General features: G+C 39.7%; 1 protein-coding gene across 4 annotated transcripts; it reads left to right on the top strand.

The window, feature by feature from the left end:
* Positions 1 to 30854: 30854 nt before the first annotated feature.
* LOC105917602 (MAGUK p55 subfamily member 4) lies at positions 30855 to 60689 on the top strand. Of its 4 annotated transcripts, none has more exons than XM_036138922.1 (21): positions 31056 to 31426; positions 35073 to 35138; positions 35522 to 35643; positions 36264 to 36341; positions 39670 to 39753; positions 39840 to 39971; positions 43913 to 43994; positions 44084 to 44169; positions 47214 to 47285; positions 50035 to 50231; positions 51596 to 51654; positions 52196 to 52213; positions 53559 to 53600; positions 53688 to 53717; positions 55980 to 56018; positions 56591 to 56758; positions 58121 to 58201; positions 59378 to 59471; positions 59577 to 59685; positions 60015 to 60149; positions 60305 to 60689. In XM_036138922.1, exons 2-21 carry the CDS (start codon positions 35108 to 35110, stop codon positions 60488 to 60490), a joined length of 1845 nt encoding a protein of 614 aa, XP_035994815.1. In that variant the 5' UTR covers positions 31056 to 31426; positions 35073 to 35107; the 3' UTR covers positions 60491 to 60689. The 4 variants fall into 4 exon arrangements, 3 of the variants coding, with proteins under 3 accessions (XP_035994815.1, XP_035994816.1, XP_035994817.1); XM_036138923.1 differs by having other exon boundaries at positions 35076 to 35138; XM_036138924.1 differs by lacking the exons at positions 31056 to 31426; positions 35073 to 35138; positions 35522 to 35643 and adding an exon at positions 35652 to 35843.
* Positions 60690 to 60948: the final 259 nt, after the last annotated feature.

Genomic DNA, 60948 nt, shown 5'->3' on the forward strand with positions numbered 1-60948 from the left:
CAGGCTCTCAGAGAAGCGGTCGAATTTAGCCAAGCCCAGCTAGCTTCTGTTGCCGCGGAGAACGACGCGCTGAGGGGGGAAGTCACGGAGCTCACCGAGGGGTTGACGCGGCTGACCGGCAAAAATAAGAAGATGAAAGAATCCATTCTGGACATACAGTCGCGAAGTATGAGAGACAACCTCGTCTTTGCAGGCATCCCGGAGCGCCAAGAAGAGGACCCTGAGTTTGCTATACGTGAGTTTCTCCAGCAGAAGCTGAAAATACCGGCGGATCAGGTAAAAAACATCACCTTCCATCGCGTTCACCGGCTCGGAGGTAAGAAACCCGATAAAATCCGCCCTCGTCCGATTGTAGCCAAATTTGAGCATTATAAACAAAAAGTGTTTGTTAAAAGCTATGGCCGCGAATTGAGAGGAACGGATTTCAGTGTTAATGACCAGTTTCCTAAGGAAATCCTAGACCGTAGGCGAGTGTTATTTCCAATCAGGAAAAAATACATTAATGATGGCGTCAGAGCTAACGTGGCAGTTGACAAACTTTATATCAATGGTCAGTTGTTCAGGGATCAGAAGATCACTCCTTGGCTTTATTAGATGCACAAAGGGTGGATTTATAGCTTGTCACGCTTGAAAAGAAAAAAAAAAAGTGTTTGGAACACGGTGATAAAAAATAAATAAATAAACGCACAGCTCAAGAGGACGCTTGCACGGTATGGTTGCTAGTCACGGTTGGGTACACGAGGCATGGGTGATGGTTATTTCTCTTTCATCTTTTCTCACTCTTTGCACTTTCTTAATTCTCTGTCTTTCTTTATATTATTCATCTGCTCCTCTCCTGCTGACCAGGAAATCACAAGCACGTCAGTTGATGCTACCTGGGTCTTTGTATAACTATTCTTCTGAAGACAGGCACTTTTCAACTTCTCACTTTCACCTATGATGAATGTAAAGTTTGTGTCATGGAATGTGCATGGAGCAGGCACCAGGGAAAAACAGCTAAAGATCTCTAACCAGCTTACAAGATTAAAGGCAGATGTTGTCTTATTGCAAGAAACCCATAAATCAGATACAACTGTAAGTGATCTTAACTCACCTGAGTTCCCTGATGTGTTTGCTGCCTGCTATAACTCTAGACAGAGAGGAGTAGCAATTTTAATCCACAAAAACGTTAGTTTTAAAATATTAGATAAAATTATTGATCCCGAAGGTAGATTCATATTAATTAAAATATCTATTCATAACCAGAAGTTATGTATTGTTAGTGTATATGGTCCAAATGTTGATGAACCCTCATTCTTCCACAAACTCTTCCATGCACTTTCAAAACACGGGGATTGTTCTCTAATTATTGGGGGTGACCTCAACTTTGGTCTAAATGAGGAAATAGACAGGCTGAATACAACAGGGTCTCAGCGTAGTTGGCAGTCATTAAATATAGTCAAACAATACATGAGTGATTTTGGTCTTTGCGATGCATGGCGTTCTCTTCATCCTAATAGTAAGCAATATACTTTTTTTTCAAATGTTCACCACTCTTATTCTCGTTTGGACTATTTCTTAATCAGCAGTTCGCTGCTGTCGGACGTTTCAGATGCTGTAATTCATCCTATCGCTATTAGTGATCATGCTCCTGTTACTTTAACCCTAACAAATAAAAAAATAACCCCACAAAACAAGAGCTGGAGATTTAATACATCGTTGCTTAAAGATGAAGATTTTAATAAATTTTTCAAAGAAGAGTGGGCTTCATACTTAGAACACAATGATCTGCCAGGCACTTCAGCATCTATACTTTGGGAAGCAGGGAAAGCAGTGATGAGAGGTAAAATAATTTCATTCTCATCTCACAAAAAGAAGTTGGAAAACAAGAAGATTCAGGAATTAGAAGAAAAACTTAAGTTACTAGAAACTTCCCTGGAAGAGGGAAAGTTGGGCAAAATCCGTAAAATAAAACTAGAATTAAACCAGTATATTGAAAAGCAAAACAAATTTCTAATAGAAAAACTTCGATTAGAAAATTTTGAACATGGCAATAAGTCAGGAAGCTTCTTAGCTAATCAGTTAAAAATAAATAAAGAGAAAACGACTATATTTGCAGTTACAGATTCCAATGGGAATACATTACATGATCCAGAATGTATAAATAACACCTTCCGTGATTTCTACAAAACTTTATACACATCACAGATAAATCCATCAGACAATGTCATCAAGCAGTTTCTGGATAAAATTACACTTCCTAAACTATCAGATAACCAAAGAACGACACTGGACTCACCGCTGACAACAGTTGAAGTTCAGGAAGCTTTAACAAGCATGCCCAATAAAAAGGCTCCAGGTCCAGACGGATTCCCTACTGAGTTTTATAAGGAGTTCTGGAGTATTCTGGCACCAACGTTTCACAGAATGTTGCAAGAAATTCAGGAAAATGGCAGATTTCCAGCTAATATGAACTCTGCCACCATCAGTCTTCTGCTTAAGCCAGGCAAAGATCCTATGTTGCCCACCAGCTATCGTCCCATATCCTTAATCAACGTGGATATTAAAATAATATGTAAAGCTTTTGCAAAACGATTAGATAAAGTCACTCCTTTCATAATCCATCCAGACCAAACTGGCTTTATCAGAGGAAGGCAGTCTGTCAGGTACTGATTACTGAGCCTGAATTCAGCCACACACAGAGCTTCGTTTTAAGAGTTTTATTGAAGGAGATGAGTGGTGGAAAGGTAACCAGTAGACTATACCAGATGGCAGCAGAGTGATGTTGACCGTGGCTGGAGCAGGAGAACGTAGTGGAGCCGAAGCCGGGGGACTTGAGGGAACGCAGGCAGGAAGGCAGAGAAGAGGCTGGCTGGAGATGGGAGCACACGATGTGGGACGAAGGACGCTGGGAGACGTGAGGCATGAGCAGACGTGGGAAGGATGTTGACGAACCAGCAGTGAAAGCAGAAATGAGAGGAGTTTATGTAGGAGGTTGAACAGGTGGAATGAGTCCAGACTTGATTATTGCAGCAGGTGAAACTGATCCAGCATGGAGTGAAGCAGGGGAGAGAAGGTAGTGGAAGGCTCCGGAACTGTCCATGGTGCAGCAGGAGAACTGCATCCTGACACAGTCATCCACAAATACACGCAGATTACTTAATTTAATAGATTATTCCTACAGTACAAATAATAAAACTATTATAATGTCTTTAGATACAGAAAAAGCATTTGATAGAGTAAATTGGAATTTTTTATTCGCTACTCTGCATAAATTTGGTTTTGGCAATTTTTTTATAAATTGGTTAAAAATTTTATACAGCTCTCCTACAGCCTGTGTCAGGACAATTAATCAAACATCTTCCAGCTTTTGTCTCCAGAGGGGCACTAGGCAAGGATGCCCACTTTCCCCCTCACTTTTTGCCATTTTTATTGAACCTCTAGCAGCAACAATTAGACAAACAAAGGTTATTAAAGGTATAAAATGCATGAATATAGAGCATAAGATTAGTCTTTATGCTGATGATGTATTACTCTATCTTCAGCACTCAAACTCTTCCCTTTCTCAAGTAATTAGATTACTAGAATCCTTCTCAAAGGTTTCTGATTACTCTATTAACTGGTCTAAATCTACGGTACTGCCAATTAATTGCTCTTTCCAAAACCCCCTAGATTCACATTTGCGTTCAGGAAACATCACATATTTGGGTATCACTGTGTCGTCTAAACTTGCAGATTTAGTAAAATCTAATCACATCCCACTTTTAAAAAAGATAGAAGATGACCTGGATAGATGGAAATCGCTTCCAATTTCACTCATGGGTAGAGTAGCTTCGATTAAAATGATGGTCTTACCTAGAATTAATTACTTATTTTCAATGATCCCCAATAAACCATCATCTGACTGGTTTAAATCTCTAGACTCTTCAATCTCTAAATTTCTTTGGAAAGATAAACCGCCCCGTATCAGCTTAAAGACGCTACAGAAAACTAAAGACAGAGGGGGACTAAATTTGCCTAACTTCCATAAGTACTACTTGGCAAATAGACTACAATATATCACTAAATGGATAAAGCAAAATCCGTTAGACGAGCCCTGGATAGATATAGAACAGAAAATATGCAATAATATCATGATTTCAGATTTGCCGTTTATTAGCTCAAATATAAAACGGCATACATGCTTTAAAAATATCAATATCAGCTCTACTCTGACAGCATGGTGGGAGTTTCTAAAAATGACAAAGTCGTCACTTATCCCATGCAGTCGTACACCCATCTGGAACAACCCTGACATCCTACAAAATAATAATATGATAAACTTTACATACTGGAAGAATAAAGGTATTGAATATCAGGAACATTTACTTGATGGAACCGAGTTCATCAATTTTTCCAAACTAAATATACAATATAGCATTAGTAAAAATAAATTTTTGGAATATGAACAACTTAAATCTATAATTAGAAAAAAATTTAAGCATATTAAAGGTGGTTTACAAATTCCAAGTAATATATTAGAGTTCCTAGATTTAAACCCCCCCCCCCCCCCCCCCCAAACTACTGTCTAAGTCATACAGGACACTGACTAAAATAGATGATTCAATATCTCTTCCTATTACGAAATGGGAAGAGGATCTATCAGTCAACTTTGAACAAGACTTCTGGGCTCAGATATGTCTAAGAACTTTCAACTTGACTAGTAACACCAACTTACAACTAATACAATACAAAATCCTTCACAGAGTACACTACACAGGACAAAGATTATTCAAGATGGGTCTGGCACAATCTAATATCTGTCCACACTGCAAAGGCATTCATCCTGATAATTATATTCATGCGTTATGGTTATGCACACCAGTCCAGAGGTTCTGGACACAGATATGTAAGGACTTATCAAAGTGCTTGAGCTGTAAAATTACACCTTCCCCATCAGTTTGCTTGCTTGGTAATTTTGAGGAAAGCCCTCTGGGGAATAAAATAGTTTACATGGTTTTCACTGCACTATGTATCGCAAAGAAAACTATCCTCATGAATTGGAAAAGTAAGGAGAATCTCAGTATCAATCAGTATAGAGATCTTTTGTTGGATCATATTAATCTTGAGACAGCATCTGCATCCACATCTGTTCGATCTCTTTGGGCTCCTTTGATTAGCACTATCACTTAGTTGAATGGGGGGCGGTGGGTTGCTTCCTGCAGGGCGCAGTGGCTGGGTGGAGGGGTTCCTGGGACTCTGGGGGCACTTGGAGTGGGGTGCTTGGTGGGTCTGACTCCAGGGTCTGTTGCCCCCATATGGGAGGAGCTTGGGAGGCCTACGGGTGGCCCACAGCACCGCTTGCGGCGCTCTTGGGGAGCTACGCGGGGACGGACGTGGGTTACTGACCTGGTAGCTGTGCTGTCGCTGGGTGGGTCCTGGGTGGGTCTGGGGGCCTGGGGTCCCTGGGGCGCGCCGCCCTCGGGCGGGGGCCCCGGCGGGGCCTCGGGGGTTCCGGTTCCGGGGGGTGTGCCGCTTGGGGTCTGGGCCGGCGTGCGCCCGGGTGTCCACCCCTGCACGGGGCCTCTGGTGCGCTGGGGGTCCTCAGGGCCTGTTGAGCTGGTAGGGGGGCATGGTCATTAACATCTCAGGGCAGATGCTCTTCCCCTTCTTTGGGTTGGCATTCTGCTAGTGGGGGGAGGGGAAGGAGGGGGAGTAGTGACTTACCCAGCCTGGATGTCTAGTGTCGAATGTATGGTGAGATGTTTGAATGTTAGTGTTGGGGAGGGTTTAAATCTACGGGTGGTGTGGGGGGGGGGGGTTTGGTGGACGTTCTGGTGGGCTTGTGTCCGGCCCCCTGTCCCGGTCCTGGTCCGTGTAGTCTCCCGGTGCGGGTCTCACCTGGGGGGTGGGGTTTGGGATGGCTCGTGCGGGCTGGCTGGCCAGCGTCCCCCATCTTATTAATTTATTTATTTAATTATATATTATTATTATTATTATTAATAATTTTATTTTTTTTTGGGGGGGGGGTTAAATACAGTAGGCCTGGGGGGCGGGCTGGGGGAGGTAGAGGTGTTGGTCCTGGTGGGTGGTTGGCTGGCGGGCCCTGCGGCCTCTCCCCAGCCCCCGGGCTATGGTGGTGCCGCTGGAGGGGCCCCTTTCTCCGGGTGGGGCTTTCGGGGAGCGGGGGTGCCTATTGGAGTCAGTAGGGGAGCTGGCTCCCTGGGTTGGCTCCCCAGTCCTTTGCTCCCCATCCCCGGACTCCTCCCTCTGCCTGCTCCATCACGCCGCCACACATGTAGGTCCTTGGGGAGAGGGCGCTACTGGAAGTTGCCAACTTTTTGGTGACGTCCCTCTCCCCAATTTTATCATGCATTTTAGACACTTTCACTCCAAACATTTTCACAACGCACATCCATGTAGGCCACGATATGGGGGTGGGGGGGGGGGGTGGGGGGAAGACATCTGGGGGGGGGGGGCTTATGTTGTGTGAGCCTCACCCCAGGCGGCTCCCTTCACCCCCTCTCGCATTTAGACATTGAGGGTTCTGGGTAGTTGCTTGGAGGGGGGGCGCTGGCACCAGCTCCCTTCCGGAGGGGGGGTGGGCTGTGCCGTGCACCCCCTTCGGTGCTCCCAGTTTTAAACACACCTGAGAACAACATGCAACAACACAACATCTGAGCGGGCGTAGGGAGGATCGGGGGTCTTTTGCACACCCCCGATCCCTGATCGCGGCACGGAGTCTGGGGCCTGGAGGAGGTGCGGGCCACTGGGTACGGGGTCTTGGCGGGGGGCTGTTGCGGCTGGCCAGCGGCTTACCGGATCTGGGGCTGACGCCTCTGCTCTCCCCAGGAAGGGATGCGGGGCAGGGGTGGCTAGGGTAAGGTCGGGGCGGGAGGGGGTTTATTAGGTATATAGTGGGTGATGGGGGGCTATGGTCGGATGGCCCGTACGGGTCGTGTCGGCCCCCCCTCTTTGGGGGGCCTGGTCCGGGGGGTGCCTGGTCCGGGGGCGGGGCCGGGGGTCGGGCACAGGCAGTCGTGAATTGTGGTGACCCCCCCCCCCCCACTTGGGATTTTTGGATGTGAATGCTATGTGGGAATGTGTGTACAGCGTCCTTTTTTTTAATTTATTTTTTATTTTATTTATTTATTTTATTTATTTATTTATTTATTTATTTATTCTTTTTTGGTGTCTGTGTGTGGCGAGTGGGGCACAAGGGAGGGATGGTGTGAATGAGTTTTTTTTTTTTTTTTTTTTTTTTTTTTTTTTTTCCCAGGTTTGGGTTCGGTCCGCTCCCTCTCCCAAGATCATCTCAAGTCTCCGCTAGGTGCGGAGCCCATCCCCCCACGTCCTGCCCTCCTCCGCTGCGTTGGCGCTGCGTTGGCGCTGCGTTGGCGCTGCGTTGGCGCCTTGACCCTCTGGCGCGTTGACGGTCCTCGGGTTTGGGGCGGGTTCCCAGGTGGGCGCCGGCCCATTCCCGGTGGTGGCTTCGCGGGGCCTGGCCCCCCGGGGGGCGGCCGGGGCCCCTGCCGCGGGGGCGGGGCGCCCCCGGGGCCCATGGCCGGGACCACTTCAGCGCGGCCGGCTGCCGGCGGAGCCCACGGGCTCGTCCCCGCGGCTCTTGGGGGCGTCAGCATTGCGGTGGCTGGGGGATTTCCTCGGGGTCGTCTCTCCTCTTTCCTCAGGGGGGGGTTGTAGATTTCCTGTGAAGGCCCCTCTCGGGCGCACTGCTTTGGGGGCCCCTTTGGTAGTCCGGGGTTATGGGTCCCCTGACCCCTGCCTCTGTGCTCGGGGAAGGTGGGTCTTCGGTTCTCCACAATCACTATCAAGCCATTTCCTTCTGGATAATTTTCACCTAAACTAGTGCACTCTCACAATCTCCCACAGGTGCTGGGTCCCAGGTATTAAATGTTCACTTATATACAGAAAGGCTATAATTTATTTACTTTCTTTTACTTTTTTTTTTAGGTATCACATTACACATGTCAGCTTAAATAATAATACATATGATTTAGCAATGGTATCAAGGTGTTACACGATTGTATCTGTTGCTTTATGTCTGTTGGTTGTGCTGTTCTTTTTGTGTCTCTTTCCAGGTGATGGAGCAGACAGAGGACGTTTTATCATTCTCTTCCTTTTATCTCTTCTTTCTTTCACCTCTTCTTTCTCTTTTTTTTTCTCTTCTTGTTTTTCTTTTACTCTCCTACTTTCCCATTGTAGTGTCCATATAATTTGAAATTCTCCCTGCAGGAATCACAATAAAGCTATTTACACGCACAAATCAAGCGGAGCATTATGGCGAAAGCTGTTTGCTCCACTTGTGAAAGTAAAATCTGTCGAGCTCTATTTGGCATTAAGATATCAATTTTTATTGCCACATTGCTAGACAGGACACTGGGGAAAAAAACAAAACAAAAAAAAAAAAAAACAATAGGGACCAGTTTCACAGTCAGATCTTAAATAAAACCAAGACTAAACTGATCTGGTTTAACTTAATCCACACTAATCCAGCTGCTTTCTGAAATGCTGTTTAACTTCAGATTAACTGGTTCCAGACCAGTCTGACTAAGGTAATCAAGGACCAGTGAGATCATGTGTTGGAAGCCGAATCAGATTAACAAGGTGCACATGGTGCAAAGGTTAGTTTCTCTGAAAATCTGGGATGGTATTTTCCTGTGTGTGTGTGTGTGTGTGTGTGTGCGTGTGTGTGTGTGTGTGTGTGTGTGTGTGTGTGTGTGTGTGTGTGTGTGTGTGTGAGTGTGTGTGTGTGTGTGTGTGTGTGTGTGTGTATGGAATAGGAGTTTGTTCCATTGACCAAGCATGGACAACAGAAAAAGAAAAGGTTCAAAAAAGTTAGAATATAATTTTGAAGGAAATTATTTCAAATTATCCCAGAATTGAGGGCGAACATCATGATTCAATAAAAAAAAAACATGCATGGACTGCAATTGGGTATAACTCAAATGAAAAAGTTACCAACAGGATCCTCCAACAGATTCAGGTAATATTTAATTACATTATTAATAGTATTCTGATTGTTCTAATTATTATTTATTTATTCAGTAATAATACATATTTTCTCTTTATCTTAACCATTTTCAAAATGATACAAAATGTGATAAAAGAAAATCAAACAGATTTCTTGTGGATCATTCAACAGTTTCCAGCTTCTTTTATTTTCTTTATGAAAGTGCTGTACATCAAAGCTGTTTCTATAAGCATGTTCAGTTTTGTTTGGCTATCTCCATGGAAACATGTGGGTCATTGTAATATTCAGTTGGTGGGTCTACATAGCCATACTGTCTAAGGTAATTGTAAAGCACTGCAGTTGCCAAAATAATAATACAGCATCTTCTTGGTTCACTCCAACATGCAACAATGTTTGTTACATAGTGGGAGTACAAACACCCTGTGTTATTAAAAAAACAAACAGTTTTATGATTCCTTTACAGCCAAGCATCTTCTGTTGAAGGGCACTTACTGGGAATATGACATCCATCAATACAGCCAATTACTCCAGGAACTGTAGCTTGTAGGCTGTCATATCAACAGTAACTGGGAATGTGGTGTAATCCTTCCTCAGTTCACATATAGCATTGTGGATATTGTGGACTATTTTGCAGACAGTTGATTCACTCACACCACTCAAATCTGCTGTTTCGGGGTGGAAAGTTTCACATGCCAAAAATCTCAAAGCAATTAGTACTTGTAGGGAAGGAGGTATAGGAGTTCCACTGAGTCAGATGAATCTATGTATGAAGCAAACAAATTATTTCATCCGCAGTGTTTTTGTACATACGAAAACAGTCACGGAAGTCTGTATCATCAAATCATTCAGTGGGCTACTTCTATCTTTTTTTTCCTCGTCTTCGAGCATCATTGATGTAGTCAAGATAATCCATTTTGGCCATCCACAGTGAAACATACAGCCTTTAGTCTGAAGTTAAACCTGCCTCTGGCCAAGTTTAATTTAAGTCTTCATTTACACCTAGATTAGCTCTAGTCTTTCTTCAAGACAGAAGATTATTTAACTCAAGACTTGGAAAAGTCTGAGACTACTATAATCCATAAGAAAGCTGTTTCTATAAATCCTGGTTTAAAATGTGATTTAACCTAGAACTAGGGTTTATTCCCTTTACGGTGAACTGGCCCATGTATCTAATCAATGTTAAACTGAACAGATTCACTAACCTTCAGCATCCCTGGTAGTTTATTTCCAACTGACATTACCTCCACACACAAAGCATTTCCTGTTTTGACCTCAGTATCAAGACTAAAAGTGTAAATGGAATGTTATAAACATTACATTTGGTTCAGAGGCCTTTTATTTGTCTGTTTTCACAAGCCCAGCTGCTTGAAAACGTACTTTGAGGTCAGCCACTGTACACAGGCACATTGTTGTTCAGCATCTTTTTATTTTTATTTTGAAGGACTATGACTGGCTGGCGTAGGTTTTAGCTTTGTGGTACACTGACCCCTATGAGTGTGGCATGATAAAAACAATAGTCAGTGGTGGTTTTGTGTGGATGAAAACCTTGCTAACCATGATCCTGTGTGTGCATTATTTTTAAAAATGATCTAGGGGAGATATTCTGTTTTTTTCTGTTATGCGTGTACGAGGCCTTAGGCTATACCAGGGGTCTTCAACTCCAGTCCTCAAGGTCCAGTGTCCTGAAACGTTTAGATGTGTTCCTGGTCCAATACACAAGAATTAAATGGCTAAATTACCTCCTCAATGGCAGTCAAGTTCCCCAGAGTCCCTAATGACCTAATGATTTAAGTCAGGTGTGCTGCAGGAGAGACACAGAAAAGTTATAGGACACCAGACTTTGAGGACTGGAGTTGTAGACCCCCATTCTAGACAAACATATTGTGCTCACTGCTCTGTGTTAAAATGAAAATTAAAATAAGGCTCATGTAAGGGTTTGAAAAGTTGCTATATAGCAAGAAATTCGCTAAACTGGCAAAAGTGACCAGGGTACTTCCTCAGATTTGAAGCATTACCATCGCTGGCCTTACACTTCCTGCCAGCAATATTTCAGTGAGCATAATGTGCAGCACATTTTGAAAAGTGGAGCCATACTTTCAACTGCTTTCTATGAGCCACGCTTGCAGATACTGACGTCACTACCCTCTTGTGCGTGCAATGCTGTGTTCATGCCCGGCATGGGAAATCACCCACTCTTCCACTCCCTCAGTATCACAATGATGCATTAACAGTAGGTACTGAAACATGGTACCATTTGATTTTACGTGAAATGGTCCTCTGTAGTACAGATGGGATTCGACTGGTACCTATAAAAGTACTGAATTTGGTACCCATCCCTAACTAGAATGGCCTCTATTTGGAAGGAAGAGCAAAATGCACGGATAAAGGAGTCTGTGTTAATGATGGGTAAGGATGAAGGTATTTAACCAGGGAAGTGGAATACCCCAGAAGTAGACAAACTTGGTATAGTGTGCGCAGACAAGAATTAGTTTTTCCCCAAAAACGAAATAACTGCAAGGCATATAATGGATAAAGAATCTGGAATATAATTTATTTAATGAAATTAATCACAGAGAGGCTGTCCTTTGATCATTTTATTTGTAATAAGTGGTGTTATAAATTATAATTTCTTTATTATTTTTATTACCTTTTATTACTCTTTTTATTAGGATCACTTAGGGCCTCAAAAGCTTGCCACTGACCTACATATGTAGGGAGTTGAAACTAAATTATAGTATAGGGGAAAAGTTTAAAAGCTGTAATTCTGCCTTTTTCTGACAGTGGTAATATATCCTGAATAATTGTCAGCCTTTATGCAGTTAGGCATTCAATATTTGAGGAAACAAAGGACTGTAAAGTAATCTCCTTTGTCCAACACATTCTGACAGTTAATATGTACAGAGTGCATATTGTGACCTTTCCACTAATCATTTCCGCAAATGATCTTTTAAAAAATTGTTACAAAATATCCAATGTCAGGTACAAATAGTTACATTGTAATAATTATGTGAAACATTGTTTCCCATATCTACCTGCTGTAAAAAGGAACTTGTACTTTGTCAAGAAATCATTTCAGAAAAAGATCTCCCACAGATCTACCACATATTTAGAAAGTTGTCAGAAAGTTGCTCATAAACTGATGAAAGTTGGTGCTTTGAATTGTGAGTGTGTGTCTAAGAAGAAAGAAAAGGCAGTTCCACTTAGTATGATGCAATGTGTTTAGAGAACTTTAGCATGGTCCTGTGAGATAGATGTGATTTGGTATGAGTAACTTTGAGTTAAACGGTCTCTCTTGGCCTGTCATGGAGGTTCATTAATGACTGTCATTTGTGTCCTTTTCTGTGGCCTCCCATGTGTTTTAACTGCACTGAGGTAAACAGAACAGGCCTCAGAGGACTGGCCTGACTACAGCCAGGCTGAAAGAAGTTAATTGTCACCCAGTAGCCACAAGAAGATAGACAACTGGGATACTATTATGCTTGTGCCTGCATTAAGAAAGCGATGTTTAACTAGTCCAGAATGTTCGAGTATGGAAAACTTTTTGCCTCTGGCATTAAAATCCTTTGTTTTTTATCCTTATCCCTTCTTTAACACTAAGAGTTAGACTTTAATACAATAGAGAGGAATAGCAGGTCCATAAATCCATATACAATTGGTAAAAAAAAAACAGAAAAAAAAAACACTGGGTTTATTTTCACCATTTTACTCATATAATGAATATTTAAGCTGATCGGAGTCCAAACTGAATATGTAACAGAAAACACGTTTTACTAGTATTTTGGAAAAGACAAAGGCCTCTACAAATGTTTTTTCGTGCGTGACACACATACACGTAAATACAGATCTTGCTTTAGGGAATATATATTATCTATAACTGATAAAACAAAAAGGCCTATAATGCCCGGGTAAAAAGTTGCCCCCGAATGTAGGCCATGCTTTAGGGTCAAGTACTTTGATACGTTTTTTTTTGTACAATACCAAGGATGCTACTTATCCGTACGTCCAAAAATTATAAAGTACTAAGAGAAAACAGAATAAAGACAAAACATTTGGGAATCAGTGAATATTTTTATTGACAGAAATAAATACATCCAAAGCAGGTATGGCAATCAGAAAAAAACTACACCTACGTGTATAGACACATCATAAAACATAACCGATAAACTTGATATCATAATTTGCAAAAGACCAGAGAATTAGGTATAGATTAGGAATACAGATTTCCAGATATCAGCCAAAAAACACATAGAATCAGTTTTTACACGTATCTCTCTTGTTTTCACATTGAATTTTTCATTTTGTTGTGGCTACTCGTGAACCCCAGACAAAAACAACAAAATAAATTATTTAAAATCCTGTTTACAGAGATTTTTAATGTGTATTTCTAATTTCTAAATTTAAATTTCTAATTTCATATTAATAATATCTCTAAGCATTACCATTACTAGTTTGTACCATAACTTCTCTACTACTCACGGATGCAAACAGCAGCTCCATTTGTCATGTCCAGTCATGTATGTTGAAATCTTTCTCAAGTAAGCTAGCCCATATCTATTTAAATTGGTATTTGTGAGATCTGGCAAAAAAAACACGGACTTGAAGCTGCTGTAAAGTTATCCTTCAATTATGATTGAGGAAAATCACAGGGCACCTTAACTGGCCAAAGTGGTTCAACACAATTCAGGCATTGCATAGACTCACATTCTCTGTGTGGAAAAGTTTTGTATTTCGAAAGACACAGCCCAGACGGTGTTTCATGGGTAAGAAATGCGGCTGTAGAACATCACTAATGTAGCTCTGTGTTAATAACTTATTGAGAACCTTATTGCGCTCTCACCAATGACAGTATGCAAGTGGTTTGACCACTGGTATTTTTGTTTTGGGATTTATGATAGTCTAAACATGGGATGTTAAACCCATAATCTAAATGATGCCGTTTGTCAAGACACCAATGATGGAGTACAGGATGACACTGAATGTTGTATACAGAGCTCAATACTAGGTTGCTCGTGACACCAGCATTGGGTGTTTGCAACACCTTCATGCCTCCCATTCTAGGCAGTTGCATTATGACATCATTCATCTGCTGTCATTAGGTTTAAAACATAACTAATCAACATGCAAAGCCTCACGTGTGACTGGTGACCCTCCCTAACTAGTTTGACTGACTCTTGGGTGTTCTGGTAGCTGCTTGTAATGTCATTCATCCATCGCTAGTCTCTATATGTACCAAACTGCAAACAAATCAGGCTGCTCCATCAGAGTATTTATCCATATTGCCCACTATTTTCCCCAAAATGAAATAAAATAGGCCCCTTCAGAGAACTATGTTAAGCCAGTATGTGAAAGTGTTCTGCATATCCTGGTTAGGCCTGTGTGAAGACCAAAAAAGGGAGGTTAAACATGGCCTTCAAATGTTGTTCCTCTGAACAGAGGATGTAACATGGCAGAGTTGGTCAGTAGGTGTAAAATTGATGGTACAAGCAATCCTCCATTACAAACAATAGTTCTGCTGTTACTCGTAATCTAATTTACATGTTTATGTAGGCACATATAATGGGACAGCTGAAGTGACTCTCTGATGAAAAGGTCAAGAGGTTTAAAGATGCGATTGTTTTAGGGTAAAAGTTCCTTGTAAAAAGCCTAATATAGACCTAACAAAACTTATTTGCTGTTATAAGTTGTAAAGCATAACTAATCAGAAAAAAAGTCAGATCTCTGTCTTGAGGGAGAGTAAATGCAACAAAAAGGCAACAAGCTGGAAATAGAAAAGAACAAACAGATGGGGTTAAAAATAATAATAATAATAATACATTTAATTTATTCTGCACTTTCCATCAAAAGATCTCCAAGTGCTACAGATAAAAAAGAAAAAAGCATAAAAAATTAAAAAAGCTTTTTTAGAAGATAGAGAAAAAAACATCTAAAGGGTTTATCCTAAGTTGGAAAACTGACAGCTTTCTCGAAGAAAGCTGTCAGTTTTCCAACTTAATTTGACTGATACTTAGGTTAAAAAAAAGTGTTGTAGTTTTAAAGGGTCCAGTTAGGTTTTATTGACTGTACTGGCAATGGTATTAATAATATTATTTTTACCCAAACCCAACTTATGTTGGACAGTTTTTTGCTAAGAACCAACAACCCTTGAAGCAAGTTTGTGAAACTAAGTAATAGTTACATATTGCCCTCCCAGATACTTTCATGACTGTCATTAATGTCCTCTGTAGGCACTTTGGTAAACACAAAGCCATCCCTCAGGAGCGGGATTTCTACAGCCAATCTTTAACCAGCTAATGAGGACCCAGTTGGCCACAGTCAGATGGACTCTTGGGATGGTCTTACATGCATCTATGTGATCAGAAAGATGTAATGAACTGACCTAATTGGATAGGTCATTACAAATTCTCTAGATGCCAACCAAGCAGTTTTTCCTTAATTACTTCTTTAATCACCTACAGTGGTAATTGTCGTTGTAAGAGGTGGTCAAAAAGTCAACATCTGATGAGATTTGTAGAGAGCCAATAACTTTACCAAAACTGGAGCCAAGCAACAAAAGTTTAACTGTAGCAAAAGTTGGTGTTTTAGTCATTTCAGTCTAACCACTAACAAAATTAAATTATGAGACAAGTCTACATAAGCATTTACTTCCATTTTTCTATTAATAAACTGGTTATTTTTATGAATGAATGGAAAATTAATAAACCAAAAAAATAAAGTCCCAGGGGCAGCGCTTCAGCATGTGTAGTGAGTAGACATGCTTTCCTTAGCTCCCACAAAAAGTTGTTAAATTTATTGATTTTGGACCTTGTAACTATTCAAACTTTGATGAAACGCATATTAAGTCACTTTACTACCTTTTGAGTGGATAATGCCTCCCAAGCCAACCAAAGAACAGAGTGGAAGAGCCACAACTCGGGGCAATTTTGACTCCTTGTCAAGCGTTGGCCCCAAAGCAGTTACCAATGCTAACAATATGGAGGCGCTAGTGAATGCAGTTACAGCCATTCAAGCCTCTATTAACTCATTCCAAGAAGAGTACCGGACGTCTATTGCCTCTCTACACTCTATTCTTAGTGTGTATGGCCAACGAATTACTGCTATGGAGGACAAACTTAATGACTTTGACAGGAGGCTGAACAACATTGAAACCTCACAAACTTCACTGACTAAGGAGAACGAAGCTTTGAGGGAGAACGTGGTGTACCTGGAAAACTATACCAGGCGGAAGAATATCCGTCTTGAAGGGGATAGCAGAGAAAAGCAGAGGGCTCACGACCAACAAAATTCATCACCAAACTACTCACAGATATGCTTGGGGAAGACAGCTTTGAGAAGCCACTGTCAATGGATAGAGCCCACAGAAATCTGGCCCCTTTACCCTTTTACGGTGACAGGCCACAAGCATTTATAGTCAAACTCCATCACTTCCAAATCCTATGCCTCGCCAGACGGAAGCGCCTGCTCTCCTACCATGGATTCATATCTGTTCATCAATAACAGAGATGCATTGCAAATCAGAAACTTTCTGCTCCACCAAAAGTCTTATTGACATGCCAAAAGAGTTTTTGGTGACTAAAACATTTGTAAAGGCCAAATGTTGTCCAAAGTGAGAATTTTGTTTTACTCATTTTGTGGCGCAGGTTTATATGTACATTTGAACAATAAAAGTTTCCTGTCACATCACAGAGGGAGGTCATTTCAGTCGCTTATATCCTGGATCCCCTTCTTTTGGTATTTTATGACAATAGGCGGGGTGGGAATGTAGACTGCTAACTTTAAATATTTACTCGTTGACTCTCTTCTATTCACTTTAACTGTGGAAACTAATATCTTTGTGAGCATCACTTATCTGTCTCTTGTCAAGAGTACTCGAAGCCCCAAAGGTTACTATTACATCAGTGCTTTGATGCTGGATTAATTTGTGAGTTTAAAAAGTCAAGGAATTAAGATTCTGTATTGAGAGATCCTTTTTGTAGAGCAAATCTTCCCATGCCACATGTAGGCATACAGCTTCTCTGTATGGTTTGCCTGAAATGCAACAGGACCTGTTAATTTTTTTTTCTCCTGTTGTCAATTGTTGGATAAAACATACCTTCATGTGGAGAAATTTCAAATAAAATATATTGTCTTAATTTGCTTTTATGTTTTTTAATGTAAATGACCCAATCCCATCCCATGTCATGTTCACAGCCACAGAAATATATACAGTACGTAGAAGTGGTAATATTATGAGAATTAAGGGGGAACATTTCCAGAATAGTGGGAGTTTGCAGAACTATTTTAGTTCTGCAAACTCCCTGATACTGTTTACACAAGCAATTTTGAGGTGCATACTACCACCTACTGTACACAAGTGTGTAGCAACATTACTTACATCTATCAAATTCTATTTTATTTTGTATTCTGAAGATAAATAATGCTTTCCTTAATCTGTAAATATCCATTATATTTCCTTAATTTCCCAATATTCCTTTAAGACTCCATTCTTGGCCTGTCCTTTCAACTATTCTCCTCAATTTTTCCCTTTCAGGTTCATATGTTTTACAGTTCATCAATGCATGTTCTACATTTTCTTTCTCTCCACATCCTTCACATTTATCTTTATTTTTCCTCCCTATTAAATATAATTTGTCGTTTAAATAGGTATGACCTACTCTTAATCATTATTACTTCTTTCCTTCTGTTTCTGTCATTAATATTTCTAATTAATACTGACTTTTGTATTTTATATAATCTTCTTCCTTTTTTATCTTCATTCCACCATTTTTGCCACTTTTCCATTTCTTTACTCTTAATAAGTGATTTCCCTTCCCCTTTCCTGAAAGGAATTATAATCGTTATTGCACCCTCTAAAGCCCTTTTTGCTCATTTATCTGCCTTTTCATTACCTTTTACACTTTCATGTGCTGGTACCCAACATAACCAAATATTAATGCCACCCCTGTAAAATCTAAATAGACTGTGCTGATTTTCAAATACTAAATCTTTCCTATTATTTCCTTCTCCCTCAATACTTTCTAAAACTGCTTTGGAATCTCTGCATACCCCCACCCTGTCTGATCTAACCTCCTCTACCCACTATAAACTCAGTATAACTGCCACAATATTTGCTGTGAAAACAGATAGTTGATCTGATATTCTTTTAGAAATGTATATTTTAAACTCTGGTATATATATTCATATTGCCACACATCCTTTTAGAACCATCTGAATATAGTTTAAGGTAATTATAGTATGAATTTCTTAAATATACATCGGTTTTTATCCCTATTTCATTTAAATTCCACTAATTTTTCATTTTAAGAAGTCTCCTATCTACATTTACCTCAGGAAATAGCCATGGAGGAATAACACTAATCAGATTAAATTGAGCTATTTTCTTATCTTCTAATCCATACTCTTTATCAATTTGCTTATAATCCATCCAAATGTAACGTACGAGAACTGGACTCAAGATTCAGTCGGAAACAGGACTGTGGCGGCAAGTTTGTTTATTGAAAGCAGGAAGTGGTTTCTGCGTTTTCGGGACACGGAGCCTGCGGCGCGGCCGTGAGTTCCTGGACAGAGGCAACAGGTTAGTGATCGGCGGGTAATGAGAGGTTAAGGAGAGGACGGCCAGATCACTAACCTGATGGCGGGGTTTGGCGGCAACAGATTCGAAGGAGGAGGTCCGGCTGCTGAGGGAGTCTGCGGGCTCTGGGCCGTTGAGCGGCCGGGTTTCCAGACGGGCGGTCCTCCTTGATCCTTCCAGAGACGAGGTCCACAGACGGTCGGAGCGGCGGTACAGAGGGGCCAAGGCAGAGAATCTAATCGAAGACAGGTCCAGGGTCCAAAACCAAAGGTCAGTCAAAAATCGGCAGACAGAAACAGACGAGGGTCACGCTAGCTCGGAGTCAGAGGGAAAAAACGGATCAGGACTGGTAACAGTTTAACAGGCAGATATTTCACAGGCTGGAGGAATCGGGCTTTGACGCGAGACACTCTGGCACTGGTGTCAGGTCGGTAAGCAAGTTATATAGGAACAGATGCAGGTGGGATCCATGAAGGATAATTGCAGGAAACCCAGAGTGGACAGGTGTGCTGAGTAGTGACTTGGACTGACACCAGTGCTGAGATCATCACACCAAATCCATTATTCTGGAACTTTGAATATCCCCAACAGTTTTGTAAAATTGTTGAAGTTATATTTCCTTCCTTACTACCTTTAATTTTCATCTAATATACTAGAGCTAATTTTGTTCTTCTCATTTCCAGTGGAATCTCTCCAGTATCTATTAAAAGAGGATTATTAGGTGTTGTTTTCACTGCTCCTGTACATATATGTAAAGCCCTACTCTAATCTATCTATCTTTTGTAATGTTGTTTTAGCTGCTACTCCATATATAACACTGCCATAATCTATTATTGATCTCTTGAGAGCCCTATATATGTGTAATAATGACTGTCTATCTGCACCCCAGTTATTTCTAGCCACAGCCTTTAGCAGATTTATAACTTTCTTACATTTAGTTTCCAGGTTATCTATATATGTTTTCCATGTATAAGAGCTATCCAACCATAGTATTTGAATTCTGCTATTTGAATTCTGCTACCCGTTCCAATGGTTTTTCATATAATCTTATTGTTCCTATATCAGTATTTCTGTTATTTAATAACCATAAAACAAGACTTGCTTGCTGTTAATTTAAAACCCCCCAAAATAAATACGGCACTTTCAGCCAGAAAGATGCAACTATTGTCGGTTTCAAAGAGGAGCAAGTGCAAGTCACCATATTCCCTCCAGCACTGAAAAGACGCTATGAAGGAGCACTTCTGGCAGGTACACAGAGATACTTGTGAGCTATATTGCACAGTCGTAGAAAGTTGATCCTGTGCACCTTCCACCAGGCCAAGGGGGCTTCCTCTCCATCAATGGTAGGAGTCATGAGGTAGCTGTTTAACTCTGCCTCAGCATCATATTCAGGTTGCATGGGAGAAGCAGAAGAGGCCACAGCAGGCTTGTAGAAACTTGGAAGAAACTTCTTCACCTTTTCGCGAGAGGGCTGAGCACTTTTAGGCATTGGAGTGGTTTCAATACGAGACCTCTTCTCTTAGTACCAGATACTAAGCAAAAAAAATACAGCAATTAGTATTGAAGTTAGACTACAAATAAATATAAACACACCACACACACATATATATATATATTAGGGCTGGGCAAGTTAACGCGTTAATTTCGCGTTAACTCATTAGACTATTAACGGCGATATTTTCTTTAGCGCGCGTTAACGCATGTTGCTCACATGCTTTTATTTTGTGAAGGTCTGTTGCTGCGGTGTAGGGGTTTGAATCAGAACAGTAGGTGGCGTTAATGCGCCAATAACCTCGCTGTCAGCCAAACCTCGGATTCAGAGTAAAAAAGGTGCTGGCCGGAAAAAAACAAAGCCGACATGCGGAAGGCGGTGTTTCCTGCAGGAATTTGCTTAGGCGAGGCGGTGAGTTGGCGGCCGGAACAAGTTTTGTGTGGAGCGGAGCGGGGGGTCTGCTTAGACGCCGTCGGTGAAGTCGCTTCTCGTTTCAAAGTATCCATGTGTTTTTGCCTGTTTTTCCCTGCCATTCACTATATGCACGCGAGAAAGCAACAACAAAAAAACGCGTGTTAACGTCAAATAAACGCAAGCAGCGCAAGCATATCGAGTTAGCAAGCATTTCAGTTTAAAGTTCTTCCAGCATCGAATATGACAGAAACAAGTTAGTTGTAACCACTGCCAAGTTAAACTTTGGTATTGAACATAAAATGGTAATGCTGCTCCCTGCTGTTACCTCAGAAATTGCCTGTTTTTGGGAGATTTTTTCCCCATAAAGAGAATTCCCTGTCAGTGGCAATAAGCTTTAATTTATTATTATTGCTATTTTTTGTTTTACATGTTTAAGTTGAGCTTTACACTAAATATGTGTTACTGATAAGTGCTACAAATGTTACAACACTTTTGTTCATATGGCAGCAGAACATTAAAATAAAAGTGCTCTTTACACTACTTTTGAATTAATTCTTGGAGTTTCTAAATACAATGCGATTAATCGCGATTAATCGCGGCGATTAATCGCGATTAAATATTTTAATCGTTGCCCAGCCCTAATATATATATATATATATATATATATATATATATATATATATATATATATATATATATATATATATATATATATATACACAGGGACAAAACACCTGGTTTTAGACCACAAAAATGCATTAGTATGGTGTAGGGGCTCCTTTTGTGGCCAATACAGCGTCAATTCGTCTTGGAAATGACATATACAAGTCCTGCAGAGTGGTCAGAGGGATTTTAAGCCATTCTTCTTGCAGGATAGTGGCCAGGTCACGACGTGATGCTGGTGGAGGAAAATGTTTCCTGACTCGCTCCTCCAAAACACCCCAATGTGGCTCATTAATATTTAGATCTGGTGACTGTGCAGGCCATGGGAGATGTTCAACTTCACTTTCATGTTCATCAAACCAATCTTTCTTGCTGTGTGTATTGGTGCATTGTCACCCTGAGATATATATATATATATATATATATATATATATATATATATATAGAGAGAGAGAGAGAGAGAGAGAGAGAGAAGAGCGAGATTAGATATTTATATATATATATCTATATATATATATATCATATATTATATCTATATTATATAGAGAGAGAGAGAGCCGAGAGCGCCGAGCTAGATATTTATTTTTTATATATTATCTATAGAGAGAGCGAGGGAGATATTTATCTCTCTCTAGCGAGGAGCTCGTAGTTTTCTCTCCTATGCGCGCGAGTAGCTCTTATATTTTCTCTCTGAGAGCGCGTTCGCTCTTTATCTCTATCTCGCGCGCGCGCTCTAGCTCTTTCTCTCTCTCCTCGAGCGCCTAGCTTCTTTCTCTTCTCTCAGCGAGGGCGCCTAGCTTTTCTCTCTCTTAGCGCGCGCTCTCGCTTTTCTCTCTCAGAGAGGCTTAGATATTTATATATATATAGAGAGAGATATAGATATTTATATATATAGAGAGAGAGATATAGATATTTATATATATATATAGAGAGATATAGATATTTATATATATAGAGAGAGAGATAGATATTTATATATATAGAGAGAGAGATATAGATATATATAAACTTCATAAGGTTCAGACTTTAAATATTACAACATAAAAAGGGTCACGCTGCTGGAGAAGTGCTGTTCATAAGAATGAAACCATGTTAAAAGATTAATTAGGTTTTAGAGTATATATGTATGTGTGTGTGTGTGTGTGTGTATATATATGTGTGTGTATATCTATATATATCTATATGTCTTTTATATCTATATATAGTTGTTAAACAGTGGCTCCTCAAAGATCCACATTCCTGGCCCAGGGTCAGGGGTTCTTCTGACCTTCAGTGTCTGCCAGGCATTAATCACCGAGTTGTAAAAAGGTGAGTCCTGTCAGGTCAATTTCAGATGATCTTAGCAGAAATAACTGCTTATCCAGCCCAGGAAGACTGTTCCCCATGCACCAATTCCCCACTAAACATGCCTTACGTTTTCCCCAGTTCACCTTGGCAGAGGAAGCTTTTCCATACAAGGCCAAACTTTCTTCTAACTCTTGAATGTCTCCATCGCAAATAAATACATTTACATCAATCACATATGCTGATACGACAACAGGGGGCATCTGAGCAAGCTCTGGTAGGGAGAGACCTCTTAGTCTGCTCCTCAACCGGCAGATGAGAATGGCAATGTTGTAAAGCTGGCCTGAGATGGGGCAGCCTTGTCTGATCCCTCTCCTAAATGGCTCTGGAACACTCAACCCACCTCCCACCTTCACCACACAACAATTATCACGGTACAGCAGCTTTGCCTAAGACAGAAAAACCTCCAAAAGCATGTAAGGTAGAAAAAAGAAACTCAGAGAGTTTAATAAATAACTATCTGTCTGTTAAGTATTGCCTGGTGATGAACAGCTCTTAAGCTGATATTAGGACAATGGTTGAAAGGGATGAATTCGGGCACTAGCGATCTTTTAACAGCAAACTCTGCACACACATAGAATAAATAAGTGACAACTTCTCTTCAAGTTCAAGAATTTAATAACAGAAATTCCAAAAAAAAAGTAAAAAACAAAGCAACTGAACTTGTTTTCCGTAGTTGAAGACGTTTTGCTTCCTCTCCAGGAAGCTTTCTCAATTCAAAAAGTCAGGAGTAATGTGCAGTACCAAGCTTTATACTGCTGCCCAACAAAGGCCTTGTAATTGCTTAGATAACATGCAAATTCAACTGAAACAGGTCCACCCCTTAGTAATGGGCGATCGTTGAAGCCATTAAGCCAGCAGATTGAACCAAAACTGGTCCACTCCTCTGTAATGAGGAGTCATTAGGGTTGTTATTGGCTTGGCTTAAAGGAACGATGTTTTGATCACCCGTATGAGGGTGAGAACTGAGGTGATGATTGGCCGGAATTAATCCTATAGCTGTGTTGTAAGATTTTGAGAGTTGGAACCTAAGGCCTCCTCCTCTGTTTAAGGTTAGTTTTTCTCTCTTAACGTAGATGGCTTCCTTCACACCCCTTTCAAACCATCTGTCTTCTTTGTCCAAAATGTGAACATTTTGGTCCTCAAAACAGTGTCCTTTGTCCTTTAAGTGTAGGTGGACAGCAGAGTCTTGTCCTGAGGAGGTGGCTCTCATGTGTTGAGCCATGCGTCTGTGGAGAGGTTGTTTGGTTTCTTCAATATAAAAGGACAGAACATTCCTCAATGCACTGAACTGCATACACCACTCCGCTCATCTTAGGTTTGGGTGTTTTGTCCTTGGGATGCACCAGCCTCTGTCTGAGGGTCCTGTTTGGTTTGAAATGTACTGGGATTTTGTGTTTGGAGAAAATCCTCTTGAGTTTTTCAGAGACACCAGCAACATATGGGATGACAATGTTGAAAAAACATTGACCAGTTAAATTGAGTCCTTTGTGGGCTCCTTCTGCCTCGCAATGACTCTGTTTTCCATTATGTGTGGTTATTTTACCACCCTGTCCGTTAAGTCTACAGGCGTCTTTCTGGGAGCAACCACTACTGGTGTGACTATGTGGTCGATTTTCACGTGGTGCTGCCCTGGCAAACAACCAAGACTATCAAATAGATCATTATAATAATAATAATGATCTTATTTTCACCTTTTCGCCCTCTGGCGAAAAGGTGAAAATAAGAACGTCTTGTTCACTTTCAACTTCATATAATCTTTGCCCTAAACCTATTTTCAAGCATGTAGTTCCTCCAACTATAGTGCTCACATCCTCTTGTGTGTTTTCAAACTCAATCTTGCCACCTTGTGACCAAAAAAGGAACACGTTTTGAACTACTTGTCTTCAGTGAGCCGGTCACTCCAAATGCAGTGTTTTAATGTGTTTTAATTGACATTACATTACAGTCTGCACCGGTATCCAGCTTACACATCACAAGTTCATTGTTTATCTTAAAGTTTTCTGTCCACATCTCTACATCTGTCTCTGCAGACTCCATCAGTGCGGTGACCTTATGCTCCACTTTTACTGTCTATGACCCTGCTCTACAGTGTTCACTTTCCTCACAAATTATTATTTTTTTGGTCCTGAGATCTGCACATTTTAGGAATGTGATTTCTTTTATGGCATAGGTTGCATTTTTGACCAAATGCAGGACAGTTTTTTGTTCCATGCTTAAGATCACATCAGTTGCGGTTTGTTTCTTTCTGTTCTTCTTTCACTGGTTTACAGTCCCTTTGCTGTCCTTTTTTCTGACTGCTCTTAATCTGTTCACATCTGCTTCCTCGGTAAGAGCCTTTACTTGGCTTGTTGTTATTTCACTTGAACAGTATATATTAATGGCCTTTTCTAATGTCAGACCTGCTTCTTTGAGTAGTCTGCCTCTCACTTGGTCATTTGTGATGCTGCACAGAATTCTGGTACATCCAAGGGAATTGTGTAGATCTTTAAACTCACAGTTCTTGGCATTGTTTTGTTTTTTCAAAATCTGTAACATATGCATAAATGGTTTCTACCTGTTCTCATGAAGAACATAGTAAGTAAACTTTACTTATATGGCACCTTTCTCAGGATAAAAACCACAAAGGGTTTTACAATAAAAACAACCATAAAACACAAAATCAAAAGATAAAAAAAACAGTATAAATGCAACATCATAGCATAAAACTAGTTAAAAGCTTGTCGGAACAAGTGGGTCTTCAACTGCTTTTTAAAAGAATGAACAGAGTCAAGACAGGGTAAAGATAAAGGCAACGCAATGCACAGTCTGGGGAACACGGCTGAAATTAGTTTGTGGAACCATTAACAGCTTTTGGCTGGATGATCTCAAACTACGAGAAGGGGATATGATTGAAAAAGGTTGGTAATATAAGTTGGAGCTTGGCCACTCAGGGCTCTAAAAGTAAAGACTAAAATTTTAAAATGAACCCTTGCAGCAGCATTCTGCACTAACTGCAAATGGCCAAAATCTTATTCAAACATGTAAAAAGGCTGTTACAATAGTCAAGACGAGATGAAATAAAAGCATGAATAATCATCTTTAATTCAGCCTTTGACACCAAAGTTCAAAGCTTAGAAATATTTATTTGTTAATCTGTGAGAATGACATGGCAGAATCATAAATTATGCAAAGGTTTCTGAGGCTTGGTTTGACAGAGGAGGCCAATACACTCATACATTTCTTAATTTCTGTTATTTGGTTCTCAGGGGCAATGATTAGTGTTTCTGTCTTATCAGCGTTTACCTGCAAGTAGTTGTCACAGAGCCACTGTTTGATATCATTAACACAGCTTTTCAAGTAGAACAACATAAAATATTCAGTAGGCTTAAAAAAAACAATAGAGCTGAGTGTCATCAGTATAGAAATGATAAGATACATCAGGGAACTGCCTGATAATCTGGCCAAGAGGGAAAATATATAAAAGAATAATAGGTCCCAAAACAGAGCCCTGTGTTACCCCACATAGCAGGTATTTTCAGTCAGACATGAACTGGTTTACAACACTAAAAGATCTTCCAGAGAGAAAGGATTTAAACCACTCTAGAGCCTTATCCAATAAACCGACTGAAGCCTGAACATGAAGCCCATTAACCAAACTACTAGGATCGATGGTATCGAAGGCGGATGTAAGATCCAGGAAAACAATTACTGTTGATGCTCTAGTCTGCAGACATTAAAATGTCACAAGAAACTTCAAGTAAGGCAGTTTCTGTGGAATTGAGCTTATGAAATCCATTTGCCGTATGTTCCTTGTTTTCCTAGGTTCACAATAGTCCTTAAACTTCTTTTTCAGCACTTCAATTATATCTGTTTCATATTTCAAAATTCAAAAGTATTGTACACTTTTACCACATTCTCTCCCGCAACATGAAGAAATGTTGTGCACTGCACCTTCTGAATATTTTCTTCCTTTCCTTTTTGAAATCTTGTTGTTTAAAACTTCTCCTTCTTTCATATGGTCTGCATAGTTACCCTGAATGTAGTTACTTTCTGTTACTGGAGAAAAATCGGACCGAAGCGTAGACATGCCAGCTCGGGTGTGGCATGTTGAATGATTGATGATTTATTTAAATGATGAAGAATACGACCAAGGTGGCAGGGATACAGGAAACAGGAACATGGCCTAGGTGAGACAAGAACTAGGGTATAGCTAAGCAGACACAATAAATAGAGGAGGAGACGGAAGGAAGAGCAGGTGGAGTAAATTACACAGGTGAGACGATAAAGGCAATTAAACAGGAGAGGAAGGGCAAAGAACTGGCAGGGGCAGAGGAAGAACTGAATCGAACAGGAAACATGAAGAATGGCTAGACATGAGAGAATAACCAGAAAAGCATGATTGTAAAACAAACAAAAATAAACCATGGTTGCTTAATCAACTTAGTTTATATTTTTAAAACTGCTCTCTCACCCACCCCTCATAACCCTAAGCAGGCTGGGTGGCTCTCCATTTCCCAAGCTCAGGTCCTCTGCCAGAGGCCTGGGAGCTTGAGGGTCCTTCTTAGGATCTTAGCTGTTCCTAATATTGCTCTCTTCTGGACTGAGATGTCTGATGTTTCTCCAAGTACCTGTTGGAGCCACTTCTCCAGAGTAGGGGGTTACTGCTCCGAGTGCTCCGATGACCTCAGGCACTAATGCTGTCTTCACCTTCCAGGCTCTTTCTGGTTCTTCCCTGAGCCCTTGGTATTTCTCTAGTTTATCGTGCTCTATTTTCCTGATGTTTCCATCACTGGACGGCCACATCGATCACAACAGCTGTCTTCTGCTGCTTATCAATAATCACAATGTCTGGTTGGTTGGCCATCACTATTTTTCTGTTTGTGTCTGGAAGTCCCACAGGACCTTGTCTCTGTCATTCTCCACCATCTTGGAAGGTGACTCTCATTTTGACCTGGGGGTCTCCAGTTAGTATTCTGAACAGATGTTTTATGTATACTATACCAGCCACTTGGTTATGGCGTTCCATGAATTCCTTCCCTGTTCGTATCTTACAACCAAACCAGCCGTGTGTTGTTGTTGTTACCATAGGATCTCTGTGGAGACTAGGGTTGGGAATTGATAAGATTTTCACGATTCAGATAACCTTATCTATTCTGTGAAACGATTCGATTCCTAATCCATTCTCATCGATTCCAATTTGGGGAATTTTTTTTTAACCTCTTAAACAAAGAGACATGGTATTAAGCATTTACATTTAAAGTAATACTAATTTAACATTTTAGAGACATAAAAAGACAACAAATTAACATTAAAGTACAGTTTATAGGTTCGGTTCTGCAATATTATAAGATGAGTATAAAACTCATCTTTAGAACCAATCTCTGCTCGAAATGGTGATCTGCACCGCCTAATCTACTTTCAGCAGTTATCATCAGTTATTGCAACCGTAAACTGTAGAAAATACGGGCAGATCGGCTCCTTCTGAGTTTACTCTCTGCTCCTGTCAGGATGAGCTGCAGCACGTTATGAGGCGGAGGGATATTTCAGCGTCACTTAGTTTAGAGCCCAGACAAGCGACTTCACTTTCAGAAACAGGCCGAAAAAACTGCAACCCGCAACTCATGAAATTTACAAGCGACTTTAGAAAAAAGGAAGACCAACGTTGCATAAAATAAGTGGGCTTTGCAACAGTGAGCATTCTTTCCAAGTGTGTCATATCACTCTGCCCCTCTGGTCGGGTAAATAAATGTCCCCGCAAAATCTACATTATAAAAAAGAAAAACCCACCGAAAAGTCTCGCTCTCATGTCATCTTAAAGACATTCTTCTTCGAAATGTTGGCTACAGATGACGTTTTTTTCTCTCTGGCCAGAAACATTGTAAATCCTGCCAGTGGTGGATCATAAATTGGAAAGGTGAAAAAACTAATGTTTTTTTCACTTTTACCCGATGTATTGGAACATCCAGCTGCCATGCACGTGGACATTGTTGCTTCAACAATCTCGCGAATTTCAATGGTGAAGTCCTTTGGAAATCCGAAATAATTGTTGTTGTGAAGCGCAGTGCCTTACCACGACATTACGTCACAGGATGTGATGTTGGGCGGCCATTATTGCCCATATTTGGGCAATAATGGCCCAAATATGGGCAATATAATGGGCCCAAATAATGGGCTAAATTCATTAAATCACCACGGATGTATTAGTTTTAGGTATAGCTAATGATCCACTGATTTTTCCTTGTTGACCGGATTTCTCCTTTAAAATGAAGCCAAACTTTCGATCGCTTTACCCGATGGGGCGTCATTTTTTCTGTTTTGCTTTTCTAGACTTACCCCTGGTCACGTCGTACTTGCTTACTGAATGCCATGTGCGTAACTTGCGGGAAAAAAAACATGACGTAAGTCTCGCTGCCCGGCTCTGGTGCTGCCTGGAATCGAAAAGAGAATCGTTAAGCGAGCTGCCAAACGGTACCATGGAATTGGAACACACGGAACCGGTTTTTGATTCCCATCCCTAGTGGAGACAATATTTAGGACAGATCTGTCCATTATCTGACTTGTACAAGTAAATTATTCAAGCTTTGCCGCTCAATGTTTGTCTGGATTACTGTGCTGGTATAAATGTAGCAATTTGACACCATTTGCGAAAAGCCCTATGGAAAAGGAGCTTAAGTCTCATTGTTGACATGTCCAGGGTGTACCCCACTAACCTGACTCTGCCAGATGGATTTGCTCCGCATATTCATCTGGAAACCTTCCGTTGAAGTAATTTTGGGAAGGGGCGAAAATACTGGTTAGCTGATTGGCCTATGTTGGTGATAGACGGGCCAAATAAACCAATCAGATCAACGAAACATATGACGTACTCGTCAACATGCTTTGTCGTTGCTCGTAACAGAGCGACGACGAAAACACAACCACAAGCCAAGCTACTCTTGCTGCTGCAGGTAAAGGCTCGTTAGCTCATCAAAGAAACACTCTTTAATTCTGATAAAACTTGCTCGATAGCCACGCTAACGCTAGTTTCATCGGCTGAAGCCGCCATGTTCTTTAGACTGAACTGTCGCGCTTCACGTTGCGTCACACCTCAACCAGCCTCAAAGCCAACGCTGATTGGACGTTCATTTGGTGAACGGCTCCAAATTTTCCTTAAAGGCATACTATGCAACGTTTTTCAGTTAATTAATGTGTTCCATACCGATTTGGATGATTAAATGAGTCATTTCAGGTCGAACAAAGGTTTTCTCGGCCCACCTGGGGGTCTGTGGGGGAAATACCGCACTTGCAATTGCAAGAGCTCACGTCCCGCACACACAGAAGTCTTGCTTTACTGCGAGAACTCCATGTGTTTTTGCCCTGCCATTCACTATATGCACGCGCGAAAGCAACAACAAAGAACCGCGTGTTAACGTCAAATAAACATGCAAGCTTATCGAGTTTTATTATTATTATTATTATTATCTTTTTTTTTTTTTATGTTGGCGAGACACTACCGCTGCGGCGGCGGCTGCGGCTTGGCGAGGCGGTGGCGGTAGCGTCTCGCCAACATAAAAAAATAAAAATAATAATAATAAAACTGGCGAGGCGGCGGCGGCGGCCGCCGCGGTCGCGGCTTGTGTTAATGTTCATACCTTCACTGTGTTAGTCATTGTTTTTTCTGCCGTTTTTTTCACTTTTCGTTGCGTTCGCCTGTCTGCTAAGCTCAAAACAACCACGCCTGGCTTGACGGAGGAACCAGAACAGCTGAGCATCTTTACGACAGTGCACTTTTACTTTCGCCCTCTGGGGGGAGCTTCGCTGGAAAATCAACCCCGGTTGCATAGTATACCTTTAACGGAAAGTAGCCAGACTGATCTGCGAGTGAAACCTTGAAAGCTCGCAAGATCAGGAGGGTCTCACGAGGCTAGTACCCCACCTCTCTGTCAATGACCACTGTAGATAGGCAGAGATGGCCTGTTGATGTTGCTATAAAAAGAATAAAAAAATCAGGTTTATTCTTTCCATATTTCCAGTGCGTTTAGTATGGGTGGGACTTAGTCTATAATCTGGATGTATGACTGGTGCATTGACACACATATCACATAGTGTCTAAATGGTTTGGAAGTATTGCTCCCCCTGTGGAAGCCATCTATTCTTACATACATGTGTCTGTGCTTTGGCTGCACTGCCTCTGTTTCTGTGATTGTGAGATCAGTGGTAATCTCCGAGGAGGTGACCCGCTGACATTTGCATGAGGATAACCCCAAACACACACATATACACTTAAGCAGAAAGCTCCGAGCAGCTGGCCTCTTGTGCACCCAGATGTTCCAGTGGGATTTAATGTAACGTAAATATACAGTTACTGCATTGAGGTAACACTGTGTGGCTTGCTGATGCTGTTTGTGTACTTGTTGACTTTACATTGTCTGTACAAGACAGTGGACATTTTTAGTTCTCACTTTCAGAAAGCTCAGGGGAAATTTGTTTAGGATTTAGGACTTGGTTATTGGGATTAAGACCTAATTTGGTTTCGGGTTAGGGTAATGGATTATGTAAACAAAGTCTCTCACAAAGAATAGGTTTTTGAGCTGTGTGGGTTTGTGTGTCTGTGGCTAAAAGCGGTGACCGACTAAGAAGCTTTGTGATTCACGGAGCTACTAGCAGCACAGATGTCTTGCCTCCCTACAAGTGAGACAGGCAAGTAAGGACAGAATATGAAAAAAGGGGTCCTTAACAGCAAGAACAGTTAAAAGAAAGAGCTTGGAAAATTGACTGAGTTGTTTGTAATAGAAAACAAGGAAAACATTTATAAATTTCAGAGAGAAAGGGGATGCGGTTGAGGCAGCGAGGAAGAGGTTAGTAGATTAAGCAGGGTTAGAGGGGATTAGTGTCAGGTTTGGTTTGGTTGTAAACTCACATCCCTGTCAGTCACTTTTAGCTATGGCTGACATGCTCACAATACTGATTCACTCCATCTCAGAGATCAAACTCTGAATAAAGTCCCAGGGAAACTGGACAACAGCAAAAGAAGGTACGTTAGCTTTGATCTTGCTGTCTGTGAGTTTAATGGATGTAAACACATATGAGTGTTTGTATGCAGTTAAATGTGTGGATGGGAAAATACAGGCTCAACTGATCCACCTCAGACCTATTTTTTCTGTTGCTGTGAATATTTTGTAAGGTGTATAGAAGTGTTTTTAAATATAACCATGCATTTAATATCTTTGTTAATTTATAAAAGGCCAAACAAATGGATCTGACAAATTTATCATTAGAATCAAATGGACAGATTCGAATTCAATTGCATACACTCAAGTTAGATGTTCATTAGAATGTGATGCAAAGAAAATTGCATCACATCAACTTCAGATATATTGATTCAAAAAATCACTACCTATTTTAGTTTAACGCTGTCAAATCTATTTTGTTACATGTGTCTTTGTGTATATATATATATATATATATATATATATATATATATATATATATATATATATATATATATATATATATATATATATATACACACACACACTAGGTTCATTAAGCAACTGTGGTTTCTTTTGGTTTGTTTTACACTCATACTAGTCAGAAGTTTACACACTCTCACCATAGGTAATTATATTCAACATGAGTTTATTTGGAATTCAACGACCATACAATAAACAACCTCAATGATTTCAAACGGCAAGATTTTGAATGCATTGTAGATTTACTCCAGTCCTTCTGTGGTCACAATGATACATACAGGTTCAACTACACACTTCTGGTCTAATTCTGTATGGATATTTGACAACTTTTCTTGGCAGAATTGGTAACGTTGATCTGCATTTGTTGGTTTTCTGATATAAACCCCACTTCTAATCAGGGCCATTGTACAGATGTAGCCAGGTCTTTATAAAACTGAATATCTACCCCACATCGTTTAAATAAAAAATATCATACACACTCAGCGTAGTTTTAAGCATGCCAGATGCAAAGGGTCAGTGTACTGCAAGACAAGAAGCTATATCAACCAATCACAATCCTTCAAAATGATGGTTGTATAGAACAGTATTGAGCCTCCATAGTGAGAGGGAGAGTTGGTGTAAAACAGCAGACCAGCAGATGCTATTTTTGCATTGTATTTTAACATATTGGAGGTTTGCAAAAACAAGCAAGCAAAACGTGTCTGAGCCATCGCTACAGATGTACAGGTGCTGGTCATACAATTACAATATCATGAAAAAGTATATTTTTTCTCACAAATTTTATTCAAAACCTTGTATATTATATTCATTCATTTCACAGAGACTGATATATTTTAAGTCCTTATTTATTTTACATTTGATAATTATAACTGACAAGTAATGAAAACCCCAAATCCAGTATCTCAGACAATTAGAATATTACTTAGGAGTAGACTGATGCAAAAAAAAGGGATTTCCACAAATGTTGTCCAACTGAAAAGTATGAGCATGAAAAGTATGAGCATGTCCAGCACTGAATACTTATGGGGCTCCTTTTCCCTGGATTACTGCAGCAATGCGGCGTGGCATGGATTCTGTGGCCCTGCTCAGGTGTTAAGAGAGCCCAGGTTGCTCTGATAGCGGCCTTCAGCTCTTCTGCATCGTTAGGTCTGGAGTATCGCAGCTTCCTCTTCACAATACTCCATAGATTTTCTATGGGGTTAAGATCAGGTGAGTTTGTTGGCCATTTAAGAACAGGGATACCGTGGTCCTTAAACCAGGTACTGGTAGCTTTGGCACTGTGTGCAGGTGCCGAGTCCTGTTGGAAAATGAAATCTGCATCTGGACTGTTTAAGTGACAGGTATGAGGATAGATAAGGCGGTAACATGCCAAGGACAACTTTATAGATGAAAATGTACCAATGCATGACTCTATGGATGTAATGCTTACTGCTGGTGAATCCTGATATTCAGCCGGACACAGAGTAACGTGTGAGGCAGACAAACAGAACCAGACTAGGCAGATGAATCTTGGCAGAAGGTGCAGGCAGGCAGGGATGAGATAATGACTGAGCAGAATAGGCGAACCGGGGAACCACCAGAACAGGCAGAGCAAGCGGCTGGATCTCACGTAGACACAGGCGACCTTAACAGAAGAGTCCAGCTGGCTGAGCACACAGGAACTGGTAGAGGAAGGGGACATCAAATTGGGCAAGACAACACGAGAAGAGATGTTCTGGCAGGGAAGAGTTCTTCTTCTTCTTTACTAAAATTTTTTGGCGGTTGGCAAACAACAAACTGATGCATTTCTGCCATCTACTGGTATGGAGTGTGGACCAGAATGACTCTCAGGAATTAAATTGTGTTATTTTTAGATAGTGTAGATATAATCTAGAGTAGGGTGGTGGCTGGGGGGAGACTGAGCTGACTGGGTGATGACTGATGACTGAGAGATGATAGGAAAAGTCCAAAACAAAACAAAGTCCAAAACAAAACAGACAAAAACCTAAATCATGACAATGGATTGATAATGGTGGCCTTTTCAACCGAAAATATAAATGACAGTGGTGTGTAAGCGATTCATACCCTGTTGTAATAGATATAACAGGGCATATAATACATAGCATCCAACATATGTGAAGTAGCAGGTGCACTTATATCCACAATAATCTAAGAAAGGCAGGAATGTCATTAAAACAAGATCTATTTCTTAAGAAAAATCCTAGTTTTATCTTCAACTTCTTTGACATTTTCAACATGTGATTTAAGGGAGAGCTTTTCGTCAGTTTTTATGCCAAGGTACTTATGTGTTCGTCCACCTTAATTTGATCAGACAAACACAGCTGCCTTAGACTATTACAAAAAGCTTAGATGAGCCATCTGTCAGTATCTTCAGCCAAAAACTGAAATCTAAAACTAAATGAAAAACTGGGGACCAGGTTGTTTTGAATAGAGTACTGAGAAAATCTCATTTTTCTGTAGGACTGTCAGACTATCTTATAATGATTCCCATCAATCTACTGACCTTTCAATTCAATTTTATTTATATAGCGCCAATTCATGATACAGGTCATCTCAAGGCACTTTCCAAAATCAAATTCAATCAGATTATACATATTGGTCCAAAAAATTCCTATCTAAGGAAAACCAGCAGATTGCATCAAGTCCCGACAAGCAGCATTCACTCCTCCTGAAAGAGCATAGAGCCTCAGGGAGAGTCGTCTGCATTGTCGATGGCTTTGCAGCAATGCCTCATACTGATCAAGCATGAAGCGACAGTGGAAATGAAAACTCCCCTTTAACTGGAAGGAAGAACCTCCAGCAGAACCAGGCTCAGTGTTCTGCCTTCACCGACTGTGGGTTAGAGAACACAGAGCCGAGACACAACAAGAGAGACAAAAATAGCACAGGAGCAGACATTGATCCAGGAATCTTTTCTACGTTATATGGACCTCATAAAGAAGCTTTGAAAACATGTCTGAAACGATATTTAGGATGCAGAACTACAAAGCACACATGCTGTGTTTGACAATACTGGTGTTTATTGCAATTTAATTCAAGCAATACCATGGCTCTCTTTTGCACCAGTTGACCTGCATTAGAAAACATGCATACATATGACACATGGTGATGTATAAAAAAATAGTTATTTATTTGTATTATATACAAGTATGTATACAATTTCTCTGTAATCATCTTTTTGGTAAATTGTGTGTGATTTATTTTCAGGAGAAATAGCAATTTTTTCCTCTTGGGGGCTCTTGATGACAAACATGATACCAGCGATGGAAGATGGTGAGAAAACAGACAAACTGAAAAAGACATCTGTGTTGATCTTCAATAGCCTACACCCTGAAATAGGACCGTGTTTTTGTATGCTGTTATGTCTTAGCTTGAGTTTCGAGCTTTGATTATAAACTCAGGTCGGAGTTTAATACTCTCCACACTGTGTTGGTAAACCTGGCAAAGATGTGTTTAAATGATAATTGAAGGAAAAATGAATTAATCTTAAAGTAACTTGTACCCCTGCTGTTAGCGCTTTGTATTAGCACTTTGTACAGAATTACAGCACAGAATTACAGATGCTGTTGAGAAATGTCATAATTTTTGTTCAGAATAGTCAAATACTAATCAGTTGAGTTATAATGCTTTCAAGGTCTCTATTATGCTGTTTGCAGGGGTCAACGAGGTATTATCAAGCGTTGTGGAGGATGTTGGTGAAGCCGTCAGCAGAAACATTAGTGGTGCGCAGCTCCTGCATGAACTACTGAGCGCTCCGTGGCTGCGTGCCTTACTAAAGGTATATATTTTAATGGTTTTGCAATGCACCAACCCACTATCTGGCTGAATATTGCTTATATAATTGTCACATTTGTATCCAGAAGTGAAATGAAGTATGGTTTAAGGAGGCAAACCCAAACTTCCAATAGGAGCTCAAACCGGCATGAAGAGCAGGCAGAGTAACGGAAGGATCCAGTGGGGAGCTTAGAAAACTGACCAGTATGTACAGACTGAGGCAGGGGGTTAGAAATGGCAGGCAAACCAGAAGAACTAATCAGAGGAAATGAGAAACACCTGAGGTGGAGCAGTCAGAGGGGAAGAGACTAATTAACTAGAGCTGAGTAGAAACACTGACACAGGAAAGCCTGGGGTACATCGTTTAAAGAAGTATGAGAGAAATAACTCAAAGGAAGAATAAACTTGAATGCTAAATGCAAAGAAATACACAGACAGGTTTGGTCCTACAGTGTTTGGTGTACAGCCACATGGCAAGCACAACACACATCACACAAACAGATAATATGAGTAAATGGCAAGACCTTAAGGGACATAACAAGAAGTAAATTCTGAAAAAATAAATGAAAACCGAGACCTAACTCCTTAGCATCATCACAATAATTGCTTGTATTATCTCTTCAGATTTACGAGTGCCTGATGCAGTTCCAGAGATTTACACCGAGCCCACTTCTACCGTGTGCCTCTGGACTCTTATTTGAGGTTAGTAAATGTACCTAAATACATGAAGCAAGTATTGTTCTTACACTGAACTCACTTTTTTCCTGCCAATATTACATTACATCCTACTTCATCAAAGCTTTAGTTTATTGTTGCGGCATTATGCATGTTTTTAAGAGATTTAATGTTTATTAAATAATTGTCCGGTGAATAACAGCCCAAACAGTTGATATTAAGACAATGGTTAAAGGTTGATTCAAGCACTAGTATTTTTCTAACAGCAAACTCTGCACACATATAGAATAAATGAAAGCCAACCTCTCTTCAAGTATAGGAATTTATTAACAGGAACAAATGCACATCCAGAAAACAAATAGAATGTTGTTTACCTGAATTAACACTATATTTCAGTCAACAAATCCTCTTTACTAGGGTAGTGATACTTAACTAAACCACTAAGCAAAACTGAGTTTAAAGAAACTAAGGAACTATGTACACACAAAACAACAATAGGAAAAATTTAAATAGTTGAAAACCATCATCAGAATGATTCAGTGAATCCTGGTTCACTGCAGATCCAAGTTAGAGAACCAAAGTTTATCTTAAGGAATACTGACTGAGGTTAAATTAGCTAACTAATTTAGAAAAACATTTGGTATGTGTTTAACCCATTCACAATGTGATTTCTGCAATAGATTTTTTGAGGAAATAACATTTTAAAAATTATTTGCCAAATAAAACTCAATAACATTTGATACACTGGACTTTTATTAATGTAATTATTTCTCCTGGAAATAATTAAGACTCAAATCAGTAACTTAGGATGCTAGAGGGCAACCTGGCTCTTGCCAGATAGATGTAGTTCTGCTGAGCTCCACATGGCTCCGTGCATCCATCTGGACTCACTGCCATTGGGAGGGATTTCAATACCACATAAAATGGACGAACCAATCAGGATCATTGGGCAAGATTTTCGTAGAAGTGGAGTATCATAAAAGCAACTGTTTGCAGCGAGGAAGCAAGGGGGACCATATGTCCCCGCATCCCCATTTTGGATTACCTGTCCTTGGCAAAAGCTGTCCCTGGAAATGTCCCCGATTTCAGTGTATCATCATGGAGTTTTAAAGTTTAACGCAGCAAGAGGTATTTACCCAGTCCTGCCACTGTCCCGGCATAGTAGAAGAGTTGAGCCAAACAGGCCTTCCCCACCCCGTCAGCATTGCAGATCAGGCAAAACAAACCAACCCCCCGACAGAGACTGTGCATACACATAAAAGACAAACAGGCAGTGAACAATGGTTACAGTTTTTTCTTATCCTAACATTAAAAATTATGTGGGTTTTTCTATCGTTTTCTGCAAATATCAACATACCATTGAGGAGAATGTATCCATCCTGTTTTCGTAAAAAAAAAAATTTTCAGTGTTCTAAAACCTTGAAATAGAAATAAAAAGGTTGGCTCTTTAAAATTTACAACAAATTTCCTATAGCAGATATTTATCAAAAATTAGAAGTTGTCTTTTTTCAGAAGGTCATGTTTAATTTGCAGCTTGAGTTTATATCAGCTGGATTTAGAGCAAAATGTGGCTCTTTGGAGTGTAAAGGATACAGACCCCCAGCTAGGCTAAAGACATTTTATGGTGTTATTTTTTTCCTCACGATTATTAGTTTCTTTCAGTTACATTTGAAATATAATGAAAAAAGTGTCTGGACAAACCAAGAGCAATGTGGAACAATTGGTCCTCTGTTAAACTCCAGAGAGTAATAGTGGGTGCACCCAAATAAATTCTAGATATCATGCCCATGTGTACACATCACAAAGGCTATTTTTAAAAACCTGTTTTTCTCACCAGAAACTTGTGTAGACAGAGACTGGTTAGCCTTTCTGGTATTGTTCTTTTTATTCTGCGATGTTTTAGCTACTTATTCATTACTTGTTCTTACACCTTATCGAAAGGAACATCAAACTTATCAAGTCTTGTTGGCTTGACACTTGTCTAGAAGTGGTATAACAAGTACTCAAGCTCTTTGAACAATATGCCTATTTTTAAGATTTTTAGAATATGAACTTGTGTGTTTTAAACTATGTCTTACAATTTTTAAAACTAGGTAGCACTTTTAGTATTGACTATGCAGGGGAAAATATCTACAATTACACTTTGAGAGTATTATATACCTTGAATATTTTCATAAATCACATTACAACCTAAAAATGCAATCTGTGTTCTTTGCATTTTTATATTAAGTAGGTTTGCGGTTCTCCAAAGACATGTTGGGGTGTTACCTGCTTGTCAAACTGTGGGACCCAAATGACAGCTGAAGAACAAAGCAAGAAGTGACATCTGTGGAAGCTTCTTGGTTTTGTTATTTTGTAGCCAGCAATGTGACCAAACAGAACTACCAACACCGAACCACGAACAATAAATGACAAACAGCTTAAACACAAATGAACCTAAATTGGGAAAACTATTATTAGGGTTGCATCCAATGGAAATGGAAAAATACAACACTATTTACTTTAGACAAAGAGCTAACAAAACAATACATTTACAAAGTAATACATTCTAAAAAATATCATAAACACGTTCCAATAATTACTCGAAAAATCCCCTCTGCCCAGTATCACCCCTTTTTAATCTGCCTCTTAGTTTGAGCCATACAGACCAATACATAGCAAAAATCTAAAAGAAGGTAGAACTGATTAGATGAGGCCGGAATTGGACTATTTGTCCTAAATGCAACATGCTATGGTTGGAGGAAATCTAACATTACACATAACTCCACCAACACCAAGCACACAGTGAAAATTGGTGGTGGCAGCATCACTGGTAAGCTTTCCCTGGTGCTTAAGCAGGGGAAAGAAAGCACATAAAAGTTGACTAGATTGATAAGCTAGATAGGGGGCAATACTAGAAGAAATCTGTTAAAAGCTGCAAAAAACAAGTTCACCCTTTAGCGGGACAAACATACAGGCAAAGCCATAGTGAAATATTTTGAATCAAGACATATTCCTGTGTTAGAATAGCCCAATCAAGTTTCAGACCTAAATCTATCTGAGAATCTTGAGAAGACCTGAAAATTATGTTTACAGACATTCTCAAAAAGGAAGACTGTGCACAAATCTGAACAACAATGCAAACCACACTTTCAGATTCCTGTTTGGAAAACTGATAGCCTTGTCTTTCACTTCAGGATTATGTGTTGGTCTATCCAATGCATAATCGTGAAGTTTGTGGTTGTAATATGAGTAAATTCAAAAATGTTCAATGGGTGGGAAAACTTTTCCACCACAATCTTATCCATGTTGTGTTCATTTAGTCACTGAATACTGTCAGAATCCCTATTCATCCGTTGTCTCGCTTGTTCATCAGATCATGGCCATCATACAAAGAGCGCATCGTCCGTCAGCCGAAGCTCGTGAACTCTACAACCTCCTCAGCTCACCACATATCCAGGTTTGATCATAGATTCAGTGAAAACCTCCATCTGACTAAAATTTGATGTCGACTGAGCATCTTTGAATTGTATTTGTGTTCACTAGGCCCTCCTGTCATCTCACGACAGTGTGGCACAGTATGACTATTTACCCGTCCTTCCCCCGCTGCCTGATGAGTTACCTGAGGATGAGGAGGCCATGAGGATTGTATGTCTTGTGAAGAACAACCAGCCTCTGGTGAGATATAGGTTTTGTTTTTCTCAGACTCTGCAACCTAACCTAACTCAGTTTTTGTTACCTGACATTCTGCTTTTTTGTCTTTTGCACTATTTAATATTTCTATTAATATATATAGTTTAAGTTTTGAAATGCTCACATTCTGCCCTTTTATAATCCAAATAAATTTGAATGTTTCTATTGTGGCGCTAATCCTTCAACCAAAACAATCTTGTGTTTTTGTTACATTAACTTTGTTCTGTTGAAATTGGGATAATGTAGTCTGGGGGTTTGTCATGTGACCAGATTCAGACACAAAACTTTTGAGTTTAATATTATTCGTTTCAAACTATAAAAAAATGAGTTTCTTGTTCATGCTCCAAGAGTGCAAAGGGTAGCAGAAGTGTAGAAGACGGGAATGGAGTGATCCGTAGCCGTTGGAGCAGCCTTCGTCGACACACATTGGAGCGCCTCATCCCTGCGAGGCGGGCATGGTCAGGGGAGGAGCTCAGAATGACTGACAGAGAGGCCAGGCCTCTAACCCCCCTTGGAAATCCACCCTGCCACTTTCATTCCCATGACAAGTTGACAGGAAGTTGTTGTTTATGTCCACAAAATGCAGAGCTTTGGAAGCAAGGGCTCCACCGCTCGGCTCCGGCTGTCTTTAACCCAGACGCATGCTCCGGTAAGAGAAGGATGGGTAGAACCAATCATTCTTTTGTCTGTTTTCAAGCTCCATTGTCAACAACGCAACAATTGTGGAGAATCAGCCCATCAGTCATCACACAGATCATCATTACATTCGTCCAGCCTTTTTGGCTTCAACCTTTGTTCTCTGTGAATCCAACTTTCTCATTCATACATTGAAAAGGAAAAAGGAACACCACTGGGGCGTCCAACATGCATTCTTCATGCCAGATACATACTCATTCTTTTAATCATTCCTTTTTTGCCACTATGTATACTTGGAAAAGAATATATCACATGCCTCCATTTCTGTGGGCATGAAAGTTTATATTTTCTCCTGTACTTTCTAAACTTCTGTAATTTTCTGTTTTTTTTTTGCTCTCACCTACTGGTTTATTTCAGAGAGACCCGGACGAAACAAAGAAGGCGATGCTTCAAGCGTAGGGAGCAGTGATGACTATTCTTACCCTCCCCCTCCAATCCCAGCCTACAGTGTCAGTCTTCCCAACTCTCCCCTCATGTACAAAAGGGGAGTTCTAGGAGGAGAATCTAGGAGCATTCCGACTCCTGGTAGGGCCCCTGTTAGAGTCCACACAGCACCAGCATTGCCTGCAACTCAGCAGTCTACTCGGCATCAAGGAGTCAGCACTCTCCCAAATCCTGTCCAGCTTAGGCACAAAGTGCCTTTGAAGCATCCACATGAGCACAACTCTTCTGTTCTGCATCACAACCATCCACAACAGAATGTCCCACAAGAGCAGCAACAGAAACATTATCAATCTCCTCCGCCTCCTGAGTTCAACAAAACCTGCAGCATGGAAGAGCTCAGGACCACTGTCCAAAGCGTGGCCTGCAGTATTGAACACAGCAGTCAGGATGTACGCCACCTGGGACAGAAAATGGTGGCAGCAACGGAAATGATCACGGACCGTGTGGAAGAGAATGTCCAGGCCCTCAACCTCCTTGCTGAAGTGGTTGATAAGCTCCAGGGGATCATCGTGTCCAAAAACCACTCTGAAGCATCTGCTTCATGCAGGCCGAAATTGAAACGTCGCCCCACACCACCTCCAAGAGTCTCCTCTTTATCTCCCAAATTGACCCGCAAACCTCCAGCACCTTACCCACGGCCCCTCTCATGCTCCCATTCTTCCTCCAGCTCCTCTTCTTCATCTGCCAGCTGCGCAGAAGGTTTTACAGGCTACCACAGCCCCAAAGGGCTGCAAGGAGGAAACAAAGCCAGCACACTAAGAAACGACGCAGACAACAATGGACATGTCCAATTCAACAAAGGAATAATTACAAGAGCTCAACAGGAAAACAAACGAGACTGCAAGGTCACAGACTGTTTAACAATGAACAAGAAAAAGAAGAAAAATAAGCAGCCATACTGAAAAAACCTTCTGCATGTTGTCTGCTTGAATATTGGAAACAGACTCATTTAGCAGCCTTCATGTACCAACCTTTTTCTTAACCAGTTGTTTATGTTAGTAGCTGCAAATATGCATATTCATGGATTTTTCTCACCACAAATTCAGTTTTTTTTTTTCCAATGGATCATCTGAAGGATGCAAAAGGAAATTGAATGAAAGGTACAAAGAACTTTCATGTTCTTAATTTGAACTTGAACTCGAGCTTCAACTTCAACTTTTAACTTCACATAAACTTAAGTTAATCTGCAATTGTTATGATTGTTATAATTTTCTTATCAACCTTTGCACCTGCATGTTAGCTAAATCTTTTTTATTCTACTTATCTTAAAGCTGCAAATGTAATACTCTTAATGTGGAAAGAAACTAATTTATCAAAATCTTGTGACTGTTTAAACATTGTCTGAATCTAAAATTATTATTATTATTATTATTATTAGGGTGATGACAGTACTAGTTCCATTAATGACTTTGTTAAGAAAAAAAACACAGCCAAGCAGATAAGCTCTGAGCCAGTTTTCAAGTTTAGAGTATGAAAGAGAGCGCAGACAGTTAGTTGTAGTAAAAGTTCAGCCAATAGCTATGTCTAAGAGAGAAACAGGGCTAAAAGTTGAAAAATTCTGTCACAGCTTAACAGAATGCTAGAGCAGTTGTCCCATGAAGAGAAAAAAACAGAGGGAACATTAAAGGTTGAAATAACAGCAAATAATAAACTGGAGAGCAGTAGGAGAATGTAATCAAAGTTAAGGTACGTTCCCACCAAATGCGAACAAGGCAATTTTTTTTGCGTTGATCACCTGCCATTGGTTGCTTGACATTTTTCCTTGCTCCACCAAAACAAACACCCAGCTCGCTTTACCCCATCAACAAATCAGAGGAGCATCTGTCCGCTTGCCGGTTCCTCCTGTCTGTTCAACTCACCATGGTGGACATGGATTTTACTGAGTGAGTCATGGTGCTGTATGTAATGTGGAAAGCTGACCCACCTGGGTCCACCATATCCTCTAGAGACGCCCCAGATTAGGTGAGTACCTCCACCTGGACCCCCATCAGGATGAGGTCGCTTAGAGCAGTACTGTCTGTCCACCACTCAGTATGCCCTGCGTCATGGGACGGATCACCAAGAAATGGACGAGGAGGACCCTTAACGAGACACAAATTAACAGAAATGTTCAGATTGTTTGAACTCTAGGAAGATTTCACATATCAAGATGCCATTCCACCACGCCTATCCGCAGTTTCACTACGCTGTTTTCACCCAAGCGTTGGAAACACTTAATTCGTTTCACGGACCATTAAGTCGTTCCTGAACACACGTTTACATTGGGGTAACATGTAAATCACTAAGTCCATTCGCCTTGCTCGTGTTCAGTGTGAACATACCACTAGGGAAATTTCTGTGCTAAATATATTCACTCCTGCTGCTTTTCTGAGAAAAGGTCCAAACAAACTGCATAGAGATCTCCAGAAGTGTGCGTTCCCAGATCCCTCTTCCAATGCCTAGGACTCCAAGGTGTCCTCTAGCAGGCTTTGGCATACAACCATAAATAGAACTGTAAAGTGCAGTGAATGATACATAACTGCTTTTTAAGGGTTCAAAAGTTGGTTGGTTTGCTGCTTACTTGCTTGCACACTTTACATACCACTCAAACATTTGGGAGGAAATGCTACACTTTTTAAAATTCCTTCCCAAAAAAATGGATCTTGCTGTTAGAAGCCATTCTGGCATCTTTTTTCTCAGTAACTGTCTATTTTCTCTCACTACACTACTGTGCTTTCGTTCTTTTAATTTTCTTTGCCACAACCTGTACAATAGTGTCTGGTGATTAATTTCTGTCTGTCCATCAGGGGGCGACAATAAGAAGGGATGAAGCGACAGGAGACATCTACATCGCCCGAGTGATTCATGGAGGACTGGCAGATCGCAGTGGTGAGATAAAACTTCCTAACTGTCTAAGAAACTGCTTGGTAATGTCTTTGAATGAAAACATTTTTATTGATAATCAATTTCCATTTCAGGACTCCTTCATCCTGGGGATCTTTTAGTGGAGGTGAATAGCAACTCAGTGGTTGGAATGGAGCCAGAAAAGGTCATACAGATACTGGTAGGTTGATCTAATGTGGGGAAACAAAATAGGCCTATTGATTGTTAAAAGGAATTCATGATCACAGACATCAGGGCGACAGACTTTTAGTCATTTAACCCCATGGTGGTGCATTTCTTAGAGACCAAGATGATGGAGCATTTGAAAAAAGAGACATATTATAGGCATATATGAGACAGTGTAAATAAATCTCAATCAGATCAAGAACCTGTGGAACCAGCGGCATGTTTGTAAACATGTAACAAACTATAAACTGGGCTGGTGGTTTATTGATTCTCAGCAGGGGGCGATAGCCCTCACAGCTTTTGGGAAAAAAGAGTGATTATTTATTTCTTTATTTATTTTATTTAATCTTCTTGAATTGTTTTCCTAATGGAAGTGGGACATTGCCTGGGTGGGTGAGATCTATTGCAATACGTCTGGCTCTTTTCTGGACTATTGTAATGTGAACCGTGTTTAGATCTTGTAGACAGCACACGCTGCGACACAGGATGCTTTCACAAGAAGCAGCTATTGAAGAAGCTGATGAGGTTTTCAGCCAGGCAGGGGGTCATCACAGCTGGGGAAGTTGGGGTCCTGTTGTTTTAATGTTTTTCAAGGTCCCCCTAGGGTGGAGTAGGATCATTAGGAATATCATGAAAAAGTCTTTTTTTTTAGTGATTCCATTCAAAAAGTTAAACTTTATTTCATTCATTACACACTGATATATTTCAAGTGTTTATTTATTTTAATTTGGATGATTATAACTGACAACTAATGAAAACCCCAAATCCAGTATCTCAGAAAATTTCAATATTGTGAAAAGGTTCAATATTGAAGACGCCTTGTGACACGCTTTAATCTGCTAATTAACTCTAAACACCTGCAAAGGCCTTTAAATGGTTTCTCAGTCTGGTTCTGTAGGCAACACAATCATGGAGAAGACTGCTGACTTGACAGTTGTCCTAAAGACGACCATTGACGCCTTGCATAAGGAGGGCAAGACACAAAAGGTCATTGCTAAAGAGGCTGGCTGTTCACAAAGCTCTGAGTCCAAGCACATTAATAGAGAAGTAAAGGAAAGGATGGGGTAGAAAAAAGTGTCTAAGCAATAGGGATGTGGGGGAGATTCACAAAGAATGGACAGTAGCTGGAGTCAGAGCTTCAAGAACCACCAGACAGACGTCTGCAAGACATGGTGCAGCTGCTGCACTCCTTGTGTAAAGAGACAGCATCAGAAGCATCTCACCTGGGCTAAAGACAAAAAAGACTGGGCTGCTGCTGAGTGGTTCAAAGTTATGTTCTCTGATGAAAGTAAATTGAAAGTAAATTTTGCATTTCCTTTGGAAATCAAGGCCCCAGAGTCTAGAGGAAGAGAGGAGAGGTAGAATCCACGTTGCTTCAGGTCCAGTGTGATGTTTCCACAGTCAGTGATGGTTTGGTGTGTCATGTCATCTGCTGGTTCTGGTCCGCTGTGTTTTCTGAGGTCCAAGGTCAACACAGCCATCTACCAGGAGGTTTTAGAGCAATTCATGCTCCCTGCTACCTGGGCAACCTGGGCTGTCTTAACACCTGAGCAAGGCCACAGACTGATAGAATCCATGCCACGCCGCATTGCTGCAGTAATCCAGGGAAAAGGAGCTCCAACTAAGTATTGAGTGCTGGACATGCTCATACTTTTCAGTTGACCAAGGTTTATGGAAATCCTTTTTGTGCATCGGTCTTAAGTAATATTCTAATTTTATTTATAGTTGTAATCATCAAAATGAAGATAAATAACCACTTGAAATATATCAGTCTGTGTGTAATGAATGATTATAAGATAAAAGTTACACTTTTTGAATAGAATTACTAATAAAAGAATCTACTTTTTCATGATATTCTAATTTCTTGACCAGCGGCTGTATATGTTGTCTTGGATGATTTGATCTTATACAGAGCCCGGTGCCCACTGCTGTTAACTCTTCTTTGATGCAACATAGCTTCAGATGTGAAGGACACCATGATTTATTCTTGTTATATGTGCAAAACGTCTTGGTCTGCACACACATATCCTCACAAAAACTGATGTATATTGTCACTGTCTTTTAACATATTAAGGTCAGTGGACAAAGCGTGATTTTTTTAGTCTGACCTGAGTCTGTTGCCAAAACCAAGGGTTCAATCAGAGCTCTCAAGTCTCATGCAATGAGTGTGAGACACAAGCATTTCCCGGACTTCACAAGCACACACACCACATGACATTCCTGACACAGAAACATAACAAAGCCTATACTGAATGGACTGTGAATGATCCGTTAGCTGTACTGTCCATTCAGAACTCTAAGCCCTGCCTTCCGCAGAGCTGTTTCGGCCTCTTTCATAGCTTGGTGGGCATCTGCAGTTCTTGCTGCTGTTGGCATTAACAGAGTAGTAGAAGTGCTGTCTGCAGACACCCATGTGATTTCTTTGGAAAGACAGGACATGTTATGTTTAGCCATGAACTGTACCCTCAATAAAATAAAGAAACATAGAATTGATTAGCTTAAAATATGGCACAAATAACCTTAAGCCACTAATGTCAAAGACAAACTCTTTCAGAAGTTTATAAATATTGTCTGTCCATAGACATTCATAGGTACAGAATCAAAATTCTAAACACGGCAGGCTTAATGGCTGTAGTTGAGCTCAGTTTTCATGGCTGAGTAAGAATAACAACCAAAAACAACAACCCATCACAATTTATGTCCTGATGATGGGCAAGACTTTTGGAAATCATTAAATCAATGTGATGGTTTTGGTGGTGGGTTTAATTTGTTATTGTCATAAATACCATATGCTACTAATAAATGATGTGATAATAAGTAGGAAGCAGCTTTTTATCATCACTCACCTCTTGAAAGTACTTTTTAGATTTAATGATAGCACAAAAAGGTTTGTTCGTATAATTTTAAATAAAATCAGGTAATGATGTGTCTTTCATAAATTTGATATTTCCTAATGTAATCGTTTGTATAAAGGTGTGCATATTATGTAATTTTTCTAAATATATTTCTTTTTGTCCTGTCTGTGTTTCTCCACGTCAGAACAGTTCGATTGGAACTATTCTGTTTAAAGTTATTCCCAGGTCCACTCAGGTCATCAGCAACCAGAAGCCGGTAAGGAAACCGTACTGCACCACCACCTGATGTTTGCTTTAAATTCTGTATAAAGTAAGGATATAATAATCCGTAAAGTGTTGACACATTCCTTCATTCATTCATTTATTACTGCATAGGGCTCATTTACATATGTGTTAGCTACTCTGTAACAAGAGGGTTGGATTTTAAAGGAGAAGTCTGGTCAAAATCAGAATTCAAACAAATTTTACACAAATTATATGTAAGATGCTAGTCTTACATATAATTTGACACTTACACAGCAACAATGTCAGTTTTTCTCCTTTTTTCCTTGTAAATTATATTTATATATGAGTTGGACTGTTCAGTTATCAGAATCATAAAATATGTGTAAAATAAGTGAAACCCCTGCTACTCTGCATCAGAAGGAGGTTGTTATGGCGGTTTATGCATTTGATCAGGAGGCCTGCTGGACATCTTTCTTTAGAGGTCTTCTGGACATGTCCAACTGGAAGGAGGCAGGGCAGACCCAAAACTTTTTGCGAACCCTCGGTATCATGTGCTCTGTTGCTTTTAATCATTTCTTAGTGACATTAACACTTTACAGTTTGTTGCAGATTTCTTTAAAGAATAAGAAAAAAGTCGCAAATAAAAACATAAATAAAACAAAAAACTACTAATAATATTTGTATTATATTATTAGTTAAATTTAGGGGGAGTTTGTGAGGAATTTATCAGAAAGTTTTTACCTCAGCCATGACAAGAATGACGAGAAGGGCTTTAAAGCTAAAGTCGGTAGATATTTCACTACAGTGAAATATAATATAATATATATAATTTTCTATTTTCAGTTATAATTAGAAGATAGGAAATGAGGCTGTTGGATGAGGCATAATATGAAAGCAGCTAACCTCATGGTTTCTTTTATCATGGTTTCTCATGGCACTAGTGTGTGATATGGTTTCTGAAATGAGGTTTAGGAAGATCCAATAATGTGCATCCACTTTGGGACATGTAACCTCAGGAGATAATGGATTTAAAGGTAAAAACGTATCACACGTCACGTGCGTTTGGTAAAGCTTTAAGCCAATCAGGAAATAGTTGTGCCATCACAAGAGGGTGAAAGGCAACAAATGTGAAGTAGAGCAGCAGCTGGTTTTAGGTTACTTTATTTAGACCCATAGGTATATATTGTTCACCCATCCGAGATGGACAGGCTGTCCTAACTCAGTATATGTTTGTCAGAAATCAAAATGTGGTTGTACAACAACTATCTCCAGTTAAATAAAAAACAAAAATGAAACATTTATTATCTCCCCTGGTGATAAAATTCCTATAATCAGGCAGCATTTTGCTTGTTTAACTCCAACTGGGAATTTTTGACAGTTGCTTATCCTTTAACCACCATTGTGAAACACTAGCTCGTAACTGCATTTGTCCTATATTTCAGAATAAAGAGCCTTTGTGTTACAAACTGAACTGGAAATGATTGTTCTTGCTTTTATTTCTTCCAGTTTAAAGGTATACTATGCAACCGGGGTTGTTTTTCCAGCGAGGCTCCCCCCAGAGGGCGAAAGTAAAAGTGCACTGTCGTAAAGATGCTCAGCTGTTCTGGTTTCTCCGTCAAGCCAGGCGCGGTTGTTTTGAGCTTAGCAGACAGGCGAACGCAACGAAAAGTCGAAAAAACGGCAGTACAAACAATGACTAACACAGTGAAGGTATGAACATCAAGCTTCCCGCAGCGCTATCTTGGCGCCGCGGCCGCCGCGGTAGCGTCTCGCCAACATTCTAAAAAAATAAAAAAATAAATAATAATAATAATAATAAAACTTGATTATGCTTGCATGTTTATTTGACGTTAACACGCGGTTCTTTGTTGTTGCTTTCGCGCGTGCATATAGTGAATGGCAGGGCAAAAACACATGGAGTTCTCGCCGTAAAGCAAGACCGACTCTCGCGGTCTTGTACGAGACTTCTGAGCCTGTGGGTGCGGGCCGAGGGCTCTTGTGCGGTATTTCCCCCACAGACCACCAGGGCGGCAAAGAAAACCTTTGTTCGACCTGAAATGACTCATTTAATCATCCAAAACGGTATGGAACACATTAATTAACTGAAAAATGTTGCATAGCATGCCTTTAAACTATTGCAATAGTCTTTTTAACTGTTTAAATAAATCCTCCTTGGCGCGTCTTCAGTCTGTGCTAAATGCTGCAGCGAGGCTGCTGACTAAAACACACCGAATGGCACATTACTCCTGTTCTGTCCTCTCTGCACTGGTTGTCTGTGCATGATAGGATCCATTTTAAAAAGTTGCTTTTAACTTTCAGAGCAATCCACAACCAGCCTCCTAAATATATACTGTTAATGATTGCTTATCTTAATGAACTCAAAGGTTTTGGCAAACTGCAGGATGATCCCAATTAAATTAAACTCTTTCACATACAAAAATAGAATGCCAGTCAGTTCCCAAACGAGCCTAAAAAGACAATGGGTGGGTGGGTAGGTGGCTGCTCTCTAAGTTTGCACATTTCTTTGTAATTTAATACAGAAGCACAAGATGTGTTACAGTGGCTAGCAAAAGTATAACTTAAAGCTGCTAATGAGCAGCTTTGTGAAGTAATCATCTTTTGATCTTGTTTGTGTCTAGTTTTTTATCATTATTTCTCTTTACACCACTTGTATTAATTATCTATAGTAATTTTCAACATTGGGCAGACAAAATGTCAGTATTAAACTGTGAAGAAAAAAATGCAAGCTACATTTTTCCATTTTGATTCCTGTCTTTAAGGTGTACATGAGGGCGATGGTGGACTACTACCCCCTGCAGGACTCCTCCATCCCATGTCCAGATGCAGGAATGGCATTCAGCAGAGGGGACCTGTTAGAAGTGGTGGACCAATCAGATGCATTATGGTGGCAGGCCAGAAAGCTGCCCTGTGGGGCTTCCTTCGCTGGTCTAATTCCCTCTGCTAGCATGCTGAGGAGGTGACATACACACATCCATCCTTGTTTAATGTACATAGTGAGGACCGGGCCTTGACTTCGATAGACCTACATTCATTTTCAAGCCTTTTTATGGCCTAACCCTGACCCTATACTAACCTTTACCAGTTTATACCTAACCAAGAATAGGTTCTCACTTTACATCAAAGTCTTCACTTTACTTGTAAAATGGGCAAAACATTTTCTTGCTCAGCTGCAACAACAAGAAGATACACATCCTTGTTTTTAATACTTACTGAGGGCCTTGCCTTGACTTTGATAGACTTCTATTAATTTTAAACCCATTAAATTAGTGGGGAGTGGATCTGGGAAGGTTGCAAGTACCCGGTTTGATCCCCACCGCCTGCACTCTGGCTCCCTGAGCAAGACCCTTAACCCAAGATTGCTCCCCGGCAGCCCACTGCTCCCCAAGGGGATGGGTTAAGATGCAGAAGTGAATTTCTCTATTGTGAGATCAATGATGTTCTATTATTATTATTATTATTATTATTATTATTATTATTATTATTATTACTATTATTATTATTATTATTGTTATTGTTATTGTTATATGGCCTTACCACCATAACCCTAACCCTTTACTGGTATATGCCTAACCTTAACCTAAACCTAACTAGCAGTTTATTCCTAAACCTAACCCAGACACCAAAAATAGATCCCCACTTTACTAGTACAGCAGAAAAAATTTCTCAGCTGCATACATACCTGATAGCAGCTCAGTCTGCCACCAGGGGGAGCAATTGGTTAACAAAATGTCTTGGGTAGCTTTAAAAAAAAAAGATGTTTGTTTTGTCCAGGGTTCAAAAAGGGGTATCACTGAATTTCTGAATACTTCAAAAAGAGTCTCAATATTAATCCTAATGTAAAGTTATCTTTATAAATCTTCATACAACCTTTTTTGTATAAGAAGAGTATACGAAGTTGATGGTAAAACATGCTTATTCTTAATTGACAGTACTGAAAATCAGCTCCTCATACTTTAGTAACTCCATTACTCCTCTTTGGTAAATGGACTGAAGTTATATAGAGCTTTTCTAGTCATACTGACAACTGAAAGCACTTTAGACTTTGGCCACATTCACAGACTAATATGTAGATCTGTAGGCAACGTGGGGTTAAGTGCGTTGTCAACTTGTTAAGCTAGAATCAAACCCACAACCTTCTAATAGCAAGACGACTACCTAATGAGCCACAGTCGCTCCATTGTTGGGGGATTGAGCTGTGAGAAGTAGAAAAGATTTGTCCTGTAAACCATACCAGTATAAATCTAAGATTGTTGTACTCTTTGTTGTTTGCAGCTACAGCTGTAATTGTTTACCTGTACGTCTCTTTTTTGTTCTTCACAGTAAACAGAAGGAACAGTGGTGGTGTCAGCCTTCCCAGGTTCATACCTGCATCAGGCCTTGTAAGAATATTCATTATTAGCTCCAAATTACCTTGCAGAGCTTATAGGCGTCCATTCGGTCTGTTTGAAAGAGGTCTGAGGAAATGTTGTGAGACTTGATCGTCTGATACTGACTAATTGAAATATATTTGCTCAGTATCGTTGGAAATCAACAAACCTACCTGTGATGGCAGTTTTGCTCTTCTTTGCAATGAGCTTTTATGCCACTTTTCAAAGGTTTTGCATATGAAAGGCATAGCTCCTGCTACCAAACTCCCTCAAATGGGTACAAATGATAACACAATTAATTAGTTAGATCACTTTAACCAACATAAATTCTGTTTACTGTCTTTGTGGGAAGTTTTCTAACTTAGGGTGTAAAGCTGAATAATTATATTACCTTCAGTATTTATCATGGAGTAGTACAGCTGTAATGAACAATGATTTAGCCAAAGAAAGTCAGTCACTGTTCATTACTGTGAAGGTTTGTTCATATTTCTACCTGTGTTAAATTTAAAGAGCAGTGCTTTCAATCTGTGTGTTTCCTCCCTGCTTACTGAAGATAGCCTGGCTGATAATGGTGAGCTTCACACCTGACACTACAGCACCTACAGTGTTTGCCATTTACCTGAGTCACCACACTGTGAAACACATCAGTGGTGGATGGAGGCAGTTAAAAATGTTTTTATTACTCACCTTCATCATTTAATAAAAATACTAAGGACTATAGCAATAAAGGTTGTTTGCATTGACGGAAACCCATTTTTTATGATCATCTCAAAAACAAATAGAGCTATCGTTAAAGAACACCTCCTGGTGAGATATGAGAAGCTGAACCATCAGGCATCCACATCCAATTCCAGATTTTTTCAGGACTTGTTTTCTTTTATTAAATTAGTTAAAAACAACCAACATGGCGTATGATTAGAAACTGAAAAATGTAAATGTTGACTAAATCAAGAAAAAAATACTGCTTTTTTTGCACTGTCAGGTATTTAATCAGACTAAGCAGTTCTTGTTTTAGGTCAGTTAGGATCATCAAGATCCATTTCCTAAATACTAGAATATTGAGAAAGATGTGTCATTATTATTATTATTATTATTATTATTATTATTATTATTATTATTATTATTTCCTTAGAAATTTTGGCCCGTTCCTCCAGAATAGGTCATATTGATTCAGGTTTGCTGGCTACTTTACTCACCCACGATGGCCACTCCAAAACACTGTATGGTTTGGGTCACTGTCCTTTGGGAAGACACACTTGTGCCTGAACGTTGTCCCTTTAACATTTCAAAGAAATGTTATTTCCTCTTCATGTTGGCTGTTTATGTGTTATCAGTTGCTCCTTTAGCAAAGGTTCCCACAACATGATTTTGCACCTCTGTATTTAACAATTGGGTTCTCATGCTTACACACGTACCCCTTTTTACCTCCTAATGTAACAATGGTCTTATTTGGCCATTAAGTTCCTTGAGAACAATCTCAGTAAGAAAGAAGCTACTTGCAATGCAGGATTACCGCCTGAGTGCCCTTTGAACTAAATCAGCACAGGACTTACTACGGATAACGCCATTCTTTATGGCTACAAGTACTGTCTTTACAGGATATATGAAGAATATATAAGAATGCATGAATTATGGTTGAACAATCCTATATTTATTTCACATAATGTTGTTATGTGAAATAGATTATTTAGATTCATTATTTAGATTCAAAAATCTAAATAACCTTAATAATATGCATTTTGATCTATTAAATCTTCTTGATCTCTTTATGACATTATTTAAAGTAACACCGTTCAGGGGATCTTTATTTTGAGGGCTTTTTGCTTTCATCGTTCAGTCACTAAGTTGCCGCATTGCCTTTTTGAAGCACAGCTTTAAGGAAACAAAGTTTAACTGTTATTTTCTGTGGCTTTTAGAGGAGGATGTAACACATGCTGATGGCAAGAGGGTCCTAACAGGTACCAGCACCAGTTTGAATAACTTAGATTGTTTGATTGGCCGAAGTTTGCCTCCTGTTAAAGAAATGTTGTTTCTCTATTCCACAGATCTGGAAAAAAATAAAGAAATAATCTTTGGTGGGTAAGTTTGTCCAGTAGGAGCTCCTCCAAATAGAATACTCAAATAGGCTTTAGATAACTCCCTAGTGATTAGGATGTTCTCCTTTTTAACTCTATAGATGAAGTCTGTGGAGTCTTTTGTATCACATTGATTAACTAACAGAAAAGTCTTACTTATTTAGGATTGATGACCAAATAACTAAATAAGAAGCAAAGTTGTTGGATCTAATGTTTGGACTGAAGGGTAAAATAGATGCTTACCTGATATGTTTGGGAATTTATATATTTAGGCCAATAAAAAAATTTTTTTTGTTGTTTTTATGTAGCATTTTAAGTGCATCCTTGTTAGTTTTTTCTTAATTATCCGCTTTTCCTAATTGAAAGAAATAGAAATAAAACAATATGAAAATAATGAAGATTTCTGACTTGCCATTTATCAGCTCAAATATAAAACACAATTTATGCTTTAAAAATATCAACATCAGCTCTTCTCTGAAAGCATGGTGGGAGTTTCTTAAGATAACAGGGTCATCACTTATTCCATGTCTTACACCCATCTGGAATAATCCTGACATCCTACAAAAAAATTATATGATAAACTTTCCAGACTGGAGGCGTAAAGGTTTTGAATACCTGGAACATATATTTGAAGGAACTAGCTCGTTGTCTCGGTCCTGGTATGTGACAATTCTTGATGCTGATTCTTTCTGGAGATCAGCACCTGGCGCCCCCCTTTCAGCCCTCCCAGTTTTAAATCCCCTTGAGAACAATATGCAACAACACAACATTTCACACCCTTCTCTGATTGCATTTCAAGGTTTAAGGCCTGGATGAGGAGCGGGCCATCTGGTCGGGGTCTGGGCTGGAGTTGGGCGTTCGGTCTTGTTGGTCAGCTGGGGCCGGGGCTGCACATCTGCTCTCCCTGGGAATAGGGTGTAGGGTTCTGACATGGAGGGCTGGGTTAGGACGCGTGCAACCTCAGTGGGGTCATTTGTGCCCCCTGCACTAGGAGCAATGCTGGAAGAGAGGATCTAGTCAACTCTGTCTCATTTTAACCAACTAGACATGGAAGTAGAGATGTTTTACTTTTGTTAAAAAGTAAAAGATGAGTATCGACACGTATTGTTAAGTTAGTGGGTTAAAACGGGAAAAAAACTCCCTTTATTGTTTCAACACAGAGACTGCTGAATATTAGGAGAATTATGTCTGTTTAAACTTTGTTCACAACATTAATGCTCAATATTGCACCTTCTCACCAAGTAAATGGTTCTTTGGTCGTTTTTCCAGATTGCTGACGAAAATTAAATTTGCTCTGATTGTCGCTCATCTCCATAAATTATGTCTGCTGCAACAATAACTCCACCTTCCTGAGTCCATTCCAGCTGTCTGCTATGTTCTTGTAAAACATTTTGTTTCTAGATTGACCCACATGACTGGATCAAATTAAACAAACCCAAAAGGTATAAATAATCACTGAATAAAGTTAAGACCAAAATTATGTATAACTCTGATCACTCTTCCTGCTGCTCTGTTAACATGAACTGCAGCAGGAATTACTGATGGCTACAAGCTGTGAAAGAAGCCGAAAGAGCTCCGCAAAAGAAGGGTTTTAGAGTGAGCTCTGAATGGACAGTGCTGTGAACAGATCATCTGCAGCCCAGATGGGCTTTGTTATTTTTTGGCATGAGGAATGCCATGTGTGGCGTGTGTGTGTGTTTGGTCAGGGAAATGCGTGTGTCACACGGTCAATGCGTGAGTTGGAAGCCCCGCAGAGACACTTCTGTACAGATAAACCATAATTAGCTTTGGTCAATAAATACACCTTGTATTAAACAATACTACATATTTTTCAGTGATATCAGAGGCGTTTGTTTTGCTGCTCTTTTTATCTCTTTCTGCAGTTGTAGAAGTAGACTCTGAGGATTTTATCTTGCAACCTTTTTTCCCTCTGCTCTATTTTTGTCAACTTTTCTCTCCTTTAAAAACATTTTTAACATCTTCTTCTCTTCCTTTCTTTCCCTTTTACCTTTTCATTTCTGTGTCCATTGAACTTGAAATAATCATAAAATAATATCAAAATAATATAAAATATTTTGCATACAGTATATATCAAGCAGAGCACTATAGCGAAAGCAGTAAAGCTCCACTTATGAAAGTAAATCTTTTGGGCTCTCTTTGGGATTAAGATAGCAATTCTGAGTGCTACACTGCCAAAATACATAAAAAAAATAATTAATTTCTGGCAAGAGAGTAAAGACTTTGAATGTTTCTTCTCTTCAGATGAGGCGGATGAACATATTACTGAAGGAATTTACCTGGGTAAGTCACCCACTCCCTGGATCTACAGCAAGATAGACTTATTAATAGGAAACATTTTTGTCAATTGGATTGTTGTATACATAAAGTCAGAATTGTTAAATATGTTTACTGGTAAATATCTCATAATTCACAAAGTTTATTCAGTATATCAATGTATCTAAGAAATAAAATAAAATCTAGTGCTTGCCTCCTAAACTTCAAGCTTCTTTTGTCAAACTCACCACAACCTGTTACCCCCTATAACGATCTCAATAGTGTAGAGCAAGACTGGAAAATGTCATTATTGTTGTAACTCATTTGCAATTTACACACGAAAATGCAACCATTCATGGAATTAATCACATAGTATAGTAAGAAGTTAAAAAGACTACATGTTTTACACTCTATCAATAAAGGATCAATAAGTCATTGCCAATTCATTGAAGCTAAAACTATATTTTCCTGTACACATAGTGAAACTTTATAACATGTTAAAGAAAATCGCATTTATATCATTAAAGCTGATTTATTCTTTGAGCCTGCATGCTATTAGTTTTAGTTGAAAGCATAAAGACATATTTGGCCCCCACCAGCTGGTTTCCGCCGGAGTTTCCGCCTCTGGAGGAGGACGTCCTATAAAAGGAGGCGGCAGTCCTGCACCTCCTGTTCGCCCAGTACCAATGCTCTGTCCAGCCCTTACGAGGAGGTGGCGTTGTACCAGCGCCTCCCGCAGGAGAACCACCGTCTCATCATCCTCATTGGTGAGAGAAGACCTTAAAATTGTAGACAATTGAAATTCTCTGAAAGTAGTTAAATTAGCTTATTCTACATGGTTTCAAAGCATGGCAAACAATATTCTCATTGAATTATAAGGAAAAAGTACCTAAGAACAAATAAAGTTTTTAGGGTTGCGTAATATACCATTCAGGCTATGCAAAGTTGTGCAGAAAAGTGACATTGCAGAATAAAGTTAACTTATTTTGTGCTATTATCACATAGTTGATAATCCACATTTTTTCATTTAAGCATATGATGACAGCTTTGGGTCAATTAATCTATTCTCCAATGTATGCCCCTTTTCATACGTACACAATGGCATTCTCTCCCCTCCTACTTCTATTTCTTACCCACAAACAAACCTTTTAATGTCAATGTACTATAACATCTTAGTACAATACAGCGCCATGAAAAATACATCCCCTCCCCTGCACATGTTTCTTCTTTTTAATTTTTTGTTGCAGTTAAATGTTTCTGATTTCTAAGGATGATTTGTATTTATTAAAGTAAAAAAAGTTAGCCGAAGCACCCTTTTTGTGAAAAACTATACTTGCCCTTCTCGTTAATATAATTGTTCCTTAATTATTATCTGTCCATATTTTTGGAGAGCTCATTTCAGGTTAACTGGCTACACTGAATCCTGATTACTATCGTGGCTGTAAAATTCAGAAATGATCTAAATAGAAGCTCTCTGAGAAAATTAACTTGACCTAAGGATCTCAAAAGCAACACATCATGCACCAATTTAAATCAGCACGGTGTAACCTTTAGCAACTACACTGCAAAAACAGAACTAAAAATAAGTACAATTTTCTTGAAATTAGCGTATTTGTCCTTGTTTTGAACAGCTAAATAAGATTATCTGCCAATGGAAAGAGTATTTTTACCCCTAAAATAAGATAATTAGATATAATGCACTGCAAATAAGTTGATGAAGACGAGTTGTTCCTATTTTAGGTGCAAACATCTTATTGCATTGGCAAATAATCTTATATAGCTGCTCAAATAAAGTACAAATACACTAATTTCAAGAAAATGTTACTTATTTTTAGTTTAGTTAAGTCTGTTTTTGCAGTGTAGGGGCACTAGAGTGGTAACTTCCAGGTTAGCGCCCATGAAGACCACTGGCAACTCTCCACTGTCGCAATATTCACATTCCAAAACACACCTCAGTGTTTTGGAATGTGATGACTTCTCTGAAACAATACCAAAACATATCCAAAGTAAAAAAAAGAAATGATGCATGGCTCACCCTAAACATCCCTTGTGAGATATTTCCTACCTGAAACAGTCTTCCATGAAAAGGGCAAACATGCAAAAGTAATGTTTGTGTCCATGGTAAACAGGTGCCTCAGGAGTTGGAGTGAATGAGCTGAGGAAGAGACTCATCAAGCTGAACCCTTCAACCTTCCAGGGACCCGTACCTCGTATGTGCTCTCGACTCTAGTTTAGCAGCTCTTCTCCATTTTTATAGTAATACCAGAAATGAATGGGATGTTGCATGAAAACAACACAATTATATTTTTATCAAACCTCTACTATGTGACTATTTGTATAGTATTCATATTTCTGCCTCCGTAATTTCTGTCTCGGACTTTGAGGATAGAAACAGAGAGAAACATGGAATAGGAGAATAGGAGCTGTTATTAGTAGTGCTGGAGAACCCAATATTCAGCCGGACACAGAGTTAAATGAGCTATAACTCCCAGATAAATAAGATGTAAAAGCAACCTAAATTATTCTCATTTGTCACCTGGAATGGAAGTAACATTCCCCATAAACAATTGGTCCTCTCCATCAACAATGTCTTAGTCACGTTTTTCTCCTTTCAAACCTAGAGGTACGGTCCGGAACAACTGAGGGGACTGAGGGGGAGTGGAAACTAATTTATCCAGAAAGTTCCAAAAATAAACACAAAAACCCAAAACCATGACAAGAGCAGAACAGATTGCCTGATGTTTTATATTGAGCTGACAAAAATAATTCCTTGCCAGAAGCAAACACAGTGATCACTGTGAATGCATTGGGTAGCTGGATATAAAACTTGGCAACTGAATTAATTTAGGGGCCAACTAAAACCAGTTAACCATTTTATCAGTTCAATGGAAAACTAGATTTTTTTTGCTCAAAGAGGAGCTGAGTGGGTCACAAACACAGCAAATCACAGCAAACTACACAGTCACTGCGCATTGCTGTCCTTTTATTCATAATATAGAGATTTTAGAAGGTTTATGGAAAATGCAGATATTCTAATTTGCATTTCCATTAATGTCCTTTCAAACAGATATTTATGAAATTCATTGGATGTGCTGTATTCAAATGACTAATTTTTACCTAATTTAGTATATGTTTGACAACAAAATCAGAAACAATAAGTTTTATATTTGGCAGTAGGAGGCTAATCCTGCTCTGTAATTATGTGTCTCATCAATAGCACAATGTGAACTTGGTTTTTAACCAATCGGCTTAGACCTAATAGGACCAGTAATAAGGAATGCATTTTAAACATTCCTAAAACATTTTTTAAAAATATTAAAAAAATTCTATTGTTTTATGGGTATATTCATGCCGTGAATAAGTGATTATCCACCATGTTCTTGCAGACACAACTCGTCCAATAAAAGAAGGCGAGCAGGCAGGTAGAGAGTACCACTTCGTTACCAAGGAGCTGTTTGAGTACATGGTCTGCAACCACAGGTAAGAGTCTTTACCCAGACCATTTGTCAAAGTTAGTTAGTTAATTAGCACTTATTTCTAACTTTGTGCACTATTTGTGATAACCTGCATTCTTTCTGTGTTCAGGTTTGTGGAGTACGGGGAGAGTAAGAGTCACCTGTATGGAACCAGCATCGATGCAGTTTATGATGTGCTAAAACGAGGCCGGATGTGCATCATCGACGTTGAACCACCTGTGAGTTCCCTAAAGAATTCAGCCTGATCAAGAGTTTACCTTCCAACTGTAATGCAGTCAAGGCTGTTTTTCTACACTTCCTAATGTTTTAAAATAATAGGCTCCAGGTCAGCCGCCTCTATAAAAACTCAAACCCAATTTCTTACCATATTTCCATTTTGTTCCTTTACTTATTCCATTTAATACAACCAAATATATATAATTTACCTACTACTAGGGGGAGATCTGTAATAATGGGAGATGGCAAATGAGATGAAGGATTTCTGATAGCTGTTAAGTGTTATGGCGGAAGTGAATAACCTTTCATGTTTATCTCATCTGATTCTCAGAGCATACATCTGTTAAGGATAAGAAACCTGAAGCCGTATGTGATTTTCATCAAAGCCCCCAGCCCAGAAAGTCTGAGACAGACTCGAAGGAACGCCAGAATCATCACCAGTTACGCCATCAACAGGGCATTCACAGTAAGAGCTCTCATTTCATTTCATTCCTAGAATGATTTAGCAGCTCAAAGTATGTGGCAGCATTACACTCAGTGAACCAAAACTGCTGAGTGCCATGGAAAGAATCAAAGCAGGAAGTAAGACACCATAAAAAATATACTTTTCTTGTTCTTCAGGAGGAAGACTTCTTAGAGCTGGAGGAGACTTCCCAGCTTATTGAGGCCAAATACAAACAGTATTTTGACAGCGTCGTGGTGAATGATGACTTGCAGGACGCCTGCATGCAGCTCTGCTCCATCATCCAGCAGGCGCAGAACGAGCCTCAGTGGATCCCTGTGTGTTGGCTGCAAGCAGAGGAGTAGCAGAGGAGAGGACCTGGAGGAAGGCAGAGACCTGCAGATGGATTAGATAAGGAGAAGAAAAGGGAAATTGACGAGGGTGTAGAGAATGCATAGGGGTAATCTGGCACTAAAGCGTAAACACAATGCATGGGTAGTATCAGTATGTATTACGTTTATATAAGTCTTTAAATAAAATCTATTTTTATTAGTCTCAACTCTATCAACATCTCTCTGTCTGAAGGGTTATTTCTCTTTGTCTTGGATCCTAAACTGTATACCCAATGAAAGGAATATTCTACTATCCATCCATTCATTGTCTATACTTGTCTATACTCACTTATCCATGTAGGGTGGTAGGGAGACTGGTGCCAATCTCTAGCGGTTATGTTCTATTGATTTATTGAATCAATAGAACTATTATATTTACACAATTATTATATTGTGTCTAATTATTAAAAAAATCATTCTTAATAAAAATG

The sequence above is a fragment of the Fundulus heteroclitus genome, chromosome 7 (assembly GCF_011125445.2).
Source record: "Fundulus heteroclitus isolate FHET01 chromosome 7, MU-UCD_Fhet_4.1, whole genome shotgun sequence".
Lineage (NCBI taxonomy): Eukaryota > Metazoa > Chordata > Actinopteri > Cyprinodontiformes > Fundulidae > Fundulus > Fundulus heteroclitus.

Bases quoted from the DNA above. Each gene is read 5' to 3' on its own strand.
- LOC105917602 (XM_036138922.1), top strand. From the start codon at position 35,108: ATGACAAACATGATACCAGCGATGGAAGATG. The intron at 39,972-43,912 runs GTGAGATATAGG...TCTGTCCATCAG, and splicing joins TGAAGAACAACCAGCCTCTG to GGGGCGACAATAAGAAGGGA. The intron at 59,472-59,576 runs GTAAGAGTCTTT...TTCTGTGTTCAG, and splicing joins TACATGGTCTGCAACCACAG to GTTTGTGGAGTACGGGGAGA.